This window comes from Gymnogyps californianus, chromosome 1, assembly GCF_018139145.2.
Source record: "Gymnogyps californianus isolate 813 chromosome 1, ASM1813914v2, whole genome shotgun sequence".
Taxonomy (NCBI): domain Eukaryota; kingdom Metazoa; phylum Chordata; class Aves; order Accipitriformes; family Cathartidae; genus Gymnogyps; species Gymnogyps californianus.
The window spans coordinates 160825775-160895336 of record NC_059471.1 but is presented as its reverse complement, the minus strand read 5'-3'; the positions used below and the strand labels follow the sequence as shown (position 1 = coordinate 160895336).

General features: G+C 50.8%; 4 protein-coding genes across 4 annotated transcripts; all 4 read left to right on the top strand.

Moving 5' to 3' along the window:
- Positions 1 to 9362: 9362 nt before the first annotated feature.
- Positions 9363 to 19217, top strand: RAC2 (Rac family small GTPase 2). Its single transcript, XM_050894657.1, has 7 exons — positions 9363 to 9422; positions 12460 to 12531; positions 14244 to 14361; positions 15868 to 15930; positions 16642 to 16801; positions 18086 to 18220; positions 18975 to 19217. The coding sequence occupies exons 1-6, from the start codon at positions 9388 to 9390 to the stop codon at positions 18214 to 18216; spliced, it is 579 nt and encodes a 192-aa protein (XP_050750614.1). The 5' UTR covers positions 9363 to 9387; the 3' UTR covers positions 18217 to 18220; positions 18975 to 19217.
- Positions 19218 to 25615: 6398 nt separating this feature from the next.
- On the top strand, positions 25616 to 26821 carry SSTR3 (somatostatin receptor 3). The gene has a single exon (XM_050912267.1). It carries the CDS (start codon positions 25616 to 25618, stop codon positions 26819 to 26821), a length of 1206 nt encoding a protein of 401 aa, XP_050768224.1.
- Positions 26822 to 38314: 11493 nt separating this feature from the next.
- C1QTNF6 (C1q and TNF related 6) lies at positions 38315 to 42161 on the top strand. The gene is given in 4 exon segments (XM_050904103.1): positions 38315 to 38407; positions 38409 to 38531; positions 39411 to 39648; positions 41256 to 42161. Coding segments are annotated over 4 exon segments (1002 nt in total). The 3' UTR covers positions 41804 to 42161.
- Positions 42162 to 58010: 15849 nt separating this feature from the next.
- On the top strand, positions 58011 to 69332 carry IL2RB (interleukin 2 receptor subunit beta). The gene is made up of 9 exons (XM_050914945.1): positions 58011 to 58128; positions 58461 to 58587; positions 60146 to 60251; positions 61431 to 61539; positions 62531 to 62679; positions 63094 to 63265; positions 65144 to 65240; positions 67064 to 67148; positions 68505 to 69332. The coding sequence occupies exons 1-9, from the start codon at positions 58047 to 58049 to the stop codon at positions 69330 to 69332; spliced, it is 1755 nt and encodes a 584-aa protein (XP_050770902.1). The 5' UTR covers positions 58011 to 58046.
- The last annotated feature ends 230 nt before the right edge of the window (positions 69333 to 69562 follow it).

The window sequence follows — 69562 nt, the reverse complement described above, 5'->3', positions numbered from 1 at the left end:
CAGGGCTTTTGCCTCCTGTAGCAGGACTGAAGCTGTAGAGGGATGGCTCCTCTCCATGTATGATCACTTACCTCTGAAAAACTACATCCATAGCTCCCCGACCTGTTGCTGTACTCACAGCAGGCTTGACTAGGATGGCAAAACAGATCCAGACTTCTACCTACCACCTTTCCATGAGACAGCAAGGTAGAGTTTGCAAGAGCATTGCATGCGTAGAAAGATAAGAAATGACCCTCTGACTTGTTATGCAGTTGGAGCTAGCATCTATGTACACTTGCCACCATTTAGAATAGGCTCCTGTGAGGCTGAAGGTCCTTTACTCACTCAGAAAGGAAAAGCTATTTCCTTCCCACATTCCCATTAACTGAGTCTGGTCTGAGATCCTCTGGAGAGCATAACTGGCCCTTTAAAAGGCTTGATGTGAAAGGTAGGATCTGCCTGAACACTCTGGCTAAGGTCCATTGCTCTAGGGCCATTCAACCTCACAAAGAAAGACACAGATTGCCCTCCCTTCCTCTCAGTCTCCTGCATTTGCTCTAACCTGTGGTTATGCTATAGGTTCAGTGCTGTTACTGGAGAGAACAAGCACTCCAATGAAACTCCAGTGAAGAGTGGGAGATATCCCAACCTTAAAGATGTCAAGGGGTGGCAGAAATCCAGAATGAATCCACACAGGCAGCTGTAGGCAGGGTCACAAATAACCTATGATCTTTAGGAAGAGTCAGTGGCAAACATTTAACACTCGCTTTCCATGGTCAGTGTCAATATTTTCAAAGCAGCAGCTAGGAGCTTATTTGGGAGGGATAAAAGGAAGGAGAAGAGACCAAGCTTTATTAATGTAAACTGATTTCAAACCATTACACCCATGTCTGTCCTGACCTCCATTACACCCAATGTCCATGCTTAAAATTTATCAGAGGCCTGCCTTTGAGTCACAAAATGCCAAGAGCCCACCCCTTGTAAACTCAATTTCTGTCTTGAGATTCTGGGCCGCACCAGAGGAGAATTCACTGCCCCACAGTCCGGCCCAGTGTCCCAATTCCTGCACTGGGGCTGTGTCCAGCGTATCACCTTCAGTCCTTCCATCATCGTTTTCCACAAAAAAATAGTTTCAGCAGTACTGCAGCTGACATCAAGCAGACATGCCAGACTGAAGCACTTCCTTGAAAGACCTGATCTTGCCTGCCTCAAAGGTAGGTGACATATATAGGCAGCTTGATCAGGGCTGTTCTTATATATGTGTCTGTGGGCAGGTCAAACCACAAGCACCCTGCAAACACCAAAATAGATGCCTCTGTGCACTGCAGAAGTACTCCTAGCCACTCCAACAGAGAACAATGCAAAACCTGTACCTGTGTCTCTAATCCATACTTGCTTCATCTCTTAACTCCTTGATGCTTCCTTCTTCTCACAGCTTTTCCTGCCTGTCTGTTGGAATCTGACAGCCCTGTTTTGAGACCTACTAATTCAGTTCAAAGACCACCTCCACTACTTGCATTCTTCTGGTTCTGATAGGCTTACTTTTAACTGCGGTTGGCCTTGATGCACTTTAAATGCTTTCAGTTATTTCAGCCAGAGGAGTCTGAATGGGAAATGCACCGTTAAAAAACTGCGTAAGTCTATTTCATGTAAAAATGAAACTCTTGTGAGATGTTTTCTCATGAGGTTACAGAAGAAGTGAGACAGGATCATATAACTAAACTAAGCCTAGAGCATCTCCCATTCTTTCCAAAGTGCAGGGTAAGTATGTCTCCCTCTCCAGGTCCTTAGTCCCCCACTCATTCACATGGTGCACAAACTAGTTTGGTTCCAGGCTTACCCTGGAGCAAAACAACCAGTTCCTCTCTTGAGGAAACCTAGATCCAGATGAGAGGTCAGTTTGCTTGAGCATTCCAGACAGGCAATACAGATCTGTAGTGAACTCAGGGGGATACCAACACTACCCCAGCCAGAAATGCATCTGGAAATGCCCTTAAGGTAAGTAACACAGGTTCTGTGGTCATGGCATGAAAATACCATGAAAGGGCTATGACACAACCCTCTCATTATTTCAAATGAAAAAGGCAGGGGGGGAACCAAAGGAAAAAGCAAAGACAGAACGAGGGAGAACGAGGGAGAACGAGAGGAAAGGAGGAAGGGAGGGAGGGAGGGAGGGAGGAAGGAAGGAAGGAAAGGAAAAAGGAGAGAAAAAAGGAGAGGAAAAAAGGAAAAGAAGAAAGCAGGAAAGCTAGCAAGCACGAAAGCAAGAAAGAAAAAGCAAGCAAGCAATAACACATAAAAATTAATTATGCCCCAGGGGCATAGAAACATTGAAAGGATCCTAGGGGAGATGATATTTAAATGCTATACAGTGTGGTCAGAGCTAGCCCATAGCCAGTGGCTCAGAGCACATGGGTTCTCCCACTGGTGGTGTCAACAAGGCCAGCATAGATACAGACTATGTCAAATATAGACTAAGCAAGGAGAATTTGACATGCAGCAAAAATCAACTTATGCTGAAAGATACCCATATCCAGGGGACTGACTCTTATATTGGGCACTGATTCTGGCATCTTCCTCCTTCTAGAGAAACCTGTGGCCTATACATTAAAAAAGCCCACTATGATGACTGCAGCAACATCTGGGAAAAGAGCAACCCAGATGAGATCAAGGGCATATCTCATCAAGGAATGCACTCCTTGGAAAAGCGGGAGACTGGAGGAAGAAACAAAGAACATTTTCCAGGTGACAGAGATTATTTCAACAAGGCAAAGTGTAGAGCTGGGAATGGCCACTCCTTGCTCCAAGACATACCTGGCTCAGAGGTGCAAACAAAGTTCTTTTGGCTGTGCAAGAAAAGGTGTCAACAAGGGAACAAGAGGACTGGGTGGGAGGGGGTGTTGAGGGGCCTACTTAATATCAAGGTAAGTGAAGGGGACTGGGACAGGCCAGATATGTCTTGGGTTAGATTAGGGTGGGATTTGGCCCTTTTTGTCCCCTCCCCACAGGTAAAGCAGTGCTTTTCCTGTGCCTCCAGAGCTGTTGGGAACAGGGACAGGAAGAAGCAGATCCATGGAAATTAGCGTTTCTGATACAGGACTGGGGTTAGATCCAGTAATTGCTTCTACCACCACACATCCTTCCCAGCTGTGGTTATCTCAGGCTGGGGCTGTGCAGGCAAGAGGTGGGAGTGTGTGCAATAGGGGCATCCAGGCTGGTCCAGCAGTTCTCACCTCATCAAGCATGGGCAGATGAAGCAGACTGCTGCAGATCAGTACTCCAGGCTGCTCCCTGTGCCTCCTGTGCCACAAACCATTTTTTCTCCCAGGATGCTCCCTGACTGTACACAGAGACTTAAATTGGAGCTGGAAATATCTGTTGTTCTGGTGGTCACAAAGGAAAATATCAAACCAACACTGTGGGTGCACCTTTCTACTACTTGGTATAGGCTTAAAATAATTGTGTAAAGAAAAAGGAAATAATATAAATATTTCCTACTACTTTCAAGGGGATAAAGACAGTGACAAAGTGCGATATATTTCTCTGTGCTGAACATGTCAACTGTATTCCCACAACTATCCACAGAGAGACAAAGTACAGGTCTGTACAAATTCAATAGCCCCTTCAGGAGGTTTAGGCTGCCATTCAGGTTGGGCTTAGGGATTGCAGTATGTCAGGAGAGAGTGTAGCACTTCTTACACAGTATTGTGGAGATTACAAGCTGCACAGACAGTATTTTGATGCAAGGTAAAACAGCACTAAAGCAAAGACAAAACCAGGATTTTTCATATAGCAACTGGAATAAAATAATCCTTATCCAGTGTGAGGAGCAACACAGACTGTGACAGCCAGAGCAGTAGCTCAGGATGCAAACGTGCAGGCATTAAGTAAAGCTACCAGTGCAGAGTATCTGGAATAGCCTATTATCAACTGCTTTTACTAATTCAAGGAACTGAAGTCTATTTTAAAGGTAGCAAGATGATGATTATAAAAGGCCACAGGAAAAAAACAAACCTCTTATGAAGATTACAGGAGGATCACTTAGAGTCTGATAAACTTGAATGAAGAGCCAGAGGGATTTTTTTATTGAACTCGGAAGTGCAGCAAGATTAAAGCTTTATGCCTTTGAAAAAAAATGGTAGAAGTCAAGCAAAAGCTTTTACTTTGGTAGTTCAGGAAATATTAGTCTTGTAAAACAGAGTAGCTATGATTTCCTTACTGCTCTAAACAGCTCTTTTCACTTCCCTGATGCAGCCTTGCTAGAAGATATCATAGCTTACCAGTAAAGATATGTATTGGATCTGGTCTTACAAAACATAGTCTATCTAACATCTGGTAACGTATGAAGAGTGCTAGCAGGCAGGGGAGTCAAGTCAAGTGGCTGACACTCAAGTTGTTAGAATTTACACGTCATCACTAGTCCCTGTTACCTCCCCTCTACAACAGGCAGGTGAAAAATGTTGTTGAATCATCTGCGCACCTCGTGGGAAAGGATGCACAGTCAGATATTGACCTGTATTTACCACCATTAAGCAACAGAGTGGTATCAGCAAGATGAGGGTTGTCACTGGCTGAGAACAAAATGTCTGTAAGAATGGAAACCCATATCAGAATCACTGGGGACTTGCAGAAGTACAGAGAACCAGATAAGGCCAAGCCATAAAAAACCAGTATGATTTAGAGTCTGCGAACAACTTCTCAACTGAGGGAAGTGCAAGTGTGAATCAGCTGTCACAAAGGACTTGATGCCCAAAGGTCTGTGCCATGGTCTTCTGCTTACCCAGGTACATAGTGGGGAAGAGGTGGAGGAGGTGAACCTCTTTCAGTGCTCCAGATCGGAGGATGGCAGTGAATCTGCTATTTTGCCCCAAACTGGAAAGGCTGAGAGCAGTCACACTCTAAAGACAGAGGAGCCTCCATGACCCAATGTATCAGGAATGGACCACCTGCCCCTGATTGCAGTGGGGCCGGTCTCCAGGAAAGCCCACGAGTAAGACAGGTCCAAGACTCAGTAAACACCATTTGCAAGTTGAGTTGCTTATGAATTACATTGTGAATGTAGGTAGTTTGTGTTCAGTGAGGCTGGATTGGAAACTTCCCCCTCCCCCCAAGCTTTTGCTTGACAGGGTAAATTTAGGCTAGAGAAGGCCTTGGTATGGCCATGTTAGAAAACAGACCCTGTATGAAGCAACTCCACAACCTCTCTAACAGGGACTGCAGAACATCACGGCCTGAGGTGCATTGCCCCACTTCAGTTACTATGTGAGCTCTGAATTCAGGGCAGGCTTCTCAAACGAGCGTGGCAGTCAGTGAGAAACCACAGCAGTGAGGGGAGAGGGGGGCAGGAACAGGGAGGGGTGGGAGTTTTGGAGAAGAGAAGCGGCAAAGCAAGAACTAAAAGCAGGAGGCAGATGGTACAAAGCTGTGTGAATGGGGAAGTGGGAAGACACAAAAGGGGAATACAGCAAGCAGGAACAGTTAGCAGCCCAGCCCGGCTGAAGCAAATTACTCCCTTCCCTGGTGAAGGCCCAACACACACATAAAAGGTCTCATGGCCACTCAGGATTGCCTGAGCAACAGCTCACATACATAAAATAAATCCTATCAGGGCCCAGGGTAATGAGAATACCTGCTGTGGCCATGCCCTGTGTGCGCAAAATAATGAGCCTCGTCTTCCCTCCAGGAAAGGGTTTCCCCTGCTACTCTGTGCTGAAGGACAAGCCTCCTGCTCAGCTCCTGCCCAGCTCCTGCCCTCCTGTGCAGGGCTGTGAAGTGCAAACACCATTTCTGAACGAGCCCCCTCACCCTTTTCCCACCCTCCCCAAGGGAGCAAAACCCCACAGAAAGAAGGGGAGAGATGGAGCAGTCCTCACTGCTTTGGATCCTTGTGGGGGGAAAAACGGTATCATGCATTTCCTCCCTTGCCCGCCATCCCACATGGGTGCCATGCAAACCCAGCACAGATGGGTCACTCGGAGGTGACCCAGCCCAGGGCCCTGGAAGTCTCTCAGAGCAAAACTGTCTCACTGAGCAATTGTTTCCCATTAGCATCTTCCCCAAACTCAGCAAAGGGAACAAGAAACCCCAGATGGGTGCCAGCCGTCCCTCAGCCCTTCTGCACATGCAGAAGGAAACTCATGTCAAGAGCACCTCTTGGTGGTGTGAGAGGACCTCGAAGCAGCAACAGATCTGTATGTGCTCAGTTAGGGGTTATGAGCCTATTTCCTGCAGTTTCCTTCACTTTCCTGCAGCATGTACAACCAAGCGGTTTTAATGTAGCAGGTGCTAGTTGTTCTCAGAGTGATTACAACATGTGTTATTTGAATGTAATATCCCATTTTTAATAATTTAATGGTGGAAAGAAACACCCTAAAAACCTTTATGTAGATCCCTATCATCCCTCTACAGAGGCACTGGCGGAGGAGGGATGTTCATAGATTCACAGCATAGACCTCTGACTTGGATGAGAACTGACTATCCATAGCAGTAGCAGGCAATTATCTTCCAAAAGTAATTTGCCCAGAAGAGGGTTGGAGATACACCTTCTTGCCAGGACTTCCACAGCTCATTGTTGGCCATACAGAACTACAGTGTCTTTGACATGGGGCTCACCTGGACATGGGGTCTCAACAACAGTCCCTCCTCCCTGACCAATTTTAACTTGTCTTCTTTTTCCCAAGTCCACGCTGCCAGTCCCACAAGCTCATATGCCAGACTACAAGGACAAAAGCACACACTGGCATTCAGCAGGTCAGTGGTCCTTGTTCACCCGTGCCACCAGGTCCTACTGTGCCACTGGCTGGTTTTCCATCCAGTTTCACTTAGCCTGAATCCCGTCCCTAGCCCTAGTATCCTCACATGACTGTTACTCTGTCCCAGGTAAGACTCAAGGTATTCTCCAGCTCTCCCCAGTTCTTTTCCCCTCAGTCCCCATCCTTCCCACCCCAGGTGTTCACTCTCTATTCTTCCCACCCTGCTTCTCCTCAGGCACATAAGGGTTATTGGAAACCTTCAGAGAAAAGATCTGGTGAAAACAGAAATGTTCCTTTGGAGAAGCTGATTCCAAATGCAGTTTCAACAATGCTCAGAAAGGGGTTAGTTTCCTGCTTTCCTGTCCCAGGCTGCCTGCCCAACCTAGAGCTCCCTGAATCCCTAGGGACTCCACCAGCTCCAGCTCCCTGGGCCCTCACTTGACACCCAGATGTCTCCCACAGAGAGCTCTCAATGTGTCCAATTGCCCAGGGAGCTGTAATGGTTTTTCTCCATCCACCAGTAGCATTCTCTAGAGCCAGATATACCTGTCTTCTCCTCTGACTGAGTCCTTATCTCCTGGCCCACTGTATTCTGTGCCTGCCTGGCCTTTCCAGCTCCTGCTGCTGCTCTCCCTGTGACGGCCTTTGTCACTCTCCCTTCTGTCCTTCTCTGACCTGTATTCCTATGGCCTGTTCCTGCTCTCACTTGCAGAGGAGTCAGTGGGTTTCCTTCCTCCCCCTTCCCTACCGCCCACAGAGGGAACACCTAGTACAGCTGGTCAGTTTGTGCTTCTGAAACAGTCACAAGACTTGGAAACGTTCCACAGTTGAAGGTTTCTGGACTGCAGCCAGCATTGAGTGATGGATGGGAGAGCCATCCTCCCGAGCAGGTCAGTTGCAACAGCCTCCCGTGGCTGCAGCAGTGCAAAGGTCACCAACCTTTGGAGAAACACTTTCCCTCAGAGTTCCTTCCTTCAGGAACATCCCAGCTGAAAACCCACTGTTCTTGGTCTAACTGGCCTCCTGACAAAGCCTGGAAATTCTAATTAATTCTGTGTCACCACATCCCTTCTTCTATAAAACCCATCTCCTGCCCATCCACTCAGTTCAGGCTGGAGCACAGAGATGTGCACACATATGCACTTTTCCAGGCTTAGCGTTGCATGGGAGAAGAAGGAAGGAAGAGGAGGCAGACCCTCATTTCAAGAAGGGAAAGGAAGGAGCAGAGCCTCCTGGGATCTTTCTGCTCCTTTTCTCTTCTTTCTTAGGGTGATTGCTTCCTTATTCTTCTTGCTGCTTAGCTCTCAAATTCTTTTATCTTCTGAGGACGATGAGGACAGGCTGCGAGAGTTGGGGTTGTTTAGCCTGGAGAAAAGGAGGGTCTGGGTAGACCTTATGGTGGCATTTCAATACATAAAGGGGGCTTATAAGAAAGATGAGGACAGGCTTTTTAGTAGGGCCTGTAGTGACAGGACAAGGGGTTATAGTTTTAAACTAAAAGAGAGTAAATTCAGACTAGATATAAGGAAGAAATTTTTTACAATAGGGGTGGTAGAACACTGGAACAGGTTGCCCAGAGAGGTGGTAGATGCCCCATCCCTGGAAACATTGAAGGTCAGGTTGGACAGGGCTCTGAGCAACCTGATCTAGTTGAAGATGTCCCTGCTCATTGCAGGGGGGTTGGACTAGATGACCTTTAAAGGTCCGTTCCAACTCAAATCATTCTATGATTCTATGATTCTATGACAAGATGGAAGAGGTCTGGCAGCAGCTCCCACTGGCTGCTTTTGCACAGAAGTAGGGGAGACAGTGGGTAGGGAGAAGCTGGTTTGCAGGGGCTCCTCTCATCCACCAATCTTGGTTCTCATAGTACTGGCAGGGGAGAGAAAACAGTTCATTGCATCCCTTGATGCATTTGCTGCACATCATGGTGAACACACAGGCTCACACAATACTTCTTTGTACTAGTAATCTGGGCAGGTGGGGAAGTGTGGCAGGACCTTACCACCACAGGAGAGGAGGAATAGAGCAGTCATGGGGTGGCTGCTGCTTCCTAGAGGCTGCTTAACTTCCTTGTTCGGCCTTCACAGAAAACACTGTTCCCTGTGACGTTTCGCCATTGACACTCAGGGGCACTGGGAAGACCTGAAAAATCTTCATTGCCCCACGTCACCCCACTACTCCCACTTCAGATTCCCTTCCCTGCTTACACCTCCTCCAAAGTCTGGATGATAAAGGAGGGAGGAGGAAATCCACCCCTCCGCTTTCTCACCCGACTTCTAACCCTTGTTCAGCTCCCCTGTAAAAGCCGTTTGGTGCCCCCAGCCGTTCACTGGGATGGGGTGGGAAGGGACTGGGTGAGACACGTGGGGAGAAAAAAAAAATTAGAGCAGTCATCATCCAAACCATGAAGTCATGCATGCCCCGCCTTCAGCTAACGGCCTTGGCCGCAGAGCTGCTGCTGTGGTGGGAGGGGAGGAGGGACTGGAGGGTGATCGTCGAGTAAAGTTCCCTCTTCCACTTCCTCCCTCCCTGCAACCTGCCGCTCACTGCAGCACAAGGGCCGATACCCAAATTTGCCCATCTCTCCCCGCCGTTTGCCTTGGCCTGACTTTCCTTTGCCCCGGGCGCTGTCCTCCGCCACGGGTCCAGAGACATGCAAGCCATCAAGTGTGTCGTGGTGGGAGACGGGTAGGTACCCCACTGGTTTGCTGTGGATGCAGGGAGGGAGGGGCGGTGACAAGGGGCAAGAAAGAAGGTGGCTGCTTGGTGAAACTTCCCCAGCTCTGCTTCTGACCTCTTGCAGACTGCATTCCCTCTCTCGCTCGCTCTTCCCTCCCCAGGACAAGGGACCTTCCTTTGGGGAGGGTGTGGAAGAGGGCCTTTTGAAGGTCATCTGCAAAAGGGACATGGAAAGTGGAGCAGGTCTGTCTCACGCGCAGGAGGTGGTGGTGTTGCTGCCAGATTCAACCTGTAGCCAGGAGTCAGATTTAAAACCTGAGAAGTGCAAGCGCTCTCCTGCAGCTGAATGGCGCCTTGAGACCCATCTGCTCACTCGGACTGACTAGGAGAGGGCACGGCACTATGGTCCTAATGAGATGTCTGCCAGTATCTCTGTGTTCAGCTTTTCTCAGCACATTATCTCCATATCGGGATGTGGGGGATACTATTTGGCAAGGGGTTTCTGTGGGCACAAGGAGGAGGAACTCTTTCCACTGAGATAGGCACAAGCATATGCCACTTTGGGAGTGGGAGGTAACACAACCTTGCCTTCACAGCATGATGGTGTCACTGCCCATGTCCTGTGATCCCTGGAAATGGCCCGATCTAAGCCATCAATAAGTGAAGCAGTCAGTACTGCTGGGGGCGGGAGGGATGGGGTGGACAGGGCCTCTTCTTGCCCTGTGGGATGAGTAGATGCAGGGGAGAGAGGGGAGGAGAGTCCACATTTGGCACAGAGCAGGTTAATTTGTTTCCCAGCGAGGAGCTGGCCAGACTGTTATCTGGGGCAGCTATCAGGTAGCAGATGAAGAGACATTTGCAGCAGCCCTGCTCCCCACAGTCACTTCCTCCTTCAAAACTCGCCTGGGGAAGAAGACGCCTGCAAACATAACAGTGCATGTTAGGCATATTCTCAGGGGCTGGGGCAAGGGGGTGAGGAGAAGGGACAAGGAAGGACAGAGGCCCAAATAAACACCATTACCTCTAAGAAAAGTCCCCTGAAGGCTGCAAGCTAGAGCTGGATGAACAACTCCACTGGGCATTTATCTGTTGCCCTGTTAACTCCCCAGTTTCCCCCTCACACATTGCACCAACTCTGTAGCCATCCCGCAAGGCAGCATTCCCCTAATATCGTGGCTAACCCCACAACACATCCTGCTCTCAACCCCTCTGACTGCAACTCCTCTTAAATGTCTTCTGTCCTGTCATTTTGCTTCTCTGTACACTGCACCTCCCCTCTCACCATCTGGCAACACAGCAGTCCAGTCATCCCCTCATCGCTCTGAGCTCTTGGTTCACCACCCTTCACCTTCCTCCCAGCCATACCAGCCACGTCACCCTCCCTTGGCTCAACCTTACCGACCACAAGACCTTCCGCCATCATTCAGCTAAGACCCTCATATTGCCCCACAGCTTTTGTGGCCCTTTAGACCCCTCCATTACGCATCACTGACCTCTTAACGCTCCCTGAGTTCAACCCCAGGAACCCTCAGGTGCCACTAACCTCACCTCTTCTCTCAATAGCTTTGCTGTAACCTTCACCCCTTCACTGACCCTTTGTGCTCCTCTCTGTTTAACCACACTAATTCAGAACTGTCCCCTCTTTCATGACTGACCCACCCACAGTCCCGAAGATCTCCTGAGCCATTACCTGTAGAGCTTCAGGAAGCCTCCATGGCCCTCCCTCAATATCTCTATGATAAGAGGGAAGCAAGGGAGCTGGGGAAAGAAGAGGGACTGAGGGAGGAGGATCTAAGAAAGAGAGGTGGCAGAAGGAAGAAACAAGTGTCAGAGCATGCCGAAGAGCTCAGTTTCCTCCTCAGCTGCCCCACAGTGCAGTGACCAAGGCAGGTGCCTCATGACCAGGATGAAGATGCCAGCTGTGCCTGTCAAGGGCACACAAAAAGGCAGGGCTGCAGCTCTGCAACAGGGGACTTTGCAGGTACAGCTGAGATGGTTGGAGCATCCCCAGCAGCGGGACTCCAGTCTTTCCCCCAGGAAAGACATCTCCCTCATCCTGTGGCTGTGCTCGCAGGCTGAGGAGGCAGGTTGCTCTCACCACCTCCATTTTACACATGCTGTAACTGAAACATGACCAGACTTTCCCAGGTCACACAGACCTGAGAAATAGCAGCCCAGCAGGAGGAGTGTTGTCCTTCCCATACCTGTCCTGGCTGCTTTATCTTCTTCCAGTTTCTCTCCACTTCTTCTTTCCCTCACCACAGGCTTCACCTTGCCCACGACAGCTTCTCTGCCCCTTGATAGCCTTACTGCCCGCTTTCCCACCTCCCTCACACCAATGCTCTCACCCAGTCTGGACTGTGCTGCTACCCTGGCTTATTTGCGCTCCACCCTGCTGCAGCATGGGTGTGGGGGAGGCTGAGGAGAGAGGAAGCACCAGCTTCTAGCTCAGAAACACCACCAGCAGCCTCCGTCAGCCACAGGGAGAGGCACCTTGCTGGCTGCTTACAGCTCTCTCTGCAGGTGATGCTGCAGCTTACGGCAGGCAGGCAAGACTAGAAAGTGTTGTGGCTACGTCAAGAAGAGGTGCTATCAGCCCCTGGCCACAGGACCTGCAGAAGCAGGCAGGAGTGCCTGTGTTCAGGGGCTGTAGCTGGCTGGGCAGCTTTGTCATGGCTCTCACGCACCAAATCAATACATCTGCCCTGGCTGTGAGCATACAGCACTGTGCATGCACTGGAAAATGGGCTCTCACCTTCATCTCAGAGTGGATGCGTTTTAGCTGAGTGATCTCTGTACCAGACCGTAAAAACAAGCCTTCGTGCTCAAAGACAACAAACATTTCTGTGTGACATCCTGTCTTTCTTCCTGCTGGTTGTTTAACCTATGGTTATGCGCTGTCTGGTCCTGTGAATGTGTTTCTGCTGCCATGGGTCTCCCAACAGGGCTAGCTTAGAGGTGTGGAAGGATTGCCCCATCCCTATCTCACCCTAGCAAGGCTGCCTGCACTACCATGACTTCCTGCTATTTTTTCTTTCTCTTCCAGAGCTGTAGGGAAAACCTGTCTCCTTATCAGCTACACCACCAATGCCTTCCCAGGAGAATACATTCCCACTGTGTGAGTAATGCATAAACAGGTCCTGGGGTGGGTGGGAGGCATGGAAAGCAGGATGGAAAGGGGTGCAGAAACCTCTTTTTGTGCACTTTGAAGGCAAGGTCACTATCTCCATGCCAGCAGAGGAAGGGCTGCCAAACCAGCAAAGGTGCCTCTACACTTAGGATCTGTCACCTTTCACCAGAAGCACAAGTGGCCTTATAAAACCCTGGTATAAATGGGATATTTGGGAGACACAAACCAATCCAAGTGTCTATCTGCCTGCTAAGTTTACAAGTAGAAGATGGGGTCCTGCTAGGCAAAACAACCAGCCACCAGGCTGCAAAAATTGGGCCAGACCCAAGAGAAGGCGGTTGGATGGACGGGGGTCCCCGCTTCCTTCCTTGTCCAAGGGACTCGCTGTCATTGGAGCAGGCACTGATAACCCTGGTGGTAAGAGTGCAGGATTCAGCTCAATGCTGGAGTAGAAGCACTATGCAATCCAGCGGATGTATGCGTGAGGCTGGGACAGACCTACAGACTGTGGGAATAAGGAGCAAGCTTAGAGTTGCTTTAGTTTGAGTGGTCAGATGCATTTGTCTTCCCACAGTGCATGGGGATATGTTTGGGGATGCACACCCCACATACTCATACCACACCACTGGGATGTGGAGTGTGACTACACACTCCCTGAGGTGGGAAAAGAAGCTAGGCACAGTGTGTCAGACTGCCAGCTCAGGTTCAGATTCCTTGGGAAGGACAGGTGCAGGAAAACCTCAGATCCTCACTTTTTTCTCCAGACCAGTTTGCAACGGACATTGCAAAAAATGGCTGTGGCAGCAAGAACCCATCTTTTCTCAGAAGCTGGTTTGTGGAAGGGCACCATCCCTTCCTAGCATGTAGCCATGAAGTGGCTATGCATCTTGTGTGTCACACACCATTTCTCCTCCTGTCTGAGGCTTGTGACTGGAGACATGAAAGGGAGGCCATTTTGTGCTCCTGGACTGCATGGCTTATCTTACAATGGCAGCGTATGCCGTGAGCACATTAACAAGGTCTTTGTGTTGGTTCCTTCCTATCTCTGGTTTCCCTCACCTTAGCCTGTAAAAAAAACATATACCAAAAAGAACAGGAAATAAAATTTTCTAGGATGAGGGGAGGAACATCTCTATTGATTTAATATCCTTTTTTTCCATTAAGTCTTTGCTCCCAAGCATGCAATCCTGACAGTTCTTCTCAAATATTTCATGCTGGGTTGTCAAAGAGTAAGGGTACACACCTTGGCATATTGGCCTCAGTTCCAGCAGGGGTGTTGAGGAGTGCAGGGCTCTGGGGGAGCTACAGAGACATGGGTTCTTTTTCTTCACTTTTAAGAAGAAAGCTGGGTGTTAGAGCACAAAAGAAAGACAGGGGCTTGGCTAGAGCAGACACCGTTGTGGGAAGGATACTGGGGAAAGAAGTGGGAAACTGAAGGGTTTATGGATCTGCACACAAGGTGGCAAAGGTAGAACTGCAGCCAGGCACCTGTCCGGGATAGCTGGGTGATAGGGAGGAGGTTGATGCTGAGTGGGAAGTCCGTAAGGTAGAGGGTCACAGGAAACCAGCATCACCCAGGTGAGCTGGGAAGAGGAATCACTACCCTTTGCTCCTGGGTGCACCTAGTGAACCCCACCTATACTACTGGAAGGGCTCCCTCTTCTCCTGTTTGAGCCATGGCCTATGTCTCTGAATTTCAGGTTCGATAACTATTCCGCCAACGTGATGGTTGACAGCAAGCCTGTAAATCTGGGGCTATGGGATACTGCTGGACAAGAGGATTATGACAGGCTGAGGCCGCTCTCTTACCCACAGACGGTGGGTCACACTCCATGCCCCTCCTCCCTTGTTCCTCCCTCAGATCCGTCCCCGGCTGCAAAAGTCAACATTTGCTATAAAACAGTGACAGGACTGTTCCTGTCTCTCTCTGCCCTTTTCTGAGAATACCTCTGTTGATATACAAGTGCCTTGAAACCCTAAAGGTAAAAGACATCTAAAGGTATTTTGGAGCCTTTATCTAAACTTCATTACTGGTATAACTTAGCAAGAAAACCGAGATCTTCAAAGATACTTATGAGCCCAGCTGAAGATACTTGTGAGCCCAGCTGACACTGATTTCAGTGTGAGGCAGATGCCTTACACAGACCTGGTAAAAAAAACTTCCTTTTGTGAAGTTAAAGTGGCTCAAGGAATTTAGGAGCTGAGGCAGGAGATTCTCATGTTTCTGTGAACCCCGCTATTCTGGCTTCTGCCTTTTAAAAGAGATCTGATGTGTGGACACATGTATTTGATCTGCTGATGCATCAACAAAGCCCAAGCCTCTAGCAGAACAAATGGATGCCTCAGATACTGTGTTCACCCATTTTTCACCATGCTGACAGAGCGATTTCGGGGTTTAAAGATCACCTTCCCCGGAGGATGTCATTCCAAGCAGTCTCTTGACAAGCTCAGAAAGACTCTGCTGCCTCAGGCGTTGGTCTGAAGGTTGCCATTGCAACCGAAAGGGCTAGGAATTGAGGGCACTATTTGTTTCAGCTAGGTTCAGCCACCTAAAAGTCAAACACCTGGTATAAGCTCTTTGCCTAGTCTCCTTCCACAGTCAGTGCAAGCAGGCATATTTCTCAACAACATGCTTGCACCCACCCTGGGACACATCCCAAGGAAAGGTGGGGGAACTGTTCTCCAAGGTTTTTGCCTCTGATGATTGTAGAAGTATAGAAATGGATAGGCTGGGCCTGACACCCTTGTTTTAGCTAGGTCAAGTTGGATGAAATAAATATAACCCAGAAAAGCTGGTTTGGTTTTGTTTTGTTTTGTTCTGTTCTGTTTCAGTTTTAATGGAAGTCTAAATTCTGCCATGACCAGGAGAAGCGCTTACGTGGATAACAAAAACTCCGCCTCATTTGCGTCCTGCGTGTGCACTTTTTGGGCTGAGCCTAGCTCTGTCTCAACAGCAGGCAAAATTATTCTGGCCTGAAAACTCTCCAGTGTTCTGTGAGAAAAGAGCAGGACGCTGTCAGGCCATTTCCCATGAGGATGAGTGTGCCTACCGCAAAAACCCCATCCTCATAGTTAAACGTTTGGCTCTTCTGATAATGGTGGCTATGGTTACCATGAGTCAGGGGAGCAAATATCCTTCTCTCCTCTAGAGGCAATTAGCAGCAGTCAGGACTGTGTTACTTTGTGAGAGACAGCTTTCCCTAGCATGACCCTCTGCTGCAGAGGGAGGATGCTGTCCACCCAGCTCTTCTCTCCCCTCCCTACCTCCTGTCATGCAATCCCATGCTCTCATCCTAACTCTGCACCATGGTTGTATGCCTACAGGACGTCTTCCTGATCTGCTTCTCCCTTGTCAGCCCAGCATCTTATGAAAACGTCCGTGCTAAGGTGAGACAGAGTATCCTGGTCTGTCAGGCACTGAGGAGGGTGAGATTGGTGGTGGTCTTGCAAAGAGAGTGATTGTGCATCGAGACTGCTAATAGGACGTCTAGATTCAGAGAGGTAATATCTTTTTCGTGCCAGTCAGAAGGAACTAAAATATCAGCCTCCTTCAGATGTCTTTTCTGGGTCATGTCAAACAAGGCGGCCAACCCTATTAAAGGCCTAGTATTCATCTGGCTGGGCTATTGAACTGTGAGACCACAGGCTTATATTCTGATGGTGTCTTTCAGCCAAGACTGTCACAGCACATACGCACAGGACCAGTCCATAGGGTATGAGAAGCAGGTACCCACAGCCTTTGAATAGGAAGTGAGGGAAGAAGGGAGAGATTGATGGAGAGGAGAACAACATAATATGTCCTTCCTACCACTTGCAGGTTCCTCCCTGAGTTTCAGGGAGCCATGAAGGGTGGAGAGCAGTTTTTGCTTTTGCTTGCCAGAATTTGAGCTCCATATCAGGGATTTTGCCTGAGGACCCAGCAACAAGGGCTGGCCTGGGCCAGGCTATAGTGCCCAACACTGGATGGAAGGGCTGTGAGGAAGGACAGGGTGTTAGCTATCTTGCTGACATTTTTTCAGGGGAGCCTCTTTGTTTCCCTTGTGCGTGCCCGTATGTGTGACTTCTTCTCACATCTTTGCCATTTTGCTCCCTTGCTAGTGGTTCCCCGAGGTGCGGCACCACTGCCCTAGCACTCCCATCATCCTTGTGGGCACAAAGCTGGATCTTCGTGATGACAAGGACACCATTGAGAAGCTGAAGGAGAAGAAGCTATCCCCCATTACGTATCCTCAGGGCCTTGCTCTGGCCAAGGAAATTGGTATGTGCTTGGGGCAACATCTTGGACCTACTGAAAGGAGAGAGGCAGAAGATAAGGGCTTCCCCTCAATCTAATGAGGCTTTTGTAGAGGTATCTCACAGTGGTATCTCCGAGGGACACAGGGAGACACATCAAGGGTCATGGGATAAAATACGCTTCAGTAGACTCAGGAAGGAGATCTGCTCCTTGAGGAAGCCTTAACCCCTCAAGCCTCTGTTTTCTGCCTCTCTCTGGCCAACATCCTACACGCGCACACACACAAATATACACTTGCACATTCCCCTCCCCTTTTACTCTGCTATTTCTATCTGGGCCAGTTTTTTTCTGTGAAAGCGCAGCTGCTGTGTGGGCAGAGGCCTCTCCTCCACATCCGGAAAGAGGTGGAAGAGTGAGTTTTCTAACATCTCTCAGGAAGAGTTGCAACTGCAGCTTCCCGTCCCTGCCTCTGACTACCAGGGCTTATATATGCAACCCTGGGTATGCGTGTCTCACCCCACCATTCATCTCAGGGGCATCAGCTCCCTCCCATATTTCAGGACATGCACAAATGCCTGTTCCAGGTAACCTCTCTTCTCAGATGCAGCATGCAGAGGCAGGAGAGAGGGTGGGAAACACAGCTTGAGGGAGAAGTTTTCAACTGGGAGTTCAGAGGAGAGGGTGTCCGGCCAGGATAACATAGCCAGCCTCACGCAATGGCTCTGCTCTGGCTACAAGGGTGGAGAACAGGCAAACCCTGGTTTTGTACAGGCAAGCTTTGCGCTGAAGTCAGGACTGCCTGAGTGAAGTGTGTCCTGACAATGCTTAATGGCTTTGATCACCTAAGCTGTGTTTATTCAATTCAGGCAAGAGCCAGATGCCTTGATTTCCAGCACAAGGACTCTGAGAATCTAGGGGTAGAGAGTCCCAAAAGAGAAGTGCCGTGTGATTTGAGATGCCACCAGAGGTGCTTGAGGCCAGGCAGTCTGAATGACACTTGAAGCCTGAGGAGACTTGAGACCTCATCGCAAGATGAGACTCAGGGGGTGTTTAGGTGGTGTGTATGATGTGCCTCAGGACGCTGTAAAATGGGCACTGAGGGAGGAGGGTGTTGTGGCTGTGAAGTGATGTGAGCCAGAAACGTGTTGGTGATACAGGCACATGCATCTCTTTCTGCTTGACGTGATCTGTGGTATTCCTCCTGCGTGTTTCTCTTCTGAGCACCCTTGGCAGCGGACTCCTGGGTACCCCCACTGCCTACCCCAGTTCCCTTCCTCCCCATTACAGCACCTGCTTTCCTCCTGACAGACTCCGTGAAATACCTCGAATGCTCGGCTTTGACGCAGCGCGGCCTCAAGACTGTGTTTGACGAGGCCATCCGAGCAGTCCTCTGTCCGCAGCCCACACGGACAAAGAAACGTGTATGCAGCCTCCTCTAAGCGAGTAAGTCTGAAAGGGATCCCTGGGAGTGACACCAGTAGCACTTTCCTGCTCCTGAACCCAGGTGGTCAGGGCCACTGGTTCCTATGACCTGCTGTGCCTGGTGGGATGGGTCACCCTCAAAGAGAGAGAGGGAGACAGCAGTCCTGCTTGGGGAAAGGACAGGACATGGTATGATGGAGCACATGGACCCCTGAACCACTTCCCCCTCCTTGCTGCTTGCCCATGGGCAGGTTTGCCCCCATCTCCTGGTGCAGGGCGGCCCAGGATTTTCCACCGCTGCCCTCACAGAGAACTGTCAGTCACCTTCTGCCACAGAGGGAACTGCATCCAGGCTGCCCTGGGGATGACCTGTGTAAGACCTGTGAAGCCGCAGCCTTTGCCTATAGAAAAAAAAAAAAAAGCTGTTCCTTATTCATGGCAGTTGCCCAATGGCCCTTCCTCTTACCAAGCCCTGCTCACCTCAAGGAGGGTTTTGTGTTGCTGTTCATTGGCAGGCAGCAACTTCTTCCCCAGGACTCCTTTACTCCTCATATTGTCCCCACCTGCCCTTCACCTTCAACTCAAGGTGGCAGAGGGAGGAGAGAGGCTTCATGACAAGAGGCAAAGCTAGCCAGAACCCGAGAAGAGAGAACAGTGAGAGCTTTCTAGCTGGGACCCTGCCCCTTCATTCTCCCACCACCACCAGGGCAGAGGGAGGGAGAGCAGGAAAATAGCCGAGCTGGTTTCACAAGGTCTGTCGTGTTTTTGGCTACAGATCCCGGCCCCATCCTGATGCCAGGCTCTGCCCAGCACGCAGGAGAGTGATGGCTCCAGCATCCCGGAGCTCAGTACCTTGTGGCGGTCACTGCGCTTTTTACTTCTGCTGGCTTGAAAGACTGTTGTGGGTCTGTAGCACTGGTTTGTCTGTTTGCACAACTTCCCCACACTCTCCCCACCCCAGCTGCCCCTTCCTTTCCTCACCAACCCCTGAGGTTACAACGTAGTGAATAAGACCCAATAAACAGATCCTACATTCTTGCCATGTCCGAGACGTGTTGCACCTCGGGGGGACACAGCCCTGAAGCAGCGAGCAATGGGACAGCTGGGGTGGAGGCACCTGCCAGCTGTGCCCCTCCTTTAGCAGTGACAATCCAGGCAGCACCACGCTGAGCTTGGTACCGGGGAGCCCCAGCTGCTACAGGATGAAGAGACAAGGCCTGTTTCATGCACTGAGTTGCAAAGTTCTCAGCTGAGCCCCCCGCATTCCTCAGTAAAGTGCAAATATCGTGTGCCAGCCAAAGGCAGCGGGGTGATTACACCTCAGCTTTTGCCCTTCCTCTTCTCAGCCTCCGTGTGTTCAAAGGGAAAGTTGTCTCCCCTCTGGGACACACAGAGGACGAGATGCAGGCTTTTGGAGGGGACACCCGGGCCCAGACTCCTCTCCGTGGGGACTGCCCCTGCAGGTTGCTGGGGACACCCTTTCACCAAAACATTTCTGCACTAACAGTCCGAAGCTTACGTCACAGGCAGTCATATCGGTACCAGCACTCACTCACGCTGCCAGGCACAGGCAGAGCGAGAACAGGAAGGGGGAGGGCAGGGGAGAAAAAAAAAAAAAGAGCGAGGAATGAGTCACCAGTCCAGACAAATTGCCTCCAAGTCACTAAAATTAAGCTGAAGAGAGTGGTCCCAGCGGTACTATGGATCTGGCAGCTGTGAGCACCTGCCTTCCTGATGCATTGCAGGGACTTGGGAGTAAGAAGCGTTACAGGGTGGCTGCTGCTGCCACTGCTTGCGGGAGGGAGGAGGGCTCAGGGTGCAATGGTTGCCACTGCAAAATCCTGCAGTCCTAGGAGGGCACAGAGAAACTGTGGAGTTGAGCCAGCTTACCACTCCCCGATGCAGCACCACTTCTGAGTTTCAAAGGCTGCTTCCTGCACTGAGGAGGTGCATGGGTAGTGTCAGCAACAACCCGCCACAGTGAAGCCCCTGAGATACCCTGCTGCCAGGGAAATTTCTGCAAATACAATTCGTGGTCGGATCTGAGTAAGGCAGTTAATTCAGTGATGTGACACATTATCCACTGATAATGTCCAGAGCAACCCTGAGGACATCCTGTGGCAGTGAGTTCCACAAACGTCTGCATTGCACATGGGCTGCCGGATGAATTGCCCAAGCCCCATCCAAAGGTAATGTAAATTGTGTCAACATAAGTCCAGAAGAGCAGAAATGAAGTCTCTGGTGTGGGCATATACCTGTGGAAGACAAGGGACACAAAGCCCTTGAGACTGGGATCTAGCCTCCCTTAAATATCCTAAACATTACTCAAACCAATGAATACCCAGTGGGTTATTACTTTCTCTCCAGTTTTCAAGCCTTGGCTTTTACCTTCTCAGTCTGCCCTGTCCCTTATCAAACACAGCAATGCAGAGAGGAGAGGCTCACCATGTGCATGAAACAAAATTCATGTATCTGCCTACCTGTGGAGATGCACAGGTGGAGCTCTCCTTCCAACACAATTCAAGCAGTTTGCACAGCCCTGTTGGAGCTGAGGCAGAGAATGGGGCTGGACTCTGAGCATTGAGGAAGCGAGCTGGAGACCTGGAAGTTGTGATCCTGTGACTGTGCTTATGCTAACAAGTCCTGCAAGGGGTAGCTGGCCTGGGTAGAGCTCTGCTGTTGCATGGCTCTGTTTCTGCTAAGACACAAGCTCGGTGGGTCCCTGCATGGTGCTGCAGATACCTGCCCTGCCATGACAAAGATAGCCACTGGGTGCTGCCCATGCCATTCCTTCCCCAGTGAGGCCTCATCTCTCCTCTGTGTCTCCAGACAGCATTGTGGCCAAGATCTAGGCTAAGGCATCCTGACAGCTTTGAAGCCCTGTACTGCCTTCACCTGTTCACCTTTGAGCAACACTGGCTGGGCGTAAAATTGCTCAAGCAGGTTTGGAAGGCCAGGGTTTAGACCCTGGCTATGTTCTGCTCGCAGAGATACTCCCTACTTCTGTTAAGGCTGGAACTGGCCCTAGGAGCTCAAATGCTCATAACAGCAGTGCCAAATGTCAAGAGCTGGGTGACTGCACAGCACAAGGAGTCACTGATGTTGGCTGCAGGGCAGGGAAGGGGGTGATGACTACAGGGAAGCACTTTGTGCAGGGAATGGGATGGGAAAATCCTAATTTCCTTCCTGGGAGAACTGCTCACACAAAGGAGCTTAGTTTCTTGCCCTGCCCCATTTCTTCTGGGTCCACTCCTTGCAGCAGAGACGAAATCTGGTAGGAGAGTTTGGGGCTGTTGAACTGGCGCTTTTTCCCAAAGAAGGTGCAAAAGACATGAGACATTGTGCATGGAGCCAGGGGAGGGAGAGAGTTGAGAGAGATAGCTCCACTATTTGCCCATCTGCCCTTGGCTCTATCCATCTGGAGGTGCTCGTAAAGGCAGAACAGAAGGGAGAAGGGTTTGTGTGCTCAGCCTCCACCCCGGTTTCTGAGCATCTTGCCAGCCAGAAGGCTTTGCCGTGTCCCTGCAGCTCTGAGCAGCACCAGTCCTGCCCGCAAGATCCTCGGAACAGGGAGCCCCTCTCCTGTGTGCCTGTGGGCGTTCACAGCGCACTTTGCGTTGCCATAATTCCCCCCGCCTAGGGGAGCCGAGCCGAGTCCCCCCTGCTCCTGCCACGCCACTCTCCCACCACACAGCTGCTCTCTGCATCCCTCTCTTCTTTCTCTCCCCCTCCCCTCCACTGTCCCCAGCTTCTTTTACCACCCTCCCCATTCCTCCACCCTCCCCTCCTCTGCACTCCCCTCTCCCCTTGTCCCTCTCCTGCACCTCCCTCTCCCCCTTTTATTCTCCATCCCGGTCTCTCCCCCCACCCCCCCGCTCCTCTCCGTTCTCTTGCCCTATCGTCCATCCCCTCCTTCTCCTTCTCCTGCCGGTGTTTCCGTGCGTGGCGCCCATTGGCTGCCGGCATCCGTCCCCCGGTAGCCGCCGCTCCGCTCCGTCTGCCCGACCCCGGCAGACGAGCCCCCTCTCCCGCAGATGGCGAGGGGAGCGTGGGGGAGAGACCCGCCGGCGTGAGGGTGAGGGACCGCGCATCCCCGGACGGACGCCATCCCGGCCGGCCGGCCGGCCGGCCCCAGCGGTCACGGGAGTGGGCCCCAGTGCCACACCAGTCACGGAGGGGGCGATGGGCAGGTCCAGGCAGAAGGACTTGCGTCTCCGGTAGTGCATGGTGGGACTCGCTCCCTCCTGGGACCGCTTTGCTCAATTGCCTTTAAGAAAGGGGAAGGGGAAAAGCATGACACGGATTCTCCCGGTGAAGCAGAGGAAAATGTACATCCCAACGACACGTAAGTACCAGGCGGCTCCGCCGGCTCTTCCCAGATGTCTCCCGCGGGCGTGAGTCCATGCAGAAGTTAACTCTGCAGTCCCAGAGAAGGAAACCTGCCTACCCCCCCCCCGCCCCCAACCCCCCAACTCTGCCAGCCAGCCTGGTCCCTGCCAGAGAGCTCAGCCCTGAGGTGAGGCAGGGAGAGTCCTGAGCTGGAACAGGGCCATGGGAAACAAGGTGGACAGGAGGGGAGGGTGGCAAGAGGGCTGCAGGTTATTGGACTCTGTGATCCCTCCCAGCTTCTATTCCTGTTTTGTAACTACGTCTAGGCTCAGCTTTTAGCATCCACCTCCTGCTTTCATTCAATGCAGAAATATATCTTTTCTTTTTCCTAAAGAAAGCGGTAGCACAAATTTACCATCTCTTCCTACCTCTCTGCCTTCCTCCTGCTCTCCAGATGTATGGACCAGGTATATTCTGGCAGCACCTGTTAGGGGATCCCAAGCCTCTTGTGACAGGTGCTATCCAGATCAGGGACAGACCCCAAGCAGATGCCAACACACTATCAGTCTGAGGCCAAGGTTCCTCATCAACTCCTACCTATGCAGGTGCTGCCAAAGCAGCCAGCAGAGCGGATCCAACCCAGATGAGGCACTGGTGTCCAGTGGTTGTTCCGTCGAACTAACCAGAAGGTGTGATACGGCGTTTGATCTGGTAGATGGTACTTGACAAAGTTAGAATGGCACAGACAAACCATGCCTGCTTAAAGACAAAGTTTCTCCACTGCAGCTGTCTGAGCAGGAGAGTGAGTTTATAGTGAATCAGTGCTTTGTGTTGCATGCCTTAGCATTTTTGATAGGGCTTTTGGAGCCCTGAGGCTGGGTTTCCTGTATTGCTAAACCACAGCCTGAGCAATCAACTTCGAGGTCTGGACCCCAGGCACTTCCCCAAATGCTCTTCAGCCCCAGCACGAGTGTCTCTGTCCATATCTGATATTTGTAGGGCTCTGTCTCCAAATGCTTTTTTTGGAAATTCCTTTGCATGCAGGAGGAACATCCAAAGGGATTCCTAACGATGTCCCCACCTTTTAGAGGATCATCTTTTTATGAACATACTGTTCTGGTCTCTGCCACCCTTTGCAGGGACCTTTGTCGCTAAAGCAGCCACTGCCCTCCCCTATCCTCCACCAAGTGACGCGTCACTGGAACAGCACTGGAAAAAAATATCAGAGGAAAGATCCTCAAGCTTAGAAATAAAGTTTCAAATCACTTCCTACTCTGCCCATTCATTGCAGCCACTCATGTGTGGGACAACCCAGTACTGCAGGACCCCAAGAGATGGGCTTCTATCAGGACAGTGTGTCACAGCCCAAGGCACCTGCAAATAAAGAAACTCTAAACAACTCCAGTCCTTCAAACCTCATTTAAGTATAGCAGGAACATTATGCAATAGCCTGTAGAAATGGCCTTAAGACATAGTTGTCCAATTGTGTTTTTATAGAGCCTATCAGATGAGGTTCTTTCAGCATAAGATTTGATGCATCTGTGGAGTCTGTTGGGTTTGCCTGTCTGACATCCAAGGAATCCATCTAAAGCTCAGGTCTCCCCTAAGGTTTTCAGAAGTTGGAATGACATCTACAAAAAAGAATAAAAGCTGTAATATTAAGACATTTGTGAAGAAAGTTGTGATGCTATAGAGAATCCCATCTGGGAGAAAAGTCTCTGGAGTGTTTCAGCCTTCTGAAAGTAGTTAATATTGGGAGTCCTTTCCTTTGAGATGCCCAGTTTTCATTTCAATAACAAAGGAGCTTCAGAGCCCTAAGAGATTTGTTGGGATGGGTAAAGGGGAGCCTCAGGGTCCCTGTTCTCTTCCACCAAGTCAACCTCCCTTCCAAGGAGCTAGTTCAACAAGAGGATGACCCTGCCAGTCCACACCTCCAGAAAATTTTGCCAGCACCAGAGTGATCCTGAAAGCATCACAAATCTCCCCTGCATAAGGTTTGTCAGGGTGTCTCTGGTCTGGAGTATGTGCTGGGCTCTCTATCTTACATATCTGGAGTCCTGACAAAAGACAAAAGGCACGTCCTTCCCTTATCTGTCTCTTCTCTCCCTGCAGCTTCTCACCCAGTGTCAGCAGAGAGCTGGTGGCGAGTGGAGAGCTTGTTTGTTCAAGGCTCTCTCTGAGTGAGCTGAGTGCTGTTTCCATGCCAAACCCTGATGTGATGGGCAATCGGGCACCTCAGATTAGGAAGGCTGGGACGCTGCTTTGGTCTTGCAAACAGCTGGGGCAGGCAGAGCCTCTTCCATTAGCAGTGTGTTGCAGGGTGCAGGAGAGAGAGAGAAAACAAGAGAAAGAGACAAGAGAGATCTGGACTGACCCCTCTTGGTGTACGCAGAATAATCTGGCTCTTCCTTTACTCTCAAATTGGCATAATACAAACCAGCTACCCTCCAGCTCAGGTGCTGAGCTCAGCCTCTCGGCTTGGATTGAGAGTGGAGGTGCTTTTGTTTCTGCTGGTGGGGCTAACAACCCCACAATAACCTGGCCAGTCCAAAAAGAGCTTCAGCAAGCAGGAGGATACTCAGTGAATGGGGGAGCCACAGCTGGAATGGCACTTTGCCACTGGATGCTCTTCCCTCTTTTGTTCGTAAGGCACCTGCCACTCTTAAATGAGAATCAGGCCCCCGGTGACTATGTCCTCAGTATTGGAGCCATTAGCAGAAAATGAGAAATTTCCCTGTCCCTGTCCTAGTCTGTGGTTCTTTCCCCAGAGGATCTTTCCCTAGTGGAGTGGATCCATTGGCCCACATTGAGCCATGTCCCTATTTGTCCCTCCATGCCCACTGTGCCTCCCAGGACTAGATGGGGTCAATATTGTCCTACATCTTCCAGCGGCTGCCAGCATCCACAAACTCACCCCAACTTCCCATGCCTGTCCATACCTACACACAGTTAATGTGGTGATTTTATCTGTGGCTTGTTCAGCTGTCATGTCCCCAGTATCAATGGCTTTTTTCTCCTCCTCTCACCTCCAGATTGCTAACTGATACTGCAAGGACACTGGCCCCTGCCCTCTTTCCTGCCTCTGCTATGGACACTTCTGCTTTCAGCCTCCCCACGCCAGCAGTGTCGGAGGAGAGGAATGCCTCTGGCAGCTGGGCAGGGTTCACCACCCCCAACGGCTCCACCACCGCCAGCCCTGGTGTGGTTGTCAGCGGTGTCCTCATCCCCCTGGTCTACCTCATTGTCTGCGTGGTGGGGCTGGCTGGGAATTCTCTGGTCATTTACGTGGTCCTGCGGCACTCTGTGAGCGAGTCGGTGACCAACGTCTACATCTTGAACCTTGCCCTAGCTGATGAGCTCTTCATGCTGGGCCTGCCGTTCCTGGCTGCACAAAATGCCCTGTCCTACTGGCCATTTGGGTCTTTCATGTGCCGCCTGGTGATGGCCGTGGATGCCATCAACCAGTTCACCAGCATCTTCTGCCTGACGGTGATGAGTGTTGATCGCTACCTGGCTGTGGTCCACCCAGGGAAGTCCTCCAAATGGCGGACAGCACGGGTGGCCAAGGCTGTGAGTGCAACTGTGTGGGTGCTGTCTTCCGTAGTGGTGCTGCCCGTGGTTGTCTTCTCAGATGTCCCTTTAGGAATGAGCACATGCCACATCCAGTGGCCAGAGCCTGCCTCAGTGTGGAGAGCTGGCTTCATTGTCTACACTGCCACCCTGGGCTTCTTTGGACCACTGCTGGTGATTTGTCTCTGCTATCTTCTTATCGTTGTGAAGGTTCGTTCCTCTGGCAGGCGGGTGAGGGCTCTGTCCTCCAAGCACAAGCTTTCAGAGCGCAGAGTGACCCGCATGGTAGTGGCTGTTGTGGCTGTCTTTGTCCTTTGCTGGCTCCCCTTCTATGTCCTCAACATCATCAATGTCGTCTGCCCACTGCCAGAGGAGCCATCCCTCTTTGGTGTCTACTTCCTCGTGGTGGTGCTCCCATATGCCAACAGCTGTGCCAATCCTATCATCTACGGCTTCCTCTCCTACCGCTTCAAGCAGGGCTTCCGGAGGGCCATCCTCAGGCCGTCCCGCCGAGTCCAGAGCCAGGAGGTGCCAGCATGCCCCCCAGAGAAGACTGATGATGAAGGGGAAGAGGGCGAGATCAGCAAGATCACCCAGAATGGTAATGACAGGCAGGAGCACCCTCTAAGCAGTGGGGAAGGAGACAGCAATGAGCAAAAACCACTCCCTGAGGAGCCTCTGGGATGCGAAAAGAGCAACAAGTTGCATGTCAGTTATTTATGATGAAAGGGATGGTGCAGGGGAAAGAGACATTGGGACATGGGATCCCCTTCACCTTCTGTGCTTTTCCACTTCAAAGGCAATGGGAGACGTTGGTACAAGGGAATATTAAAGTCCCAAACTCTGCTTAAAGATGAAGAGGGCTCCATGAACTTATGGAAAAAGCAAGGCATTGCTTGGCTTTGGAAGGGACACCTGAGGTCTTTGTGGTACCAGGTAAAGGACAGACTGCATCCAGGGAGAGCTGAAGAGGTGATGGGCACTGCCAGTATGGAGAGAGCAAGGTCAGCCCTAGATTGCATGATCCGTCCTTAGATCACCCAGCTGTGAAGGACATCAGCTGCCATCTGACTGTGGCACCTCAAGGAAGTCCTCAAATGGCATATACAACAAATAGGCATCCCAGTGCCTTGATTATCTTCCTTATAAACATGAGAAGCAGTTTAACCTAAAAGAAAAACAGGAAGGAAAAATTCCTGCAGCAAAGACATACCAGCCAGTTGCATGAATGGCTGACCCTTCTCTAGCTCTCCAGTAAGTCTTGGGGACAACTTTTCCACCCATGCTGGTTGTGGCTGGAGACCACTCTGACTGCTCAAAGCCTCCTCTTTCTTTCCAGGGCTCTCATGGACTCTGGGCAAGCTGATGAGACTTACCTGGGAGAGCAAATGGGACATTTCTTTCCTGCATCTCGCATTCTTCAGGGTTTTCCTGGTGCCTCTGCACCCTGGTGGAAGGTGTAACAAGGGTAGAGAAGAAGACAATGAGGCATGGGTTGGAGGCAGGGTTTCTTAAGAGTTGAAATGCCCTTTCCCTTTTCCTCTCCCTAAGCCTTATTGTAAATAAACAGAAAGCCTTTGGACTTAAAAGGCCAACTGGGCAGAACCATTCTATGTGTTTAGGGGAGGGGGTGCTATAGATTTGGCTCTCCTGAGAATACACAATGTCTTTGAGATGAATTGATCTCTGTATGGAGTAAAGTTTGGCTGGTATAGGAGATCAAGGCATGTATCAGTTCAGGATGGGGGCAGGGAGCAGAGGGAGGTCAGAGGATCTCCAGTGTGTGAGAGCTATGGTTGCAGGAGTCTGGGCAATACTAGGAACTGATTCATCTTGTGGGAAATGGTAGAGTATTTAGCTCAGGATGGAGAGGAAATGATGTGTCTGCATGTGTACAAAGGTGGTTGTATGCAAAAGTTTGATCACTGGACTGTACGTGTGTGAGAACAGCTGAACAGGATCAGAGACTGAGGAGTCAGGGCTGGTGGGAGATGTGTGTGGGTTGGGCACTGATGCTAATCTGTGTGTGGCTGTGGGGTGTGTATAAATGTGTACAAATGTACATAAGGGGGTATGCGTGTGTGTAAGTGTATACAAACACAGATGAGGAAGTGTGTTTATGTAATTGTGTGATGTTTAAGTGTAGATACAGTTGTGTAGGCATGCAAGTATATACGGAAATGTGTGCGCACATGTGAATGCTTGGGTAAAAGTGTGAGAGTATGTGTGTTACTGTGAGTGTTGGATGAGTGCTTGCTTCTGTGCATTGGTTGTTGGAGGGAAGTTGTGGGTGGGCCCGTCTGAGTGTGCAAGCTAGAGGAGCAGCAATGTACAAGGGTGGGTGGGATGAAGATCTCCCTCTCCACTTCGGCTTCATTCCTGCAGGGTGTGCTAAATGTCTGTCCCCACACCTTGAACTTCATCATGAATGCTGTTGCTAAGCTACAGCCACCAAGAAGACTCTCATACCAGAGCCCTTGGTTATATCTGGGCACTTTTCTCCATAAATAATTTTGAGAAATGGGAAGGAGGGACCCACCAGGAGGAGACATGCCTCCCTGAGGTCAGGAGATGTTGGAGGAAGCAGTCAGTGGAGGGTCAGTGACAAGAACTGGCTGGCTGATGGAAAGATGTCTCACAGGTCACTTGAGAGAAGGCATGAGATGTGAAGGGATGGCATGGGGTCAAGTATGCTGCGACAGAAGACAAAAGTCCTGGACTGGGAAGCAGAACAAGCTGCAGCAGCTGAGGATGATGGGAACAGAACCACTTTATGAGGAAGCAAGAGACAAGGTCACCCAAAGGCGATGTGAGAAGAAGTGAAGGCCTGGCAGGCATCAGGGGAACTGCAGTGCAGGGCACCCGAGTTCGGGAAAGGACCATCGCAGGGCGTCAGGTGAGGAGACATGTCCTAGCCAGGCCAGAGAGCAGAGGAAGGATGGGAAGGGACTGCAAACATGACCAAGCAAAAGACATACAGCTGTGCTCTCAGCCACTGGTACAGCCGTCACCTCCCTGACAGAGACAGATTGTCCCTATGAATCCTCCATCCTCTTGTTTCCTCTTTGAGCCTGGGACGCTGGTGCCAAGCTGTCCATGCCTGCAGGCTCAGCCTTGGGAGCTGAGCTACCAGTGATACCACACAGCTACTGCTTAGCTCCTCTTACAAAGTGCACTTGCTCCCCTGAGCGTGGGCAGTCAGACACCCAGGAGTGCAGGCTCAACTCATGGGAAAAAGAAAGTGCTTGGTAGCCAGTTTCTATCCTCTGCTACCTCTTCACATCTCCTCCTCCTTCCAGCCATGCATCAGCTGCCCACACTGTGGGCCCCAGTGAGAAAAGCAGCCAAGCTATTCATGGGCATGGGATACACAGTCTGGTGGACTAAAAAAGCCTCTTTTTTTTTGCTTGGGGAGCTCCCGCAGCATCCGCTGGATGAAGTACAATCAAGAAATCCTAGCAGAATGAAGATGAACTGCCAAAGCTCCTGCTTCTATATGGGGCAACAAACAGGAGGAAGATTAAACGGTCTGGCTACCAAGTGGTCAGATGATAGATGGACAACACAGCACTTAAAACGGGGGTCTACGTTGCTTCTCTTGCAGTGAGGAGCAGCCCAAGGTGAATGCTGGGCATCACTGGCACAGCAATCACTGTAGGACAGAGGAGAAATGGTATTAGCTGGGAAGCATGTAGCACTGTTCATGGTTGATGACCAGGCACTGAATAAGGCACGTGACAGTGAATGAGGACCTTGCAGGAGGCAGCTTAGATGGGTGGGAGGCAGATATAGGAAGGGTTTCCTTCTCCACAGAGTGGCTGCCCAAATGCCATGGGGAAATGGGGGAGTTCCCTGGCTGCCAACACGCTTAACAGAGATGCTCTCCTTCACCACTGAATTGAGCTGAGACTTCATTTCGCACGCCTTTGCAGCTCCATCTGCTGCAAGTCACCACTCAAGAAACTCCACCAACTGGTTGGCTTCTTAAAATACCTACATCTCTGAAGATCCCAAGCACTGCAATGCCAGCACCAAGCAAATGCGCCAAGAAGACATCATTTTGATACATGGAGTCTGAGCCCACTAGCAAGGCAGCTCTGCAGGGGAGCCTGCTGGGGAAAACAAAATGTGTTCCAGGGAGACCTGCAAAAAACTGTTTAAACAGGAGTTTAAAAGAACAGGGTCACAAGCATCATATTTTTCTGTCTTGGGTTTTCTTCTCCCCCCTACGCCGCATGCTATTTTTCAGTGACAAATTGGGAAAAAAAATGGAGATGAACCGAAAATAAGACTGGGGGAGGGAAAAGAAAAGGTATTTTTTGTCCGAAATTCATGAGGAGAAAACGAATGCTACAAAATTCTGCAAACTATCACCATTGATTAAAAGGCTGTTTTTCATAGGGACAGACGTTTGGAATGACGGACGGTACCTCTCTGCCTCCTGACCCCTGCTTCTCTCCTCAGCTCTGTCTCCCTCCTGGTGAATCCCCAGCTTTTTCTGTGGTAATAGCATTAATGCGACTGCCCTTGTGATCCCTCTCCTGACGATAGTGTGGTTGACTCCAGGCAACCCAGAGGCCATGGGGACTGTGCGCAGTGGCTAAGTGAAATTCTGGCCGTGTTCAGGGGGATTTGTTCCAGTCAGATATGGAAATGGATTTTTCTATTCTGGGTGCAGAGACACGAAGACAAGGGCTCCATCAAACCCTGTGCTGCACAAAAGGTTTTATTCTTGTCACGTAGAGATCGGAGCTGTAAGACTAGAAAGGGCCGCAATGATTTCAGCAGCATTGTGCAGTCCCTCTTCCCAGCAAATGTTTGATCATAGATGGGGTGTTAGAGACAGGGAGAGCCCATTCTGCCAGCTGCTCAGAGAGTTCATATGCACGTCAGCGCACAAGACCAGATACAGAGAGGCATATGTATGTGATGTGTATACATGCATACAAATGACCATTTATGTGATTGCATGCATGTATGTGTGGGTACATGTGACTGCGTGAATGTATATATATACATATTCATGTCTGTGGGTGCTTTGATTCAAGTGTATCTATGTGTGCATGAGACCATAGGTGGCCACCCACACAGATGCACACATACCCAGACATGCATGTACTTCTTGGCTTAAGCATGAACGCAAGAACACAGCACATACACCTTCATACACACAGCCCAGGCATGGGCGAAAACTGGGAGATGACAACTGGACCTTGCAAATCACCCTTCCCACACATGGACCCACCATACATACACACCCAAGCACATTTCTGTCAGCCCAACAGTGGCCCGGGGCAGCTTCAGACCCACTCAGCGTGACCCTTCTGCTCTGCAGTGGATCTTCAGGAGAGAAACTGGAAGGGCAGTGAATGGCGATTGGGGAGGGGTTCCAGCGTGGAGAGGCGAGAGTGTGTTTCCAGGCTGTTACTAACACAGCCCACACTTAATGTCCTTTGAAGCTGTTGTTAGGGAGCCGCTGTATTTGTCATCAGCAGGGAAACACAGCAGGTCTGCTCAGGCAACAGCAAAACTGTCCAGGCCACGTTCTGCTTCAGCTATTGTACAGGATCATGGAACAAGGGGATGTGGGGAGCAGGCAGGAAGCAGTTAATCAGTTGTTGAAATAGAGTAGCCAGTAGATAAAAGAGACAGGGAGATACAAGAAAGGGAAACACCCTTGAAAAGAAGATGTTCCTGGCTCTCCTGAGGATTCAACAGAGAATTGAAATGCTTTATCTGCTCGAACGAGTGGAAAATATGCAAATATTTGCTCATGAAAACTTGGTGTTCTTTGCCTTCCCAAGCATAAAATATGCAAACGCCATGCACAACGCAGCCGGCTCACTCAGATCTCACACTTACCACGTCATGCACAAACACACACACCCCCCCACCAACCCCCCCCCCCCCCCCCCACGCCCGGCAGCCAGCTAAAGACACACGCCTGGGCTGCAGCATGTCCTTCTATACATGACAACCAGGGCCGTGTGGGAAGGAAATATATACGCCCTGACTCACAAACTGTGCGCGCGCGCGGACTGTGCCCCATCACTGTTTCCTTCGGTGGTCTTCAACCGGAGCAGCTGCCAAGCTGCGGGCGGGAGCTCGCAGAAAGGATGAAGGAACGCGAGCCCGCCCCAGTCCCTACCGGCCCTCGGCCATAGGCGCCGGCCCTCGGCCACAGGTGCCAGCCATCGGCAGGACAAGCAGGCAGCCCGCCGTTGGCAGGCAGCCGGGCAGCGCCGGGGCTGGGAGGAGGCGGCGCGGGGTGCAGGGCCTCCTGCAGCGGGGAGCCGGTGGCCGTCGGGCGGGCTGCAGCCCAGCCGTCCCCGCTTGTCACGCACCTGCTCTTTTCTCACCTGCAAACGTCTCTCAGCTTTGAGGCAGGGCTGTGCCCGGCAGGGATGCTGCACGAGTGGCGGGTCCCGGCACCCCTGCACACCCCGCGGTGTGCTGACTGCAGGAGCAAGGGATGTTGTCGGGACTTCGGTCGGGACCCTTCTCCGACACCGCTATCTTCTCGGAAATCCCACGTATTCACCATGCAGGTTGTGGGCCTGGAGATCCATGCAGAGCCCTCTGTTAGACCCTCAGAGGCACTGTGGCTACTGCAAGGCATCATACAGTTGCAGCAGAGATCTGTCGCTGCGAAAAGCATCGAGCTTTGCTGCACAGGTATCGAACAACACCTGTGCCCCGTGCCTTGAAGATGGAGTGATGAACGTGCTCGTGCTGGATCAAATAGCCAGAGAACGTCGCAGGACTCTTGCCCTGTTGACTGGTTTTAAGACCAGACTCAGGACAGCGCTACCAAGCGATGGTGGGACCTCTCTGTTTCAAACCCCCCTGGTGTCAGGGTGGTTCCCTTAGTGGGAAGTACCCGTCACACATCCAAGAGTTTCTGTGAGCTCTTAAACACCAGCTTCCCCCCGCTTGTCACAAAGTGCTTGTTTCTTTGGTGAGAAAGCTCATGGGTACCTCTGAAGAAAATTTTCTTGCCCTAACCACTGTCTACCTTTCTCAGCGCTCCTTGTGAGAGTTGAGATGCCCCCAGTAATGATCTACTGTTGGTAACTGCTCAGGGCAGGGCTAGGAGTATATGTAGGAGAGGACAGCATGGGGGTAAAAACTCCTGGGTCTACATAGGAGTGGATGGGAGAGGAGGCATTCAGATGCATTCAGATGCATTCAGATGCATTCAGATGCAGAGAAGCAGAAGGCAGCAGGCTTGGCTGAAGGTTATTTTTAAGAACTGGTTCAAACAGGCTGCAATGTCACTTGGTATCTCCCACCCACCCAAGCTGTTGGGCCTAGATGCTCACGAGGCAGGGAAGTCTTGCTGGTTGCAGTAGGGTTAGCGCTTGTAGTCACATGCCAGAGTTTGGGGTGCATACTGGCACAGTTTCTTGTCTCAGTGGTCTCGCAGGCAGGGTCACAAGGCAGGGGGGTAAGAGATGGGACACTCGAGCTGGAAAAGCTACCTATGGGGCCCGGGGCAGCCTGGGTGATGCGCCCTTAGCTGCAAGGCATCTCCAACTGACGCAGCTTGTCAGCCAGCCTCTGATACACCATTCAGCTGTGTCTGGCAGACATGCGGTGTCTCGGACTAGCTGTGGGGGCAGTGGGAAGTGAGAGACGAGCTCACGCTTTCATGCTCGGTGCCGGAGACTGCCAGGTCTAGCAACAGCTTTGCTCTAGCGATGAGTACAGGTGAACGGCTCTTCCAGCTGCTCCTCAGCCACGTGGCGTTTCAGCAATGCACAGCAAAAAAATGTAGCGGCTTTGCCAGGCCTTGATCTCCATGTGAGACAGTCCAGGCCGCCAAGCAGCCCACAGCAGAAATCCCTGCTGGCAGAAGTGCCCTCAAACTTGGCAGCAGCCTGCGTAAAGCCAGGGAACGTGTCGTTCCTGGTTGGTCCAGGCCCCACATGGGCAGAAGTTATGAGAGAAATGTAGCCATGCAGCTAACGTCCAACAGGCCTGCCCATCCTCAGAGACGTACAAGATATTCTGAGCCAGTAATTTCATACCGTATTGGTGCTCTTGGGTAACAAGGGCTGGCTGTTACACAAGCCTCATTGCACAGCCATGGACTCCACAGGCTGGAAAAGATTCGTCTTATAGAATCATAGATAGTTTGGGTTGGAAAGGACCATCAAAGGTCATCTAGTCTTTCCAATCCTCTCTGCAGCGTGGCCAGAGATGATCGGTGATCCCAATACGGCAGAGGGCCAGCTGCTGTTACAGGGTAACCCGAGGGCACCCCAAAGTACTGAAGCATAAGAACACACTGCCACCTTTCCGTGTTTCAGGTGTCCCCCTCCACGTTTGCAGGCACTACAGAAGGGCAAGGCAAAGGTACCCAGCAGCGATCAGGCAGTGATGGAGAGGAGGTGAGTGCAGAGCAGTGCTGCCCATCGCTTCCCAGCTCTTGAAACACATAAGCTCTCTTTCCAAGGGTAGCAACAGCAGTAGCCAAAAGCCTGAACTTTGCTTCCAGAAAGAATCAGCTGTTGAACTGAGCAAATCGTGATGCTGTGCGGGGTGAGTGGAAGGAGGGAGGGAGGGAGGGAGGGAGGGAGAGCCAAGCCTGACACGGGCCAGAGCAGGGGGGGAGGCACTCACAAAGGCCTCGGAGGCAGGATGGAAAAGACAGTAATTACATAAGAGCACTTGGCGAGCATCTGGCTGGAGTCAGCTGGGCCCCGCCAGCCCTCCCTCCCCGCACTGCTAACCAGGAGCAGCTGAGGATACGGATAACCCAACGCGGGACCCCTCCGGAGGGGAGCGGAGGTAAGAGGTCCTCCGCTTCCCCTCCCAGCTTGCGATGCTCTTGGAGAGTGGGGGCAGAGGGGTGGGGGAAAGGGGAAAGGGAAAGCGGCTGTGGTGGAGGAGAAGCAGCCAGGAAGGGGAAGAGAAGGGGCTGTTTCTCCGCCTCTTGGTGCGGATGATACCTTTGCTCTGGAGGTTTTCGTGAGGGAGGAGCCGTGAAGGGCAAGTGTGTGGGTGTTTGTGGGTGGATGTAAGTACCTGTGTATGTGTAGCAGGGAAGGGGATCCACATGTGCAGCAGGGGAGCTGAGCTGTACACGGGCTAGAAAGGGGAGAAAACATCGAAGTCATTTCCTTCCTTCTGTACCTGTGGTAGAGAGGGTTGATAGAATGGAGGCAGTCACTGAGGGAGAGCCAGGCTTTATCCCCCTACTTTGCCTGTGTTGGGGGGGGGTTGCAGGAGAAGGGAGGAAATGTAGAAGGAGGAGGAAGCAGCTGCTTTTGAGCAGGGATTGTTGCAGTCCAATCTGGCCAGAGCTTCCCTGGGCTGCCTCCAAGGCAGATTGTGCGCGATGAGAGAGAGGGAAGATTGTTGAGCACACAAGGTGCCTTCAGGCTTGGGTTACACTTAAAAGTGTGCCTGGCACAGGATTATTGGATAGCATTCTCAAAACTTGTATCTTTGAGCACTTGGCCAAACAAGCCAAAACCTCCTGCAAATGTGGCTGCCCTGGCAAAATGTTGCTGGTACAGCCAGTTCCCTTCAGGGAGCAGGGCAATATTACCCAGGCAAAAGTGTCTTTACTGGCATAAACTGCTGCCCAGCTGGGCAATGCCACTAGTGCAAGTCTTTGTTTGCTGGCTCCCTGCAGGTCCCTATTCAGCTCAGACGAGACATTAAATACAAAGTCCAGCTTGCTGCCCACTGTGAGCTGTTCTTGCAGTCAGATGAGACAAAGGCAAAAGCCCCAGCTGATGAGGTCCTCCACGAAGAACGTTTGCTTGGTTGTGAGCAACTCAGGAGTGCAGATGGAAATGTGGGACAGAAATGAGGACAATGGTCTCCCTGCTACCTGTTCCTCTTGGAAAGGTAGAGGAGGCCAGACATAAGGCTGAGAGTTGCAAAAGGGGGTAATGTCATGTTTGGAAATAAGCTAGGCAGGAAAACCTGAGGGAGTGAGGCACTGCAATAGCTTTGATGGGACAGAGAGGAAATTTGCCTTCAGTGTCAGTCTCTGAGTTTTCATGTATCTCAGAAAATTTTTTTGCTTTCAATATGTCGTGGTTTAACCCCAGCCAGCAACTAAGCACCACACAGTCGCTCGCTCACTCCCCCCTGGTGGGACGGGGGAGAGAATTGGAAGAGTAAAATTAAGAAAGCTCGTGGGTTGAGATAAAGACAGTTTAATAGGTAAAGCAAAAGCCATGCACCCAAGCAAAGCAAAACAAGGAATTCAGTCACTCCTTCCCATCGGAAGGCAGGTGTTCAGCCATCTCCAGGAAAGCAGGGCTCCATCATGTGTAACAGTTACTTGGGAAGACAAACACCATCACTCGCAAGTCCCCCCCCTTCCTTCTTCCCCCAGCTTTATATGCTGAGCATGACGCCATATGGCATGGAATATCCTTTTGGTCAGTTGGGGTCAGCTGTCCCAGCTGTGTCCCCTCCCAGCTTCTTGTGCACCCCCAGCCTGCTCGCTGGTGGGGTGGTGCCAGAAGCAGAAAAGGCCTTGACTCTGTGTAAGCACTGCTCAGCAATAACAAAAACATCCCTGTTTATCAACACTGTTTTCAGCACAAATCCAAAACATAGCCCCATACTAGCTGCTATGAAGAAAATTAACTCTATCCCAGCCAAAACCAGCACACAATAGTACTGTCAGCTGCCGAAATGCCCACCAGCAGCAGGCAGTAGACAACACAACTGATCACAAAAACCCGCTTCTGTCAGCTGGCAAGGCTCCACTAGCAAGAAGTGTTGCCCTAACCTTTCCCCCTTTCATTTTCCAAAAGGGGAAACTGAGGCACGGGCAGACATGGGAGACTTGCAATGGGTCTCATTGCATTTCAGTGCTGGAGCCCAGATAGGAACTCACGAGCACAGCAGTGAATTTCTTGGTCCTCTTCCCGCCGCAGCTGGGAGGCATGTTCACCCCATGTTCATTGAGCTCCAGGCTGACAGGCAGCCTGGGAATATCCCCAGGCCTCCCAGCCCCCTTTCCTCCCTTCCCCCCAGCTCACAGTACATATTTTCCCAGAGTTTTCCGCTTGCTTATCCAGTGGTGCTGGGGTCCTGCCAAACGCCAGCCACTCTCTGGGAAGCAGGGCCTCCCATTCCCAAACCAAACAAATGGGAGAAGGAAAACAGAAAAAAAAAGTCCAAGCACACATAGACATGCACAAAACCCTTTCCCCTTCAGAAACCTTGGAGCCTTCTCCAGCTTCTCTTGGAAATTGCAGGAGGTACAGTGCTGACTTGGCACTTCTGCTCCCCGCAGAAGAGAGCTGTTGCCCATCCTTCCTTCTGCCTCTCAAAGATACATATGTGCACCCCCCCAGGGTATAAGTTCCCAAATCCAGTTTTGCTGCAGGGTAGGATCCCCAAAATCCTCTTCCCAACAGATTGTGCAGTGTAAGAAAACTGTTGTCCCTCCCTGCACTCTCCCCCCCCGCCCAAATGCCCTTCATTCCCAGGTTCTGCTGCAGCCACGTAGTGCTCACCCCAACAGCACAAGCACATCAGCTTGGCGCCAGGCTGGAGGCAAAGATCATGGCCAGGGTTTGCTCCAGATCCTCAACTTTGCTGGCAAGCAGCTCCCCGCAGCGGGGCTGTGCTTCAGGCCAGGCACACCCCTCCCGTGTGAACTGCTCAGCCCGGGACTTAACCAGGGGACGTGACCGGTGGATGACACACGCAAGGCTTGGGGCTCTGCCGGGGAGAGGCGATGACCAGAGAGGGAAAAAACTAATGCCTCTCCTAGTTGGCAGATGAGCCTGCTAGAAATATTGTGCCTGGGGCGAGAGGCTGCGGTGACATGCAGAAGAAACAATGCAGGAGAGAATGAAAGATGAAGTTTGGGGACTATGAGTGGGACAGGCACAGCTGGGGAGAGAGCATGGCCAGCCAAGTAAAGGGCTAATGCATGGGACAAGGGACTAACACAAAGGTGTGAGGGCAGAGTCCTGCACCATCCCACCTGAAGGAAAGTCTGTCTCTTGCACCGATGTACCTCACCTTGCCCATCCTGAGATGCTCAGGGTGGGACACTGCCCTGCTGCCTGCCCACCCTTTGCACAGGGTGCAATCTGTGCTGCCTGCATTTTGCTGACCAGGGCTAGGCTGTTTGGAAGCAAAAATGCAGAGAAAAAAAAAAACCACCATATATAAGGAAAAGGCACTACCTAGGAAAGAGTTAAAAGGCGCCGAAACCCAAGCCGGTTTGCAATGGAGAGCGCCCAAAGCCAGGGAGGGAAAGGGAGGGAGAGGAGAGGGGAGGGAGCAGCAGGTCCAAGCCCAGCTTGTGCACCCAGCCAGCACTCAGCAGTGCCTGTGCCAAAAGCCAGCTTTCTTAAAGCCATGGCCCCGGGGGCCGGCTTTGCAGGCGGAGGGGAGCCCGGGAGCAGGGGCTGGGAAGCACAGAGGGGAGCCCTCAGCCTCCGGGGTGAGCTGCCACGCTGGGCTGCGGTGCAGGCAGAGGGAAGGGGGGCAGAGGCTGGGAGAGGGGCTTTCTCGGCTTGTTTGCGCGTCTGTCTTTCGTAAGCATACTTCTCTGCAGGCTGCCTGCTCCGAGCTTTGCTTCCTTCACCCTCTGCAGCGGAGCAGCTCCCCTCTGGTCTGTCTGCAAAGGCCTGGCCCTGCCCGCTGCTCTCGGAGGAGCTGGCCGTCCCTTTGGGAAGGTGCTGGGCTTTGGCTGAGAACACAACTGAGCATTGGTGGGAGGGGGCTGAGGCACAGAGGGGGGTGGGATTTGGTGGGGGGAAGGAGGGGGCTGAAGTTAAGTTCCCAGCCCCCAGGAGAAGAGGCCTCTCTGCAAAGAGATATGGGTCAGACTCCGGCTGGGACAGGGGGGTTGTTGGGTTAGACTCCTGTAAAGAGTTGATACCTAGTGACTGGAGACCTGGAGAAGTTTTTTACAGACCTCCCCACAGATTCAGCAGCCTACCGGAGCATGCTTTTGCTAAAAGCACTGTGTGGTTTGCCATGTCTCCTTCCTCTATCCCAGACTGGGGACTGAATCTTCTAGTGGCTCCAGTGGTTTGCCTAACAAGGGTCAAGCCTTCTTCCTGAGTTAGAACCTAGTCTCCATTGATCTGGGCAGAAGGGCATGGGGCATCCTCTTGGGCCATGCGGTTGCTACTCAGATTGCAGCCTTGAACCTCCAGGGACTTCAAGCATGTAAACTGCCTCCACAGGACAATGCCATTTCATCCCACCCCTGGCTCCAGCCACAGAAAGATGTTTTTTTGTGGTGATCTCTGCTCCATCCCCTGTGTCCTCCCCTTCTTATACCTCACTCTGGCGCTTCCTCATATCTTCCCAGGTCACCATGGACATAATTTACCTGCGCACACCCCTGGCCTTCCTTCTTCTCCCTCTTGTTGTGTTTGGGGCACCCACTGATGAACCCAACTTCACAGAACCAGCCCCTGGTGCTTGCAAGCGCTGTTGTGACCCACTGGACTCTTCCACAGATGCCCCACCGGTCCCTCCCAGCCACTACCACTTGCCCTACCCAATGCCGGAGGTCCGTCCCTATATCAACATCACCATACTGAAGGGTAAGTGCCTGTCTTGGCCCCGGGATGCCAAAGCCTGCTCAGGGACCGGTGGCACTGTGGTGGAGGTGACAGCTGGGTTGCTGGCATGCTGGTTATGCTAACAGACTGCCAGATGCCATCCTGAAGGGTATGTGCCCACACACGCTGTGCCCAGGGTTTAGGTGTTTTGTGCTGTGACCAAGAGTAGCCTAGGGGGGAGGGAAGTCGGTGCATATCCGTGCTGTGACCTCTGTGTCTCAGGATGCTGCCTGCTACCAGCTCTTCCTCCCGGCTAGCACAGGAGAGGCAGGAGCAGCCTCTTGCCAAGCTGGGAGGACACCTTCCTTGCCTCAGACTTCCAGAGTCCTGTAGTGCCTGAGGGAAGGAGCAGTCTCTATCCAGCTGCAAAATAAGCATGTTTGGAGGGTAGGCATTGGCACCTGGGAAGGCTGTGGGGAACCCTTCTCCAGCTCCATGGGTCACATGCATTTTGGAGCAGGAGGAGGGCAAGGGGAGGCAGCAGCTATTTGCAAGAACCTCCAGGCTAACTGGCAGTGACCAGCTCGTTCCACCCTGCTGTGGCTGGCTTGGCTAACGGGAAAATGCTCCCTATTTTAGATCAGCTCCTCCCTTTGGGGCTCCCCTTTTAGCCTTTGCTGTGGGCAAAAGCCTGTTCCCAGCTGGATCCTGCTCCACTTGCTTATTGTTGCTCTGTGGTTCCTCTGGGCTAGCTGGGCAGATGCTCCCCCTTCCCTGCCCAGCCTGGAAATAGCTGCAATCCATCAAAGCTCAGAAGTGTGTCTGGGGCAGATAGAGGCCTGGACAAGAGTGGAGTGTTGCAGGGAGACCTGCAATACCATACAGGGGATGGAGAGGAGGAAAAGAACAAGGCACAAATTTGGGATGCTGTCGCTTGTGCTGGAGGCTTCTCTGACCCCCATCTCTTCCCTCTATACACAAAGTACATTCTGGTGCTGCTGTCTCTCTGTATTGATGCCTGCCCAAGTGTGTGACAGGCAACGCACAAACCCCAGAGTAGAACTGCAGTATTAATTATACAGGATGCCCAAAGGATGCCGGTATTGTCAAAGTACCAGCCCTCTAACTTGCAGTGCACCATCTGCCAAGTCCAGCTTGGATCTTTTCCCTCTGACCCACCTCATTGTCATATTCTCCCACAGGCATTAGCACTTCTTCCCCTTCTCCAGCCTACAGCAAGAACAGAGTGCACACTGCATGGATAATTGGGTCATAGGAGAGGTGTAGGAGGGCAGAGGCTGTGTTGGAGGTGAAGGAGTGTGGAGGAGGAAGAAGAGGTCAAGAGCCCCAGTGGTACTTTGGACTGCTGGGCTCTCTCTCAGGCTGAAGTCTCCTAGGGACAGGTCCTAGTGCCTCCAGCAAGGCCATATCATGTGGTGAGCACGGGGTTCATATGAGAAGAGACCTCAGTCGCACCCAGAGCTCTGCTAGCTCCTTTCCCATGAAGCACAATGATATTGTGACCCTCAGGAGCGTTCATTCTTCTGGCATTGCCACATCCTTCAGCAGTCATCTGCCTCTTCATCTGCCTACTTCCACCTCTCCCTCTGGTATCACACAGGAGTTGTGTCCTCTGCTTCCTCTTGTAGGAGAGAAAGGAGACCGGGGAGAGCCTGGTATGCCAGGGAAATGGGGCAAAGAAGGACCACGAGGCGAGCGGGGTGCCCAGGGCCAGAAAGGCAGTAAAGGACAGATGGGCACAGCAGGAGACCCCTGCAAGCATCAGTATGCTGCATTCTCCGTTGGTCGCAAGAAAGCACTGCACAGCAGCGAGGGCTTCCAGGTCTTGATCTTCGACACCGTCTTCGTCAACCTCTACAGCCACTTCGACATGTTCAATGGCAAATTCTACTGCTATGTAGGTGGACTTTACTATTTCAGCCTCAACGTCCACACCTGGAACTTCAAGGAGACCTACATGCACATCATGCACAACGAAGAAGAGGCAGTCATCTTGTATGCCCAACCCAGTGACCGCAGCATCATGCAGAGCCAGAGCCTCATGCTGGAGCTTCAGGAAAATGATGAGATCTGGGTGAGGCTCTATAAGCGGGAGCGGGAGAATGCCATTTACAGTGATGATGTTGATGTGTACATCACCTTCAACGGGTACCTTGTCAAGCCCAGCCTTGACTAACAGCCTCTCCTCCTCCTTGGGGCCTCTTTGGCCTTTTCCTTCTTCCTCTCTCTCTCTCTTTACTGCCCGCAACCACTGCAAATCACTTGGAAATGGCCCTCTCAAGTCTCAGGCACTGAGTGTGAAACTTGCCGCGCTGGCTCCCACTTCACACTCTCTTGTAGCCAGGGCTGCATCTGTCCACTTACAGTGTGACACTACCATCTCTCGCCCCCTCACCTCATGACCCCAACTTAGGTTATTGGCTTCTTCTAAATCTGCCAGCGAGCTGTATCTGGCATTTAGGGCCCTAGAGCAGGAGGAAGGCTAAAATGCTGCTCCTGGGGATATGTCCTTCCTTGGGGCTTCAGACACAAAGGACTCCTGTAGAAAGGGCTAGAAAGCCCCCACTGCCCAGGTACATCCTGGCTTCTCTCCATCCCAGCTAGACATGCCAGTTTTGCAGCCTGCAACATGGCCTTAATGTTACCTCTCACACCTGTAGTCTGGAGAGCGGACTGGGGTCTGATGGCCTCCTGTAGCACAAGGAAGATGTAGGAGCGGTGAGAGACAATACTGTTTTTCCAAAAAGGGGACTGTTGGCCTTCTGAAGTATGTCACTTTCTCTTCTTAGACACCCTTCCGGGTCACAGAGTCCAGGTTGGCTGTAAAATCTGGGCCTGGTGGGATTGTCCTCCTCTGTGCCAGCTCTGGCTCTTCAAAGAGATGAAGGGCCAGACACTCAGCCAGACCCTTCAGAGGCATCTGTGGTTGAATCAGTAGAGCCCACCACTCTGTTCCCACTAAGGATCATAAGTACAGAACGAGAGAGAAAGACAACCCTACAAAACCTCCCTCCCAAATCTCCCCTGGAGTGCTACTCGGTCTCGGTTCCCCAGCTGTGAGAAGCTAGTCCAGACAGTGAACCCGAATCTGCCCTCTTCTTTGGCAGAGGTGGACCCATGCCCTTCCATTGGTATCAGCAGTCATCCCTAACACTTGCTGATGCGAGGGGAGAGTCAGGCCCTGGCTCCTGTGTGCCATTATGTTGTTCTCCTGAAGGTGGTTCTCCCACATTGGTATTGAACGACTGCTGTTTCAGGACCTGAGCTGGAGGCTGTAAGGGCAATTGCAGTTAAATCAGTTCCAAACCTGGGCAGGTTGGCACCTCTTTGCCTCTGTGATGGAAAAGAGAGAGAGGTGAGACTACAGCACCTCTCCCCAGGGTTAAAAGCTTCCCTGTCACATGCTCTGTGCCCTTTTCTGGTAATCACATCAGAGCAACTGAGAAAAGCACGTGGCTAAAACAAACCCTCACTCTTCTTGTCAGGTTGGAGATGTCGCAGTGGGAAAGGAATGCCAGCGGTAGGGTTTTCTAGTACCATTTGTACTGGTCTCACACTGCTCTCACTCACATCCCTGTGGGATTGCTATGGTCCTGGGGGGAGCAGGTGAAGCTGACTCAGCACTTTGGGAACCCTACTTCCACATGTTGTGATGCTCCCATAAACAGCAGTGCCAAGAGTTGTCTCTTTTTTGAGTCTCAGGACAGGACAAGCAGGAGAAACTGTATTTCTCCTCTGCTCATCACTGATAATGAAGTCTTCTGACATATCTAGCTTCTGCGGTCTCATGATTAGCCATGGTCTCTGCCTATAGCACCTGGGACTACCAGAGCTCTCCCATAGGAGATACGCATCATTATGCAGGAGTAGGTCCGGTACACTCAGCCCGGGATGGCAAAGGCACAGGGACCCAGGCTAAATATTAAAAATGAGAGAATTGCAGGACATTTTCTCTCTTGCCCTGTTTACTTACCCTCCCTGCTTTGCTAAGGAAGCTGTACAGACTGGAATGAGTTTCAGGCACTTTCTGCCCTGGATCCTCCCCACCACTGTCCCTGAGGCAGTGGGTTTTCACAAGGTTTCACTGAGGCAAAGCTGGGTTTTTCCCAGGGAAACATGTGATGATGGGATCATGGGAACTGAAGGAGACTGTGAGTTTCTTCCCCTCCCTTAGCAGGTCAAGCATGTGGAATTGCTCAGAGATAGGATATCAGGCAGTAGAGAGGAAGCAGCATGCTGGAGGTGATGCTCAGGACCGAATCCCTTTCTCTCTTCCTCAACAGGCTGCAAACCCAGATATTGTCTGTTTACAGTGTAGAGTGCCCCTGTGTGTCCCTGAAGAGAAGCAAGCCTCTCTAACACTGAATATCTCCAGAAACAAGCTTCCTTCTTCCTTTTCTATTTGGTGTTTGAATGCCAGTGATAGGTCTCATGTGCTACCCATGAGCAGCCAGATGGTGCCTGATGCACATGAGAGAGGAGGGCAGGGGGACCAAAGGGTGTGTTTAACAGGCTTCTTGGTGCTAAACAAGATGGCAATCCCTTGGTGCTAAATCAGATTTCAGGAGTATTGGGTGCTTTCTGGAAGGTGTAGTAGGCTGAGTTGTAATGTACTGTGGAATTAATGGTGCTTTATGTTACAAAACCAAACAATCTCCAAGAACTTTTGTATTTGTTTTTTTTTCCAGTGGTATTAAACTTTTTTCCCTGGTTGTTTTTCACTTAGATCTGCTTTTCCCTCCCAACCTAATCCTTCTAGCTCTGGTTATCGCCGAACAGTGTGATGGAAAAGACACTGACGTGAAAGAGACAGGTACAAAGTCTAACTCAGCTCTGAAACTTCCCTGGGCAATCCTTGGCAATCTTCTGTCTGTTTCCTTTGTGGAGAACCATTACCTTAAAGATATTTACTGCTTGAACTCTTCTAATCATGACAACCCTCTCCTCTTTGCTGGGAAAGCTTTCAGCAAGTTCAAGGAAGGATTCTTTGGAAATTACCAAAAAACCAGGACAATACAACGGGTTGTAGAATTAGGCTTCAAGTACTTAATTAATTACATTGAGGAAGGCTGGGCTAATGCTGGAGTTCTCTTAAGGGGGATCAGACCGTTTATCTTGAGAAGTTTTTAGCACATTCTTCTGTCAAGTACTTAGTAAGCATGTGTGTTTTCTGTTTTCCCTGTGGTGTTTCTCTTTTCTCTGCCAAGAGGTGAAAGCCAGGAAGTACAGATGTAAGAGGGACATTAAACTGTTGACTAGACACTTGTGCTTGCTAACAATGGGGTGAGTGACAGTTCCAGAGTTAAGCTGGACACACATTTTTGGAAGACCTGTGTGTGATGAGAAAGGCTTGAGGTTCAGCTCAGAGGTGGAAAGACAAGTGGCGATTGCCCATAAAGTTGGGGAAGACGGGGAGACATGACAGGGGAGTGGAGACTTGGAGGCTTGAGTGGAAGATCTAGGAGGGGTAGAGTCCTAAGGACAGGGAGATGCCTTTTGGAGGTCTCACTGCAAATCAAAGAGGTAAGTGGGGTTTTGTTTAGCATCTTTGGTGTTTGGACTGAGGGGACTCCTGCTGAAGTGGAGGAATGGACAAGAAAACAAGAGGAGATGCCCATATAGAACCTTCTGTTTTGAGTTTAATTCATCTTCACATAGCTTCTCCTGTGGTTTGATGTGTACCAGACGCTTAGTTTGGCAAGGGGTGGAAAGCATAATCATACACATCCTTACAGGCCTCTTTGGTCCTGTGTCAGGCCCAGAGCTAGGGCTATCTATATCCTAGTAAATGCAATACTCTGTCAGATTGGAGCCCAGCCTTCTTCACATTTTTTATTTACTTCTGAGGAAGCAGATAGAAATGTGTCCTCAGGAAGTACAGGGGTTCCGCTTGTGCATGTTTCTGGCCCCTTGAGGTGAGATGCTGGTAGATTGGAGGTGACTTTGTCACACTTACAAAAGGTGAGGAGTGAGGGAGGAGGGAGGAGCGGAAATGTGTAGCCAGACCTAGAAAAGTTTTCCATGATTCAATCCTTCAGCCTGCCAACTTGGAGAGGAAAGTGCCACCTGAAGAGTCTCTTCAGCCAGATCCCTCGGGGCTAAGATGCATGGTGACAGGCAGGGTCTGTAGCCGGTGCCACCCATCACACCATGGATGCCCAACTGGGAAGTTGCTGTAGGTGAGGCTTAGCTCAGGCAAGGTGGACCCTGCAATGCTGCTGAAGGAACAAGGGCTAGACTGGGTCAGACCAGCCCTGCTGCCCTGCCAGTGGGTGCAGCCATGCCCTGAAGGCCACGAGACCTCCATTCACTTCATTCACCCCAGGGCTGGGTCCTTTTCCATGCAGTGGGGCTGACCTGTGGTATGTGAGCCTGGGGTTGGTGACAACCAGTACCTCTCCCCTGAGGCAAAGTAAGAAGTGTGCCCTGGGGTGGGCAGCTACAGCACTACCCCTGGGGCCGTGCCTCTCTTTTCCCCTGAAGACAGGTCCAAGCTCTGCTGCAAAGGGCTCTGCAGCTGCGTCTCAAGCTTGTTCAAGGTATCTGCCAAGGAGTTGGTCCTTTAAACCAGCTTCTTGCAGGTTAGTGGTCTTGCAGGTATGAAAGAGGGGCGAGTGGGAGAGAGGAGGTAAAGGGCAGGATATGGTGCTGTTTCTGGGGAAGAAAGCGCATGTCAGGGTCAGCTCAGGAGAAGCTGAAAGCCCTGCAATAGCTCCTTGCCCTGTGATAGCTGTGGGAAAGGGGAAAAGAGAAGCAGGGCAAGAAAAGGAATATAAAAGGAGACTTTTGACCCTACTGGGGCCACTCAGATGGGCACAGGTGGACGTGCCTGCACCCAAAGCACCAGGGAGAGCAGGGGCACAGCATAGCAGGACCTCGCTCTGCATCTCCCCTGACCCTTTGTCACAGCCATGGGAAAGGTCTCTGGCAGCCCCTCGAGCCTTGCCCCAACTGCCAGCCATGGTGCAGGGTCTGCCCCACATCAGGGATTTGTGCACCATTCAAGGGGCCGCTGCACCGTACCATAGCAGGTTTCCCCTCTGCTCCAGCATGCTGTCTCTCCTCTCCTCCCAAACCACCCAGACAAGCTGCTTCACTCACACCTCAGCCTTGTTTATCTCCCAGAGCCCAGGGAGGGAGAGGGAGTGATGCAACACCCCAGCCAGCATCACTCAGCACGGCAAGCTGAGCCCCTGCCTCCCTCCATCCAGCGCATCGCAGCCAGATGCCAGCAACAGGTTGAACCTGCCTCAGGTCTCCGTTTTCTCACCTTCCCTTTCCCATTGCTGGCTGGGAGCTGCCGTTGGGCCCAAAGGGTTGGATGTGGACCCTGCCCGTGGCTGTGTGGATGATGGGGCACAGCTGTATTGCAGAGGGTGATTGTTCCACTGCCTCGCGCGGCATGGCCCTCCTCAGACCACAGTGGGAAAATGGGCATTTGCCGAGCCATGCTGGGTTTCAGAGGCTAGCTCGGTGCACACTCTGCTATGACACCCACACATATATACACACGCACATACCAGCCCCATATGGACATCTCTTACCTTCCTGCCAACGGAAACTGTTGCCCTTTGCAAGCCTGGCTCGTTCTGAAGATGCTATCAGGAGGTAGGTAGAGGGGGGCTGAGGCTCCAGGCCTCTTTGGTACACGCACAGCTCCCTCACCTCATGACATGCCTCCCCCTTCTTCCACAAGCCCTCTGTGATCTCTCTCCCCGCAGTTATACCACGGTGAGTGACAGGGCAGAAGGTTTAAATCAAAGGCTTCTGACAGTTTCTCAACCCACAGACCGTCCCGTCTCTTGAGTTTGTGTCTTAACTCACAAATGACCAGGGAATTATTGCAAAATCTCACACCTTTCCCAGTCTCTGTTTGCAACAGCTAAAATGGGAGGGAGCAGGACGGAGAGCTCTTGGGTTGGAGAAGCTAAGGAGTAGGGGACTCCTCATCCACCTGGGAAGGCTGGGAATCCAACCCTGGGTGAGTGGGCGGTGGGGAGCTGGGTTGTTTCTTTATTCACTTTAACCTATTTGCATCCATGCCTTCAAGAAGTGAGGCTGACCTGCATCAACCTCAAAGCTGCTGAGGTGCCTCGACTGCCAGGGAGCCCAGCCAATGCAAACTGCAGTGTACCTCCGAGGTGGGAGATGTGTCCAAGCCTCACTGGTTGCTACTGAAGACAGTTGCAATGCTTCAAAGTAGCCAGGGGAACAAAATGCCCAGGGAGAGGAAGGAAGACAACAGGTCTCCTGTCTAACTGACACCCATCCTGCAGGCATCATTTTCACTGCTCTGGTCCCCTGCTCTGAAGTCCTGACTACCCTCCAGGTGTTTGACACAACAATGTCCTAGAACAAGACTTGGGCAAAGAATCTTCCATGGGGTGCCTCAGGCTCACTGCATTATCCTGTTTGCCTCACACATGCTTTTCTGGGCTCATAGCATTCTCGCATTCGCCCCTACAGACACTTTTTTTTTCCCCCACATGTCCTCAGTTCTTCCCCTGAAGTAGTGGAATGGGGCAGATCACTAGAAAGTACTTCCCACACAACAAAGCCCTGTCCCCTGCAGCCACAGGCAGCAATTCAGCAGATCTTTTGGTCCAAGGGCCCACAGAATTACCACTCCACGCACAGTCCAAAACACCTCTCAAGCCCTTGCTTCACCCTGCCTCCTGCTTCTCTCTGCGTGGTATGCTGGTGGCATTGTTTGACCCTTTAGAAGACTTATGCAGTCTTTTACAGTTGTACCATGTTTCAAGCTTGGTCCTGCAATTTTTTGAAATTCTGTTTGTTCATGATATGCCAGAGTCTGAAGCACTCCCCTGACCTTAGGACAGGCTTGCTTCTCCTCCCTCATCCCCAGCCCTGCCAGCTGTGGAGGCAGAACAGCTATGCTTTCATTGCAATGGCTAGACCAGGCAGGGACAGTGGTGTGTTGCCTCAGCCTGTGACTCTCTTGTCCTGCAGGGTGGCAACCTGAGCTCTGGGGAAATGGAGAGAGGATCAATGCATTGCCTTCTCTTTGCTGCAGGGCTTTTTTTTTTCCCCACTCCCCCTCTCCTTTGCATTCCCATGCCAGCCCTCCTCACCATTGTGAAGCACTGTGCAGAGAGCTCTGTGAGTGCAAAGTGCAGGGGAAGCGGTGGGAGGGTCAGGTGAGGACTGAGAAGGGTGAGAGGAAAAGGTCAGTTACGCAAGCCCAAAGCGATGGCTCTCAGCTGAGCTGCTCTGATGTTTGTCCGTGGTGCGCTATTTCTACTCGGCAACAATTCACACATCTGGGGACCACAACTCCTTCCACCGCCCACGCTCTTCCTCCCCCTCACAGGGGCTGAGGCAGGGGAGGGGGGAAGGAGGGAGAGATACTGCACCAGGCTGCCAGCATCATTTCCAAGATGAAAGGGGAAAAAACCACCCGAGCAGTCCTTTTCAACAGCCACCTTCCCTCCGGACGCTGAGCATCTCTGATGAAGGAACCTGCTGCCTGCAAAGAGGGTGGGGAGAATAGGAAGAAAGGGGGGTTCCTTTCTCTTGGGGTGCAGGGAAGGTCAGCACTGGGGAAATGTACGGACGCCCTCGTCCTTGAAACATAAAAGCAACAGTGCAAGTTTCCCCTTAGAATTAAGGTCTCACCTGGGTAGACCATGGCTAAGGGAAGGGACCCTGGTGCCTGCAGACATGTGTTGTCCTTGGCCTGTTTCCAGAGTAAGCATTCGAGTGGAGCCAAGTGCTTGATCCCCTCCATGTTTTCCCACTTGGCTGCAGCTCTGTGTGCGTGCATGGGTGTGTGTTTGTGTGCGTGAATGTGTGCACAGGTGCAGGCAGAGGGCATGCCCCCCCAGACCTTCTCCACAGCCTGCTCCCAACTGTGGGGCATGGCACCCTGCCTAAAATAGCCCTCCTAGCCCTGTGCTGGCTGCGAGGGCTGCAATTGCTCTTTTGAGCTGCAGGGAGAGGGACGATGAAATTATGAACTGCTTCAATGCTCTGTGCCCTTACCTGCTTCTTATGTGGGAAGTACTGGAGCAACAGGGAATGGTGATAATTCAAAAGGGCATTCCCCTCCTGTCCATGCATGCCAGTCTCAAGAACAGAAGAGGAGGAAAGTGACACCCTGCTTTTGTCTTTCTCTCAAGGAACCAAGTACCATTTCCCCTGAGACCTCCACATCCCGTTTCCCAAATACAGGCACTGTCGGTGGGGCAGATGTGGTGAGATGTGGCTTGGACTTTGTGTTATAGCAACGAACCTGCAATGTATCACATGTAAAGGGCTCTGTGTCGCATCTCTCAAGGAGCACCTTCAGGCTCCTCAGAGACCATAATGGGGAAAATATAGTCATTTCCACACTGCTTGTTTTTTCTCCAAGTGGTGGTCTTACAGTGTTCACCAGGATCTGGTTAGTAGTCTCCAGTAACAAGCAGCCTTTCCTATGCCAGCCCCCATGGCCAGAAAACGGGCTCTTCAATTGCTTGCAGCCATACCCAAAAGCCTCATCAAGCTGCAGAGCCACTCTGGTATAGGCAGTTCACCTCAGAGGAGGGGTCCCTAGGAGGAAAAGTGCTCAGAGGAGCAAGCCCACAGCTGAAGCCCTGACAGAGGTGGGCTCTCAAGAGGGATGAGGAGCCCCTTGGGCTGACCTGTTTCACAAGGTGGTACATCACTTGGGGGACTGAAGTGCCCTCAAGTCCTTGGGTCAGGTTGTGGACCTAGACTTCACCCTTCCCTTCCATTCCTTCCATCCAGGCACACTGGTTGTGGCCATTGCCTTTCTCACCATATCTTCTGCCTCCCAAGGTGGGGAAGAAAGAGTAAAGTGCTCACAAGGAGCGATGTTAGAGGGGTAAATGGGGGTCTTGGACCTGGGAAAACACAGAGCAGGGGAAAAAATGGCTCTCCTGACTGAGCCCAGGGAAGAGATAGCAGCACAATTCCTGAGCACCGAGCTGTGGGGAGACAGGCCTCCAAAAAAGTAATTTCTGTTCAGGCATTTTAATGACATAAAAGGTGATCATTGCCATAGTCACAAATCAGTAACCCCCAGAAGGGCTTAAGGGGGAGCAGTGGGTTGGCCTTTGGATAAGCATGACATCATCAAGCATATTTTAAAACAAAATCAACAATCTAATTAACTCCCTTTCTAGAAATTACTCAGGCACAGAGATGAAGAAAACGGAGAAGGAGCAAGGATGGCTCTGAGCAGAATGGGGGTGGTTGTTGTAATGATTTTTTCCTCTAGAGAAGGAAGGGAAATATGATTAAATTGGGAGCAAGCCTCGCTAATCAAAGTACCTGAGGGTTTATTCTCAAGAATCTCCTTGCAGTATCACGTCTTGCCTTCAAGCATTTTTGAATGTACAATAAATCTCTGAATTCTTCTCAATTTATTAGGTCTGGAAGCCATCATTCCTTCATATTAGGCTTGTCAAGCATTGCACACAAGCCCCTCTACCTTTAAGTAGAGAGGGATGTAACACATTGGCAGGCTGCAGAACAGAGCAGGGCTTTATCTTTCCAAGACCGCCCAGGTAACAAGGTAATAATTTCCCTCAAGGACGAGAGCAGTTGCTGGTGCTGAATAGCAAATCGGCCAGTGTTCAGCTCATTGTCTTGCTCAGGCACAGATTTGGTGTAAGGCTGGTCTCCGCATCCAATGCTGCCCTCCTGTAGATCATATAACTTGCACAGGCACTCCTTCAATACAGGTCTGTGAGCAAGTTCAGTAGGCACTCTGGCCATGCATCTTCAGCATTCAATGCCAGGGCAACCCTCAGGGACTTGCATAGGCACGTTTTAATACTAGAAGTCAATAATGTCCCTACAGACCTGGGCAGTGGACACCTGCGTGCGATGCAGGATCTGGTGCCTGGTCTGTGAATCTCAGTTCTTGAAGAAGATGGGAAGATGTCCTTTATGCCCCTTTCTCTGCTGTGGAAATTGAGACGCAGAGAGGATGTGAGAGCTGTACAAATACGTCAATAGTCCCACGGGTACGCCACCTTCCTTCCAGTTCACACTGGTGAGTTTTCCATCGCAGCTGTGCCAGGCTAAGACCATCTGCATACACAGATGCCACGATTCAGCTGACAGAGATCACTTGCCACAGTGCTGTGGCTCAAATGCCTGGTGTGCCTCACACACTATGTCCACGGGCTCAGACAAGGGCATAGGTACTGGCCTTCCTTCATGCTGCTGAGCCCAAGGGTACTGAGGGACATAGAGTGCCAGGCACAGGGTGACAGCCCAGGTCTTCCATGAGTGTCTCTAGGGAGGGACTCTGGGTCTGAGCTGCCCTTGTGGCACCGCAAGCACCCGTCAGGGAGGCAGGCTTCCACACCTAGGAGCTCTCTTAAGCCTTGAGTCTGCTGCGTGGGCTCCAGCCCTTCAGAGCAAAGTTCTGACACTGTCTAGTTCAACCCAAACATAACGAGGGCTCAGGTCCTGAGTGGGGGTATCTCGTGACTGTCCCGTGCCCATGCTCGTGAGTTCATAGCTGTGTGTTCACAGCCAGGCAGGCTAAGAGTGAAACTGCTCGAAAGTAGCATGCTTCCCCTCCCACCCTTGTTTCCCCACTTCTCTGGGCCTGTGACCATCACGGTCAGGGAGTGAAAGTGAACACCTCCTCCATCCCCTCCCACCTGTGGCCCCAGACTTGCCACGGGTGAGAGTGCCTGCAACTGCCTCAGCTTCCTACCATTTTTATCCATGTTCTTCCATAGCCTGCAGGGCTATGGAATCCCTACTTTTGAACATTTTGTGTATTCATGTGTATATTTGATGTCTTCTGCTTTTATCAGGCAGATCTATCAGGACACTCTCTGTGGGACAGAAGTTGGAAGGGAAGAAACACAGGAATATTATCTGCTGTGTAGGTGGGCTTAACACTTGCTGCCCAGCATGGTTACTCCATTGTGGTACCTGATCTCAGAACATAAACTCCATTGCTTAAATGCCTCTCCACTTGAACACAGTAATGGAGATTAACCTGAGGGCAGCGGTTAGCCTATAGTAGCAATATCTGCAGGGGCGATGGAGCGGGAGGAAAAAAAAACCTCTTTAACGTCAGCCCAAGGTTGCCATTTTGATACAAAGCAAAGCCTCTTTTAGACTGGTAATGTGAACAAATTCAATAAAGAGCTCCCTGACACACTAAACAGTGGTTCCCTGTGGGGCCATTTTTACAGACTTTTTTCGGAGTAGAACCACAATTTAAGGGGAAAATAACAGCAGATGTAGAACAACGTCGTAGTTTTGAGAAGCGCACATATACAAATGGCAGGAAATTCAACGTAAAGGTTATAGTTAAAACAACATTATTTGGAAAGTACCAAAAATAACCTACGGAGCGTCTAGAGATCTTCACAGTGTATCCTGTCAGGAAGCGAACTTTGGTGGCCATCAGGGCATCTCTGCCCTCATCCCCTCACCTCCTGCTGGCTCTGCACCCTTCCCACTGCTCCACTCCAGAGCGCCATGGGGACAGGACACTGAGATGGATCTGCTGAGCCCTCCACTGAGCTCAGCTCTGGTGAGCCTGGATGGTTTGTAAACCACAAGCAAGGCATCCCAGTTAGCCCGGGACTCCAGTCCCAGCTGAGAGCCAGCAAAGGGAAGGGATGTGCCTAGCCTAACGACAGCTAATGAGCTCATGAATTGTGGGATAATTTGACACCACGCAATACTTTTGCACTTCACACTTCTTCACTGTCCCTGTTCTCCTGTTCACCTCTGCCATTCTGTGGAGACTCTCAGTGGACACACAACTGAAAATGAGAAGTTTCAGCAGCACTGCTCTTCTCTAATGAAAGCAGAGCGAGGGGAAAAAGATGGGCCTCCGCTCAACCACCTGCCCCAGACTTGAGGATTTTTAAAACTTACATTGCCCCTGAAACACCGATCTGGCCCAAACAACACCTTTAACCAAACCTCCAACACCACACTTTTGCTTGCTGCTTTAACACTGAACAACAACACTGACTAGTGAGTTCACCCGTCTCAGTCACCATTATGGGGACAGGAAGGTAATCACAAGAACACCTCGCATGTGTCGCTGACGATGTGGTTTTGTTTGGCTTCTCACATTACAAATGGCACCATTCCTAACAATGTCGGTGTAAAGGAGACAGAAAGTGCCAAATTCTCGGTAACATGACATCCTGGGCAATCAAGTCTGAAAACTGTGCTGACAGCAAGTGTATTTATCTGTATTAGATAAGGTCTGGACACAATCATGGTATCATACCTGTGTGGGAAACCCTTTCTTACTTATGCCACACAGTTGTTGCTTTAGTACATTTTAAACTGTGTTTCCAGTGGAAATTAAACATGCTGAGGCAGTCTGTGTCTCCACGCATCGGTGTTTGGCTGTCTGTTAGCTGATCCATTGGACTATTCCCCCTCCCTCCACAATTTTGGAAAAGTCAGTCAATTCAAGTCACACTTGACAAAGAGGTATACCCCTTACTACTGTTAAGTAAAAGTGGCTGGATAGAGGAGAGCTGGCTCTCCATTAGGATCTTCATTGGGAAAGTGTTCAATGTGACATCAGTCCTTACTAGACATCAAAAAATCTGCACGAGAGTCTATTATAGAGACCCAGATCTAGAAAAAAGTCTCCAGTGAATTGACTGACCAGATAAATCCTTGTTTTCAACCGCAGCAGCTGCTCGTCTTCTCTAGGGACTAACTACATGTTCAGTTTTCCTCTTCCACTATTCCAGGTACCACAGTGCACAACCAACCTCATCTGATTTTTACACATTAAAAAAAAGGAAAAAAGAAAAAAAAAGGGAATCAGTGGGTTTTTTTTTCCTTGATAAGCTGAACAATAAAGAATGGGTGCTTTGTGCTCTTGCTTTCCAAAGTGATCTCTGGTCTGAAGGAAGGCGCAGATTTCTCAATCTGAAGGACAAACAGGAAAAATATGCTGGAGCTGGTGATACCAAGAAGTTACTCACAGAGCACTTCATTCCTTCAGCCGAGGACTTCTGTGCCAGAATAAGCTGCATTCATTTTAAGAGTTCCTGGGAAAGGCAGGCTGTGCCCTGATGATACATGCCATTACAGCTCCACCCTGGTGGGAGCCTCCAAGGTGCAACGACCACAGTCAGTGATTACCAGAGCAGGAGAGCACACAGCCCATCCTCTCCCCTGCTCCTCTTCAACAGAGGCTGGCTGGTCAGATTCCCCAGTTGCCCTCACAAAGGGTGGCCATAAAAGGAGTCTTCAGATGACCAGCAAGAGCATCCAAATGACACCTTTCAGACTCCTGGTGCATGTTGTGCGTGGTGAGGAAAGAGGTGTTGCACTCCAGGCTGCTGGCTAAGTGAGTGCTTGATGCTGGATGAACTGCAGTGCTCTCCCAGAAATGGCCATGAGGATCCACTATTGCAACCTCCTTCAAAATGGCTCGGCCATGCCTTCAAATCACTGTTTTGCTCCAAAACTATTTCTTTTTGAGGTCTAATATCTTCTGAGATCCAATCTCTGAGCTGGGCTGCTGTGACTAGAAACTCATCCTCCTCCCACACCCTTTTTCCACTACCTGAAACCAAGATCTCTTTGTTGATAAAGGAGGCCCCATCCTCCAGGTTTATAGAGTCCTCAAAAAGGAACTGCCTGGAGACTCGAGATTAGCCTCTGGCAACTTTTGGTCAGCAAAACTTGCTTGCTGGACCTGAGCTTGGGCCTTGAGCTGCTCTAGGACGGAAAGGTGAGGAGCACAGTGTGGTGACCACTGAGTGTATAAACGGAGATTCTCATCATCTGGCCCCACACCAGCGGCCATCTTCGTGCAGCCCAGACCAGACAGGAAACGTGATGTGCTGCACTTCAGAGAATTGTATTTGTGTATGGAAAAAGAGAGGTGTGCGGGGTCATGTATGCATGTGCATGCCTATCTGTGAACTGGGCAACCATCGGGCTGTGGATTTGTGTTTGTGCGTCTGTCTTGGCTTGGGATGTGAAGGCGAAGTGTTCTGGGGAAGACATCTGCCTGTGGCAAAAGGATGTTCTAAAACTAAATGTGCCTTGCAGGGCCTGTGAGGGGGTTATCTGTCTGTGAAGGTGAGGGCACATGAATCTTTGGAAGAAGGTGGACATATTTTTTCCATCCCTGTCTGGCCTGTTGAATGGACAAGCCATGCCAAACAGGCACTGCAGCTACTGCGAGGCAGTGTTGCCTGTCTGGACTAGCTGCGAGGCTCAGGTTGGAGGGGGTGATTCTTCCTTCTGCGGAGCAAGTGGGGTGCTCGGCTGGGTAGGGAGGCCGCAGGATGGTTGTTCCAGTGGTGTCACACCATATGCAAGCATGAGGGTTGTGCCTCAAGCTTGCTCACACTCAGCACTGCCCTCATTCCACTCCCGCTCTGACCCAGGATGGATCCTCTGAAACTGGGGCACTGATGTGGAGGCTGGTTTCATTCTGGTGTTGCTTAGGTCAACGACTCAAGTTATTTTTCACAAAGTGGTCCACAGTATTTCTACTGCAGATTGACTCCTATCCCTGGTTTCAAAGTGATCTGTGCATGTGTGCAGACCTCGAGAGTGATATGAATGGTCTGTTTGGGAGTCTGAAAGAGGAAGCTATGGGTCTCTTGCTGGTGTCCCAAGAGGACAGGTCCTTCTCTCTCTCTTTTGCTTCCCAGCAATAGTTACAAACTGGTCCCAGTGTATCTGAGCACTGCAAGCTAACACCTGATCCCTCCACCCTTGTTTCTGCACCTATTGCTTTACCAGCAGGAAGTAGGACGTGGTTTGGGGCTTTTTATTCTCGGCCTCGCTAGCCTTTTCGATACTTCAGGGCCTCGTCTCAGTCTGACAAGGCAAGCAAGCGGCAGCTTCCTGTGCAAAGGTGAGAGGGAGAAGACAGAGAGAGACCGTGCACGTACGAGAGGAACAGCTCCGCAGCAGAACTGCCAGGCTGGAGGCACCTCTCCTCTCGTGCCAGCAGCGCTGGCTGACACCTGGACATGCACTGAGCTAGGATATCTGCCTCCATCCCTCTCCCTTTCCCCCCTCCCCATTCCCCTCACAGTTTGACGTCCAGCACCTGCTTCCATCCAACCCCACGACCTGGTCCCCGGGGACTCCCTTTGTCTGGACTGCTCGGTGCCTGGAGCTGGAAGGTAAAGGGGGCGATGCCAGCTCTCTCCCACATGGGGGGTGGCTGATCTGAAAAGCGTCTTGGAAGGAGTTTCAGTCTGACAAACTGAATCTCGCCGTTGGGGAGGGCTGAGCATGTATTTATCTCTCTGTCTCTCCACAGTCCTCTCAAATCATACCCCACATCTCACAACCACGCCGCCTGCTTTCTTTCTCTCTCTCCCCTTTGTCTGTTAATGTGTTGTCGTCATGTTTTTCTTCATCTGAACCTAATCTTTTATCACAATGGGAATTGATATTATGCCTCATGCCAGGCCTTTATAAACCCTCTCTTCCCACTCCCCTGGCAGTCCCAGCAGGCTCCAGCGGGGCTCTGTCTTGTTTTGCTCAGCTCTGCCTGGGCTCCAGGCTTGCTGAGAGGTGAAGGTGGTCCCTTCTCCTGTGGGCAGAGGCAGACCTTGAGGTACGGGTGTCCAGGTGGACGGGGAGAGGGGGAGGCTTGGATGAGAAGCCCATAAGCCCAGTCTGTCTAATATGGAGCATGGCTGTACAGGCTTTGTAAGACAAGGAGTCTCCCTGGGTGCCACAGGTGGATGAGGGGTGCTGCAGAGTTTCCTAATTACAAAGCTCAAATTTTCTGCTACACCTAAAAGCACGGCTCCTTCCAAGGCAGTGCAGGGTCTCCTTGATGGGGATGGTGCATGGTTTGTGTATGACTATGTAATATTTTGTGATATGGTAAAGCCTTGACTTTCCAGAACCTGGTAAACTCCTTCTTCTCCCTGATTTCTCCCTGTCGCAAACAAGCCATTCAAAATCTACCTCCTCAGCCGTGAACTCTGCAACTTTTGTCAGTTGCAGCCAGAGACCCCTCTTACTCAGCAAGCACCTAGTTATTTCAGCCGTAGGGTTTACCAAAAAAAGAAGCTCTTCAAAGCACAAGCCGTGTGCAACCGAGGCAGCACTCTCTACCTGAGTCAGCAAGCAGCCTGAAACAACACACGCGGACTGCTGTGCACTCACACACATATTTCCAGAAGGCATTACTCCTGCAAACAGCCTATCTGTGCTGCACTGCGAACGGTTTCAGTGCTGAGCAAAGCACCCAAGGCAGGAAAACAATGAGGTGCTGAGGGAAAAGCACAGACTCCGGAGTGGAAGCGGTATGATTTTCTGAGCCTGGAAGACTGGCACTGGCTTTGAGCCCTGCCCTAGGACAGTGGATGCCTCCTGTGAGATGACATCTTCCTAATTTGCGTTGCTGAGTTATGTTAGGGGGGCGTCTTCTCTCTTTCAGTGTGTCACCAGTACAGATGAAGCCCTCTTTGCTGCTTCTGTGTCACCTCTGGCTGTTCAGCCTCACGCCTCTCTCACGGGCATCAGACTTGGCACAAGGTAAGAAGTGATTCCCTTCACCCGTGCCAGCTGGGCGAGCAGGGAGGGGGGTCGGCTGGAGGTGTGTGTGTGCCACGGTGTGTTGCTGTGCAATGCTTGTGTTGAAACATACAGCCAGAGGAGGCTGCAATAGTCCCAGGTCTCTTATGAGCACATCAGCCTCCAAGAATGTAGAGAAGTGAGTGGCTCTGCCTTTTTTACTTGGAGACAGTTACCCAGCAGAGGAGTCGGTCTGTAGTTTGGGATGGGGCAGAATTGTCTGGGATGATGGTTAATGCCAAACATCATTGCTAATCCAGTCACGTTGCTGTCCGTCTCTTCTCTGCTGGCAGGCGCCTCCAGCCTAACTTGTTGGTATGACTCGCGGGCGGCTCTCTTCTGCAACTGGAACCCAGGCAGGGACCTGGTTGAAGCACCATGCCAGCTGGAGATTTTATCGAAGTTAGCTTTTTGTGACAGGTGGGTGACTGGAGAGGCTGAGGAAAGCCAATGCTTTGAATGAAAAGTGTCCTGGAAAGTTTACCACTTAACAAAAATGTAGGCTCCCCCTCCCCAGGCCAGGTGTAGTGGAGTGACAGAACCGAGGGGCTTTGTCTTGAACTCTGTCTCTAACCCCATGTGGGCTGAGATGCTGGCCACTGCTCAGTGTTTGTCATCTGACGGTCCCAAACTGTCTAGCACAGCCCATCTTCCAGCTCCATAGCTCTGTCTGTGCTTCATTTTCCAAAAAATCTCTCTTCCTTGGTAGCCATTCTCTGGACTGAAAGGCATTTGCAATGGAAAAGGAAGGATGTATAGAGATGGGGGCAGAGGAGGGTGGAATTAAAGTTATACAGAGGCCATTTGCCCATTGCCAGGATGAGCTGGGATGTTGCACCCTGAGTAACAATAAATGAAGGAAAATATTGTTCCCCTTATCTCCCCTGACCCTTTCATCTCTCTCAGTTCATGATGTTTTCCTCTCCCACATGTCTCCCAGTGGAGGGGTAGGTGCATGGCCAGTACTGCAATGGGGGCTGGCTGAGTCTCTGTGGTCTCAAAGTATGACATCTCCAGTCAAGAGACTTACCAGCCTACCCCAGGGCTTCCCTGGGTGCCTGTCATAAGGAGAGGCTCAGTGTGGTTCTGGCAGTGGGTGGGTTGCTTGTGATTGTCATAGAGAGACCTCCAATGGGGTGAGATGGGCAAATATATTCTGGGGCCTGGTATATGGACCTAGAAAGCCAAAATATTTATGTTGCTCCATGACTGTGAATCACAGAGACTGAGGCTGGAATTTGGGCTGGATTTGGAACTGTTCCATTGCTTGACCAGGGCTCTAGGACACCACCTCTCCCCACCATCAGCAAGTCCCAGGCTTGATCTGACCTTACAGCTGGAGCAGGCAGCTCAATCTGATACCCCCTCAGCTGCAACCCCATGGATGCTCTCCCAGTCTGTCACCCCCTGTGCCATAGCTCAGCTTAGGCTGTCCAGCCACGCTTGTCAGACCAGAAGAGAGGTCGTGGCATAGCACTGCCAAGCGTGACGTACGGTCCTGGCTGACTGGGATGTGACCTGGTTCAGAAGATACATCTCACTCAGTATCTGAGATCCTACTGGACTCTCGGTGGCTTGAAGGAGACTTGTAAGCCCTAGAGGGGCTGAAACAGGCACCTTTCTTCCAGGGCCACGTTGGCACAGTTGTGGGCAGCAGGTGTGTTTGGGCTCTGCATGCCCTCTGATATCAACGGGAAGCAGAGAAGCTAGCAAGAGGGTTTTGTAAAGACTTGGAAGCTGGAAACCTACTGTTATCTTTGGCTTGAAATAACTGGGGTGCATTGACTCTCCATGTGCCAGCACATAAAATTTGTCTGAGTGATGCAGTGGGGAGAGAAAGTGGGATTACATCCTTGCTGTAACCTGTTCAGGAAATATGGTAGGATACAAAATGCTTTGAAAGGCCTTTAGTGTTACATAAAGTTTGACTAAATACAAAACAGCCCCCCAGCTCACTGGAGTTCTGCTTAAAACCCAGGTTCTTTCCCTTACCTGAAAAATTCAAGGAGCACTGTGAATTACCCAAGGCAGAACACATGACAGGACTGAGGAGATGCATCAAGACCTTCAGCAAAAACAGTAATGTGAGTAATTCATCTCGGATGTCCTCGCTAATGACAAGGTGGAAAGGATTTGTATGTGGATTTGGGGTATATAAACAGTGTGACAGCCAGGAGCAGTATAAAAAGCCCAAACCTAATCCCTGACTCCAGTTCTGGAGCTGGGCTTGATGTTGTGTGTTGTTGATATGCATCACCCCTGTGGGTTCCCCTGCAGGAGGGATTGGCTTCATTGTGAGCTGGGCCATGCTGTCCTGACACATGCAGAAGAGGTGCAGGACAGACAGATCACATGCCATGTCCCATGTCTCAATTAGCTGGGTTTGGCCCTAATCCCTTCCTCTGAGGAGGATGGACATCACCACCAGCTCTGAGGTCGCCTCTTGACCTTATTTTCCTTGAAGAGGTCAGTGCCATTTTTCAGATCATTAACTACTGTGAAGTCTGGTTAGGTGTGTCAAATGCAAGATGCAACAGCAACACATCATTGGAGCTAATGGTGATACAAATCCTCTAGCTATTATTCTTTATTGAAATCAGTCTTTTTTTAGACTCATTATGTACTTCCTTCAGTCATATCCAGAGTTACTGTAGTCGTTGTGTTTTCAGAAAAAAACCCACCCAAATATGAGCTAATCCCCCTTATTGATAAAGTCACAACCAGTTCCAACGACAGACAGGCTTTCTTACATTTGCACATCATGTGCAAAGACAAATTGCAGGGCTGGTAAACAGCTCCAAAATCTTTTCTTTCTAATCAAGCTAATTTCCCTGTTGCTTATTTAATACTGTATGATGTATGTGGCCCTTTAGTATCATTGCATTTCAAGAGTAATATTTAATACTAATGTCATCTCATTCTTACCAATGAACACAAAATGTTTTAGTAAAAATATTTTTCCTCAATAAATGTCACTCACAGAAAGTAACTTTTTCCCTGCTTAGTCAGCACATACAGCAATCCTAGCAAACTAGCATATTACAATATTTTGTGCCCTTCTCGCCAATGAACAAAAATTCCAACCACATGAAGTATAAATCTTTGGTTCCTCACTCACCACTGAGGCTTATGCCTTTCAGCCACAAATATTGTCCATATTTATTGTCAAGTATTCCTAAACCTCTTATACATAGGCAATGCTTAGAAATATGAATGCTTATTGATGAGGCTTCAGTGTTACTAATTGCAAATTTTCCTTGCAGACTCAATGCTTCACCACTGCAGACCGTCTTACCATGTCTGTCCATTGCCAGATTGGAGAGAATAGGTCTATACCTGTGCGAATAGAAGATTTCAGACCACTTGCAAATAGTGAGTACTCATCTGTCTTGCAGTCTCTGAAGCTTCCCCACGAAATGATAGCTAATTTCTCTTCCCCATCCACCCCTATGCAACACCCATAGCTGATCTTAGACTTGTGTCTTTTCCTTGTTGCCTGCTACAACTAGCACAGATGAACCACGTTGACTCCCGCCACTTGCACCTCTAACATGCAGTGTCACGTCAGTCACTTCCTGTCCTGTCCTGTATCTGGGACACTGTTAGATGAGAGTGCTTTGCACTAGGAGTTCTGGCTTCAATGACAGCTCAGCTGACCTCCTGAAAAACGCATGCTGCAAGAAGGAGGGAGAGTCTTGCTGCTCTTCCCCTGCTCCTCCTACCAGATACATGCTTCCACCCTCCTTTAAGCCAGCTTTGGCATGCATCAGTCTTTGCTGAAAGGATTCAACTCGCTAATCCAGCAGAAAAACATCTGCTTGGGTCATTTTTTTGCTGGATGTGTGAGTTTACCTGGCTCGAGGAGATGTCCAATAGAGCTGCTGCAAGGTGAGGTATAAGAAGGCATGGCTGGAGTCAGGGATTGGGAAGGATCAGCCCAGACAGTCTGTGTAACTCCATCCCCTGTGGCGGTAGCTCTCTGAAAGAGCAGCTGGGAAGCAGCTGTCTCCCCAGCCATGCTCCATTCCTATCGATACCATTGCCTTGTGGATCACCCCTACAAGATAGGCTGCATGGCCATGTGGGATTAATTGCACTAACTGCAGGGGCCACTCTCACAGGCTCACAGGGGAGCTGCCTTTAACGTAGTCCAGAGACAACAGGCCTTTTGCTGTCAGGGACAGTGGGGAAGAAGGAGGAACAGAGAGGGGGAACTCACTAACTGTCTCATGTGGCCGTGGCTGGCTGCAGTCTGTAAGCACAGCCAAGACACCAACCCTGCTGCAGTGGGGTTTGCGGTGGAGTCCTGTTATGGACAGACGATGTGGAGGTATCATCAGCCCTGCTCCTTCTCTCTTTCCAGTAAAGCTGAGGCCTCCAGGAAATCTTCAGCTGGTTAGCAAAACTGAAAACACCTACAACTTAACGTGGAGCCTGAATATTTCCTCTCACTATTTGGATGGGGAGCGGGAATACCAAGTGCGGTACCGAACCACGAGTCAGTCCTGGGAGGTGAGTACAGAGGGGGGTACTGTCACCATATGAATCCTGGTCTTCTTTGCGTCACCCAGGACTTGCTCCTGGGCCTCCCCTCAGGACAAAACCAGTTTTGGTGAAGCTGCAGAGTGGATGACACCCCTCCACCCTTTTACTTGTGTCACCTGCTGCCAGTGTTTGGTGATGACATGGAGGCAGATGGGAATCCTATTTTACTTAGTGCTGTCACAAAGAAATCCAGACAGCTCCAGGACAGACCTGAAAGGGATGAAAAAAGCAAAGCAAGGAAGAGTTTTCCTCCAGGGTGAACAAGCAGTGCACGAGGTGTAGGGATCTGAGACAAATCCTCTCTGAGGGCCTTAGAAGAGATGGCCACATGAGGCTGTAAGCCAGGGTGTTGATGATGCTCTAATTTTGCCCTACTCCCAGGAGGCCAGGAACTTCACCATTATGCAGGACCAGATGTGGGCGGTGTTTGAGAGCCTCTCACCCGACTTGAAATATGAGGCAGCTGTCCGTGCAAGGCCAAGTGCCTTAAGTACCTACAAAGGCGTGTGGAGCGACTGGAGCGAGACGATACTGTGGAGGACACATGCTGACCGTAAGGATCAGAGTCAAGCAGTCTGACTTGGAGGGGAGAACGGGGACTCAGGGAAAACAAGGTAGAAGGGGCCAAAGCAGGCTGAGAAGCTGGAGGAAGATGGGTAGGGACAATTGTGTTGACCAAAGAGCAACAGAAGGGTTGGAAACAATTTGTCCCTCCTAATCTGTTAAGTCAGGCTGGCTCAACAGGGCTTAAGGGCAAAGACCTCCCGACCCCAACACAGCCCCTCTGACTTCCAGAAGCCAGGCAAAATCCACAAGATGTAAATCAGGGACTGTTTCCCCAGAGCAGTAAGGCCAGATATCTGACCTGCAGAAGCAGTGGCCAGGACTGGCATTTTCCCAGGTGCTAATGTGACTTAGGAACATAAATCCATCTTTCTAAAATGGCCCAGTTCATTGGAGCCATTGATCCGTGAAATGCAGTGAAACAGAGTGCTCAGCTCCTGAACCAAAGGACACCTGAGCCTAGGAAGCAAAGTCTCACGGAGAATGGAAGAGACTTAGACGCATGTTAAGTCCCTTCCAAAAAGGTCTGCTGAGACTTGCATCAGTCATTGCCATGAACCACAGCACAGAGGACACCTCCAGCCTTGAAAGACAGTGCCCTGAGCAAGTCTCTTCGGTGAGTCATTGGCTGTGGTCTCTGCCATATCTTTTCTGAAAAATAAGCAGACAGAGGTTATTCCTTCTCATGTCGCCCCCACTCTGCCCCTGCTCAACCCCTCCCTGTTATGCCTGGTGCTGGTATAAACAGAGGAGCTATGTTTAGAAAGGGCACTGTGTTGCTGTGGCGATCAAATTTTGACAGTGTGTGATGTCAATGAATAGGATACAGCCGCAACCAGTTGTCATAGCAACCAAGACCCAAAGATAACCAGGGTATCAGAGGCAGAGGAGACAAAGTGATCTGAGTAGCATCTCAAGGACAGGCAAAGAATGTTCTAAAAATGTCTCCTCCTTCTTTTATTTTTCTCTGTTCCCTCACAACTACTCCAGAGATACTCTGCAGGCCCAGACCAAGGAACACTAGGGTTGGAGGGAGATGAGGGGGCAGGTAGAGGAGACAAGCACCAGAATAGCAAGACCAAGCAAAAGTGCACTGGGGAGATGTGTGTGCAAGAGACAGATTAAGAAAAGTTTGAGATGATGCCAGACAAGCCTGAGGAGTGCTGGCAGTGCTGGCAATGTGGGAACTCAGTCTCTTTCTTCTAACCCTACAATTCAAGTACTAAAATATAGTGGAAAGCTGTAGCCTTCCTAGCCTCCTAAAGCTTTCCTACACCTCTCCAAACAAAGAAGCCAGCCCCTTGACCCCTAACCTTCTTCATCCTTGGTCCTCCTGCCTTCTCAAAGACCCATGAACCCCACGGGTCTGTCTCCTCCACTAACTCATAATGCTGTTTCAAGTCTCCATTTCCACTTAAGCTAATTTTAGGACTTCCTGCTTTCCTTTGCAACGAGACAGACAGGTAGATGGACACTTTAACCAGTAGACTGTGGCACCTCATCTGTGGCAACCCTCAGCTGTGGTGCTGTTATGAACAGGGAGTTCAAGCTGTTCAGCACAAATTATCTATTAAGCAATGCCAAGTAGACTCTGAAACCTGTATCAGTTCAAAGGCATCCTACACAACACAGCAGAACTCATTTATCTGACCTGTATATTATAATTTTATATAATTTTATAATATTATATAAAATTATAATAAAGGCCCTGTATATTATAATTTTATATAATTTTATAATATTGTATAAAATTATAATAAAGGCCCACTTTGATCACCTTGAACAGCCATGGAACGGCTGCAGCTCCTACCTCCAGAATCCTGGCTAAATATTCACAGCAACTCTCTCATTCTCTCTCATATTGCAGAAACATCCCGTCCGGTCCTGCCAGCTCTTATAGTGAGCAGTTGCATCTTCGTGATCATTGGGACTGCCTTCCTTATTAACTTACGGACCTTGAAATGGTAAACGAGAGTCAAGTTTTCCTTTCTGTTCCTCTCCTGTATCTTGTGTGTCTTCTCTAAACCCGGGTTATTTTTCACTTGGCATTACTCAGGATAGTGACTTAAAAATATGGTTTATAACCCAACCTTTTGAGGCTGACATTTGTCTGGGGAGATCTGTCACCACCCAAAATTATGTGGTTTCACGGCCATCATCATATCGTGCTATGCTCATGTGACCTGGTGCCATGCCCTGGCTGAATTAAAAACAGCCGCCTCAGCACTTCTGCTGCCCAGGGGTTAGAGTGATGTTCCCCAGCAGGGATGCACCAAAGTTGCCTCTTAAAAAGCAGGCCACTGGGTTGAGCACACCCTCAGTAGAGAGGACCAAGCAAGCCTAGGTGCCACTACCTTCTCATTTAAACACTCCAGCAAGAGCTCAGGCAGGACGTGGTGACATTTGGTCTGTAGGCAAAACTCCTGAGTGAGGAGTACAATTCTTCCTCTCCCTGGTCTGTGCAGTCCTGAAGTGTCTCATCACATGCTGGTAAACATCTACATGATGCTTTAAAGATCTCTTTGTCAGAGCTTCTACCCAGACACTGCTTTTATTCAGGACTGAAAGTGTCTCACAAGGTTACCCCGTGCAGTAATACAGAGAGTGACCTGGCAGCATGGTGAGGTTAGAAATGGCCACAGGTTTTCTCATTTCAGGACAGGGGCAAAGAAGCAGGTGATGATGTTCATGGCAGGGAGCAGGGAGAAATATTCTCAGGGATGAGGCAGCAGAGGCTGCATGACTTCTCTATAAGGAAAGAAGAAGGATGTTGAAGGAAGATGGATACTGAGAAAGTCACTGGTCACTGTGTTTTACCTTGAGTCATAACACAAAGCTGAGGAAGTGCTAGCTATATGGCACAGAGACAGAGACAAAAAGGCCTCCTTTCTCCGCAGAGTATAATTAACCTGGGGGAACTGGATGAAGGATAATGCTGAGGTAAGATCCAAGGAAGGATTAGACATGCATGAATAAAAATAGCATCTGCAGCGATGTAAGGTAGTTTATATGCAAGAACTAGCAAATTCTGATGCTTCAGAGAGTACACTGATTGCCTCCAGAGGTCAGGAGGGTCTTTCCTCAGAGCATCCCACAGCAAAGCTTCAGCAAAGAGCTGACAGGATCAGCCAACCTCTCTGAGGGACTGAGGAGCAGATTAGATCACTTCATGCTCCCTCAGGATGAAAGCACACTGGTTCCAGTAAAGTAGAGGCCTCTGGACTGATGCAAGGCATTCTCAGACAGCTTGCATGGCCAGTGTGTCCTAGCTATACCATGCAGCATCCTGCTAACAGGGCAGAGAGTTGTGGCACAGCTTTGCCAGTGATGGTCGTGCTCAGGCCACGTGGTCCTCTGAGTCATTGTGGTGGCAGCAAAGCAAAGAGGGGGCAGCTCACAGCAGCTGGAGCTTAGAAACAAGGGAGACCTGCCCAGCTTGTCATCAGGACAGGGGCTTAAGCGGGCAGGTGGAGAGGTTAAAGTGACCAGCCAAGGCAGGGAAGAAACCAGTGAACTGTTGGTTGTGCTTCCCCAGGGAAAAGGCTGAGGGCAGTGTATTTACCAATGCCAGGCTTAACTGCCTCATCTCTATACCTCTCATCCCTCAGCTACTGTGTTTCAGGCCACTCAAGAGCAAGGAGAGCCCTCAGGCTTGTTCTTATTTTGCCTCTCCCCCACGCCAGGTAGTACCCATGAGCTGCGATGCTCTCTCCTACCCCCACCACAGTGCCAGATTGGTCAGGATCAGGCCCTGCTTCATTCCTCCTTCTCATTCTCTTTTCTCAAGGTTTAAGAACATCCTGAAGATTCACATCCCAGACCCTGAGAAGTTCTTTCCCCCACTCGTTTCGGTTCACGGAGGTGACATTCAGGTATGGGACTGCGGATGGAGCCATGTGGTTATGAGGGAGAAATGAGGGAAAGGAGGTCTAGCTGCACATGCCCGGGACAGACAGCTGGTTGTCAGACCTACATGTGCACACATGACACATGTGCCTGTAGCACCAGCTGCTGGGTTCTCCGCTCAAGTTTTATTTTCTGACCTTCTAAAACCTGACACTTGGCTGAGGCATCTCTAATTACGGAACTGAGAAACAGCAAACCACTCAAACCTCAGCACCTGAGAGAAAACAAGGGACCTGTGGGAGGGAGCTTGGCCTCTCAGATCCCCTTCCACCCCACTTCGGTCCCTCCCTGCCTGCCCTAGGCTGCCCAGCTCTTCTCCAGATTTCCTGCTGTGATCCGCTCCTCCTGGCTCTGAGCCTTTCCTCTGCTCCTAATGTGAATTGCCATCACGCTGGATGGCACTTAGCTGTTTCCTGCATTCTTGTTGTCTCTTTCCCTTCTTTCTCCACTCCCACTTTCTCCCTTCCCCTAATCTCTCCGTGAGTATGGGCAGCTGCAAGGCGACAGTTACCATTCTGTGCAGTATTAAAGGGAGTGTCAGATGCAAGACATGGGAGGTGATCCCAAGTGGCATCTCGCTTTAAGAAGGATGGAAACAAGCTGCAGAAAGTCCAGAGGACAGCGAAGCTTTGGAAAAGCCTAAGTGCAAAAAGCCTTAGAAAGCTTAAGCTACAGGGGAAGAGTGCAGAGTAAGGGAGCGGGGGTGTGCAGCAGGCACTGAAGACACTTTCTCAGTGCAGAAAGAACTGAAAAATTGGCTTTACTGGCCATGAAGGCAATGAAGTTGGATGTTATCAAAACCAGTTTATTTTTAAGGATAATGACGCACTGCAGGATGTCACTCAGGGTGAGCGTGGAAATTGAGGCACAAGTGGCCTGGAAGAGCACTTTAGACAAGAAATCTGCATAGGGCCATGTAGATGTATTAGAAACTGATTCAGCACCTAGGAATAGATTGCATGAGATGCATCTCAGTACTGCTTTTCATGTTTCCACCTTCACTTCATCTTATGGTCTTGTAATTTTTTTTCTTCCTTTCACTTTAATCCTCCATCTTCCGTTCCCCCCTCCAGAAATCTCAAAACATAGGCTTGCAAGATCCACTCTTGATTCCAAAGTGACAGAAAGATACACTTTGAAAATCCTGCAGATGAGACATCATGAATGTGAATTTCCCTCCCCACCACCTCTGGCAACTCTTGCTTGGACAGAGAAAAGGTCACTTGATTGCTGTGGGCGCTCAGGAGAAGAAACCTTTGGTTCCTCACTGAATGTTGTACTTTTGGCGTAACAGTCTCTCTCCTGTGTTTCTTCCCCATCAGAAATGGCTCTCCTCCCCGTTCTCCACATCTTCCTACTGTGTGAATGGCACAGCCCCAGAGATCTCCATGCTCGAGGTGATGCAGAAGAACGACCAGGAATCCCATTTGCTACTTTCCAAGGGAACCCTGACTCCTGATCCTCCCTTAGAAACCAGTGGGCACTCTGTATCCAGCTGCTTCACCAACCAAGGCTACTTCTTCTTCCACCTTCCCAACTCCTTTGAGATCGAGCCCTGTCAGGTCTACTTCACCTATGAGCCTTTCACCCAGGAGGGCAGTGGCAGCGAGGATGGCGAGTCTTACCATGCTCTCCCCTCCCCAGACCTCTGCACAATGGCAGGGGACATGCCCGTGTTGTCCCACAACTTCCTTCAATGTATTAAGGTGACCCGGGGCTTCCAAAACAGCTCCTTCGTGGAAGAGACAGAAGGTGAAGCCCAGCGGGCCATGGCTATTTCTGGGGCTCTCCAGTCAAGTGAAGGCACCTCATCCACACCAGTTCTGAAACAGGATGAGACGGTGATGGACAAAGCAGCTTTACAACCTGCTGAGACCCTGTGCCAGCTGGACACTGACTTTCCTGACCCACCGGACCTACATGACAGCGATACTATCGATGTAACAGAGGGGAGTGGGAATGCAGGCCCTCCGACTGACCCCTGTACACCAGCAGCACATGCTACCTCTTCTTTCTTTCAGTCTCCAGCTCTAAGGCAAAGCCAGGATGAGGATCCTTGCAGAACAGCCTTCTCCAGCCAGGTCCCAAATACTGGTGCCTACCTTTCTCTGAGGGACCTCCAAAGCCAGTACACCCATTGCTCTGTCTAGGATCTGCCTGGAGGAAACCCACAGGTGGGAAAGGCCTTCTCTCCAGGGAAGGCTAGATGGACAGTTTTTTCTATTCAGGACATGAACGTGACTTCAGCATCACACCCATTGGGACTGTTCTTTAATGAGGCTGGAGAACACAGTTACTCTAGAGGGCTGCAAAACCAGAAAAGGGATAGGATGGACAAGGTGTAAATTCATGGATGGCTAGATGGGTAGCACTAGTTCCC

Excerpts from the sequence above, each read along its gene's own strand:
- IL2RB (XM_050914945.1), top strand. The coding sequence starts at position 58,047 with ATGAAGCCCTCTTTGCTGCTTCTGTGTCACCTCTGGCTGTTCAGCCTC. Across the intron at positions 63,266-65,143 it reads GTGGAGGACACATGCTGACC|AAACATCCCGTCCGGTCCTG; the intron begins GTAAGGATCAGA and ends CTCATATTGCAG. Across the intron at positions 67,149-68,504 it reads TTCACGGAGGTGACATTCAG|AAATGGCTCTCCTCCCCGTT; the intron begins GTATGGGACTGC and ends CTTCCCCATCAG.
- SSTR3 (XM_050912267.1), top strand. The coding sequence starts at position 25,616 with ATGGACACTTCTGCTTTCAGCCTCCCCACGCCAGCAGTGTCGGAGGAG.
- RAC2 (XM_050894657.1), top strand. The coding sequence starts at position 9,388 with ATGCAAGCCATCAAGTGTGTCGTGGTGGGAGACGG. Across the intron at positions 9,423-12,459 it reads TGTGTCGTGGTGGGAGACGG|AGCTGTAGGGAAAACCTGTC; the intron begins GTAGGTACCCCA and ends TTTCTCTTCCAG. Across the intron at positions 16,802-18,085 it reads TGCTCTGGCCAAGGAAATTG|ACTCCGTGAAATACCTCGAA; the intron begins GTATGTGCTTGG and ends TCCTCCTGACAG.